Source organism: Neltuma alba, unplaced genomic scaffold, assembly GCF_004799145.2.
Source record: "Neltuma alba isolate B1F8T4 unplaced genomic scaffold, ASM479914v2 tig00010837_pilon, whole genome shotgun sequence".
Lineage (NCBI taxonomy): Eukaryota > Viridiplantae > Streptophyta > Magnoliopsida > Fabales > Fabaceae > Neltuma > Neltuma alba.
The window spans coordinates 1,826-73,914 of NW_021635637.1; the positions used below are offsets into that span (position 1 = coordinate 1,826).

A 72,089-nucleotide genomic window follows, 5' to 3' on the forward strand; every position below is an offset into this window, starting at 1 on the left:
TATTTTTTGCACATATCAGGAGGGTCGCAATTAAGAAGTAATTATAATACATATTATTAAAGAAAACAGTTTTAGAAAATCAAGACACACTGATAACTAATTTAACTAATTCCTATAATATTCATAGATTAATTATCTAACTATGGTATCAATATTGCCTAGGTTGTTGCAACTTGTAAGCCCTTTTTATAATTAAAACCTAACCTGTAATCTCATGATAGGAGAACTAGAAGGCCGTAGTTTTAAAGTTATAGATATGGTGGAATTGGAGCAGGAAATTTCCAACATGTACATCTGGAAATTAAATATGATATTTGGCAACGCCTTCCTATCACTGATGGCTCGAATCTAATCAAATTAATTCATATGATCCACGCACGTCAAACTCGGTAATCAATCAAATTATGACATATATTATGCACCAATTATTGCTTTATTTAATTATTTTCCAAGTCAACTTTTTTATTATATCAATTCAAACTTGTAGGTACCTGGATAATATTTATATATATTCAGATATGCTTGTAACTTTGTATGTGTACATGCATATGTTTGCATAAGAGCTTGGCAGTTTTTTCCTTGAAAGATAGAATAAAAAATTAGTAATGATGAGGAGGAATAGGGGTGCATTATTATGAAGAATATGTATGAAATAAAGTTAGGGAATATTCTGCCGTGTTTTTTTTTCACATCTTCATTATCATCATATATACTCGTTGATTAACCATGGCCACATACCACATAACTAATAATGCTTTGTTTTAATAATTAATGAATTTCATATCATGTAATGTCGTTTTAGATTCAATATATCATCTAATTTAAAGAAAAATAACTTTTCCAAAAATGTATTTTACAACTGAACCCACAATAATAAATGCCTTTTTATGTCTGTTTTGAAAGACTTTTTATATCGCATCTGGGGATATATAAACAGAAGTGATGTAGTAAGTATGTTTATCTACTTCTGTTTTTGATCAGATATAGATAAGAGTTTCTTCATGTGTTCATTAGTGAATACATGTAATGATTGAATGTGCAAAGTTATTTTTAAACTTTTTTTCTGGGTATGACTCGGATTGAAAGCTTATTATTAACTCATCATCATTAGCAAAGAAATGATAATTAAGAGAAAGAGATAACTCGCGTGCTAATTACGATTAGGACTTAATCCAAAAATGAAGAATTGATTTGCATCATCCACATCATCCCCTGACAAAGTGACAATTTCAAAGTCACAATCTGATCATCATGATGACCAATAAGTCGGTTTTTGCCGTCCATGATATGAATATAAGTTATCGTTCTGAAATTAAATTGCAATATATATGCGTACTCACAGTCACATTAGTTCTATATATATAGGCAATTATGCAATTTTTTTGGGTCAAATAGGCAATTATATATTATATATTGAATGGATAGTGAATACTGTTTAATATCTGACGCGTGGATGGACTCTCTCTTCCATTATACGCTATCTTAGTATTTTGTTTTTTATGGTTTTCATATATAAAAATGTGGAGTTAAGAGAGGGGTAAAATATAAATATAAATCAAATAATTGATGTGTTAATTGTTTTTTTTAAGTGCTATTATTGAGCCATGCCCACGTGTAGGTCACCCACTGGAAAGACTCTTCCGATAACGTGTGTGGCCAATCAAGTGGCCACCTGGGAAGAGATCATAGATTCAAAATAATTATTGCAAACACAACTGTATTCAATTATATTAGACTAATAATATAAAAGTGATCAATAATTCGAGGAGGCTATGAAGGTTGAAAAAATGTCTAAGTTTGAGCCCTGTATGTTTAAATAAGAAAATTGTTTGAGCCGAAATGTAAAAACCAAAATCAGAACCTCCACAAGGTGGTTTAATTATTTATTGTTTTTTAAGCGAGTTGGATGTTATTTGTCAATTTCAGTTTATATTCTCTCGTTTAATGATTTATTAATAAATAATAAATATATTTAATAGAGTAGTCTCAATTCAAACCGTCACTATATCTAAAGGAGAGAGTTTTAATCAAACTTGTGGTGGAAATTAAGTGGCTTTAGTCTTCACATGCACTAATCGTCGCAGAATCCAAGTGCCAATATGTGAATGGAGCGTCTTTTTTTTTTTTTTGGGCCAAATATAAAATGATCTATTCCAACGAAACTAGCTACTTTTCAAATATAATATAAGATAAGTAAAGTTCATTTTGAAAGCTTAAGTTTGTTTGTCCCTAATTTTTATTTTTAATATCCCTAAATACAATGATATCATTGATCGGAAGCCAGTGTTCTTATTTTATTTTATTTTTTGATAACAGGATACAAAATGAGATTGGACGCCAATGTTGTTATTTGATGCAAAATAAGCAAATTATAAACTAAGGAAAGATAAAAATTTATCAAACTTTCTTATTATTACGAAAAGTTCTTTTTTCCCCGCTTGGTTTATTTGATGATCATGGTGTCTGCTCAATCATATATGTTTTAATTATGTTAATTGCATTAACAACTACTACGCCTCCGGTCCTTAATATAAGACCATGTTTGACTTTTATTTTGATATTAAATATAAGACCCCAATCCACTTTGTCTATCATATTTATATTTTTTTTTTTTCAAAATAGTCATTCTAACAATGATAATTCTAGTCAATACACTTGATTAGCAAGGATATTTTAAGAAAGACAACACCTATTTAGGACAAATAACTAACTCAACTTATTTCTTTAATCTCCTCAAATTAGTCAAATGGCTCTTATAATTAGGACGGAGGTAGTAGTAGTAATTTTCATTATTACGCATTTTAACAATGATCATATTTAACTGCCATTAAGACTTTTTTTTTTAATTAACAGCAAATGTTAACAATCGCCCTACACGTACTGTGGCTTGAGTGGATTTTGGTTGACAATTATTTTGCTTTATTGGGGGGTAAAAGTTCAACTACGATTATTAAAAATTTGTTGTTAGAACATGATTTATCCATTATTATAGACTAAAGAGATCATGGTTTAATTATTCCCTTAGTTTTCAAATATCTTTTACTTTAAATGTGCAATAAAAAATTAATTTTTCTTACTATTTCATCCTTTATTACTGAAAATAATTATAAGTGGAGTAAATGTTTACTTAGAAGAAAAACAAAATAAATAAAAAGTTTTTTGTTATAATATAATTAGATTTTGCTGCACTTTCAATATATTTAAATATACACACACATGTATACACGCACATATGTGTATGCGCGCGCGCACGTCTTAAAGCAGAAGAAATACAATTTCATATATATTTATTATCAAAATTTTCATAAATATATTGTACGCATAAACTTCGTACGTAATTATGCATTTGTATTAAAAAAAATTGATAGGCAAAAACACATATGAACCCTTGCCTAAAGTCTGTTTGGTAACATATCTTTCTCTCTGATAAAAGTTTATTTTTGCTGATTTCGGCATTAATTAGATTAGATGACAAAAGGAAACAGACAAAATTAAGATTAGATTTTAAAGAACAAAGTAATTAACTTCAACGAAATAAAACAAAGCCTTCTCAGATCTGAAACTATATGTGATGGTCGATGTCGACAAAGAATTGTCGACAACCCTAATTATGTTATATGCCCGATAATAAGAAAAATAAACTTTCAATTTCTTTAATTTGTTCCCTTGTAGAAGAAGAAAGAGAGATTAATTCCAGTTCCCTTATGTTCACACAAGTTATTTAATGTAGAAACTAATACATATAAATCTAAACAAAAAAGTCAATAAATATATTTCTTGTTTCACAATACTCTTCCATAATACGTGATTGCTTTAATAAAGAGAATTCAATTACAATATAGAACTAAATATAGGAATTCTCTCGATTGAGGAGAATTACAAGCTATAAATAACATAAAATATGTAGAATTTCAACTTCAAAGTGTTTATATAAATTAAGTAAGGTAACGTGGAGGGAACAGTTTCTTGATCATTACCTGGCCATTAACGATAATAGCACGAGAGGTGGTATGGCCATTAACGAACGAAAATAATAATCTTAATTTGATAGTTATTGTTCTTTAATTTGGCCAAAAATAAAAAAAACAGAGATTGATGTGATTGGTGAGTTTAATGAGTTTCACAAAGCTCCTTTCACATTCTGAAGGCCGAGATTCCATCAGTATATGCTTTTCCATGGATCCATCCTACATATTTCTCTTTTTTCTGAGTGAAAAGCCGATTCCAATTATAATGGAAGAGATGATAAAAATATAATTTTAGGGAAAATTACGTCTACAATTTATTTTTTGCAAAAATTATTACAATGGTTCTCAGATTTAATTATAAGTACCAAGGAACTAATAGTTATAGTTATCGAATTATAAGAATCTATTAAGAGATTTTTGGGAAAACTACTATCAATTTTTTTGAAATATGATTTCATAAAATGTTGCGAAAATTTAAAGCAGGAGCCCGAGCCAAATCAGTAAATTTTGTTTTTTTTCATTTTCACAAATGAAGTTTATTTCCCTCAGTTTAGTTCTTCCGAGATTTTTTTTTTAATTTGTGAAATCCGATAACTTTTTCACTTTAATATCGTCCATAAAAAGTAAAGTACTACTATTCGATTTAGGCTCTCATAAAGTTACCTTATCAATGTGGTTATTTAAATATTAGGATTGGTCATTAGTTTATCCTCAAAAGTAATTTTTCTTTACTCACCCGAATGCATGCATCATCCTTTTGGGGTAATTATGTGTAAGGCACAATTAAGTATTAAATATAATAAGAATTTAAATTTAATCTGTTATGTTGTAAGAGACTAACTATTTCCGTTCCATTATATATAACCTTGCTAATACTATTAAAATTATTAATGACTAATAATAATTGTTCACACACGTGTTGGCCAAATCATGAAATAGCAATCTTTTCGGGACCAAATAGGAACATAATTTTATGAGGGACCCATTTGAAGAATGTCTTATCTATGAGAAGCTAAATCGAAAAGACAATTTCACAATAAGCTCAAATTGAAAAATGGATGTTTATGAAGGACCGCAATAAAACTCTCTCTCTCTCTCTCTCACACACACACACACACATACACACACACTTATCTAATCTAAAATCCATGTGCTTATTCATTCGAAATAAGCCAATCCTTGGCCATATAGTTTAATTAATTTGTTATTAATCTGTCATATAACCCCCAACGGACCCATAATCATAATCATATTATTTATGCATTAATTTATACAATGATTCAAACAGTAAGGCTGGTAAAGGCTATAATTAATTAAGAACAAATTTTAAAATCCTACTTTTCCCCCTGCCTTCTGGTATATATATAGGGCCTCAATACCTCAGATCCCTTGCGCCACTTACCACCTTAATCATCATCATCATCATCTCAGTTTCTTCCTCTTCTTGTATACTCCAACATAAATCATAGTACTCTTCACAATGGGTTCTCTTCCTCAGACAATGTCTGACACAATCCAAGACGCCTGGGATTTCAAGGGTCGTCCTGCATTTAGATCCAAAACTGGTGGTTGGACAGCAGCCGCCATGATTCTAGGTACACTTTCTATCGCAAGCTTTCTGGTTTTTTCAGCCATACATAACATACACTTACCTTGGACCGACAGGTTATTAATTGACTAGATTGTCTGGTTTTTTTTTTTTTTTTTTTGGGGTGATCTGAATATATATAGGCGGAGAAGCATGCGAGAGGCTGACGACGCTGGGGATCGCAGTGAACTTGGTGACATATTTGACAGGAACGATGCATTTAGGAAATGCTTCATCTGCTAACATAGTCACCAACTTCATGGGAACCTCTTTCATGTTGTGTTTGCTCGGTGGTTTTGTGGCCGACACATTTCTCGGCAGGTTTGACCAGAATATCCCCAGATTCAACTACCTCCTTTTTTTACTTTTTCTTTTCTTTTTCCTTCCCTTTTGTCTGTCCGTTTTGTTTCCATACGGTGATTATTAGCTATTTAATTCAATCCCTTCTTCCACAGATACCTCACCATCGCCATTTTCGCTACCGTCCAAGCAACTGTAAGAGCTCTGTCTTTAACAATTCAGCAACTGTATTTTCATGTACAAAGATTCTAAAATTTCATCGGAAACTAATTGGACATCATAGAGAATAATTAAGTTATTAGTATAAAGCGACGTTAACTGACTTGGTGATTAACGTCGATGCGACACGTGCTTGCCAGAAATATTCCTATCTTTACTTCAGAGTATCAATAGGTCAAATAAGAATGGAGAGTTTGTATTCGATTACTTTTTGTTCCCAGAAAAGTTGTTTTGTTATATTATAAATGTGATATGCTTGCCATATATAGCAATTATTGTCAAACTTTTTACTAGACATAAAACCATAGTAGCAAAACAAATTTAAGCAACAAGTTGGCTTGCCTGGAATACGAACAATAATGATCTAAACCTTCATTCTCTCCACAAATTATATTGTTCATAACAATATATATATATATATATATATTCTTACCGGATCTTATACTGAATACTGTAGGGCGTTACAATTTTGGCCATATCAACCGCAATCCCAAGTCTACATCCTCCAAAATGCAATCCAGGCAAAGATGTCTCATCATGTGTTCCGGCCAACGACATGCAACTGACAGTTCTCTATTTGGCACTCTACGTCACAGCACTCGGAACCGGTGGTCTGAAGTCCAGCGTGTCCGGGTTCGGGTCGGATCAGTTTGACGATTCCGACGAGGGGGAGAAGAAGCGGATGATAAAGTTCTTCAACTGGTTCTTCTTCTTCATAAGCATAGGGTCGCTAGCCGCGGTGACAGTTCTTGTGTACATTCAAGATAACGTGGGAAGAGAATGGGGATATGGGATTTGCGCGTGTGCCATTGTCTCTGCTCTTCTTGTCTTCTTGTCGGGAACTAAGAAGTACCGGTTCAAGAAACTGGTCGGTAGTCCGTTGACGCAGATCGCTGCGGCGTTCGTGGCGGCTTGGAGGAAGAGACACTTGGAGTTGCCGTCGGATCCGTCGTTGCTGTTTAATATGGATGATCTTGCAGATGATGGACAGAAGAAGAAGAAGAAGCAGAGGTTGCCTCACAGCAAAGAGTTCCGGTAATTAACATATCTTACCCTCTTTCTTTGGTTTTTTATTGTCTGAATCTTACCCTCTTTCCTAGTTTGGTTCACTGATTAATTAATTGTTTAATTCTTAGTGGTTGACATAATTTTTTTCTTGCTAAGTACTAATTAATTCATTTAGGACTCCTAGTTTACGTGTCAGCTTTTTTTAATACGAAGTTTCAAGGGATTTGTCCTCACCCTTTGATTCTTTCCTACTTCAAATTTTTTCTCACAAGTTACAACCTTTAACAAAATTTAAAAAATATCAATATAAAATAAGAAGTTTTTAAGGTTATGAATGACCAATACAACATGTCAGAATATGTCTAACAAAAGATCAGTAACGAAATATAGTTATCTTTAAATCCTTTTACCTTTTAGTCGATGTTGAACTCACCTAAATTTTTTCCTGATAAAAAAATCCCTTTACCTTTTTTCCCCATCTCTTCTAAAAATTCTTTCCTTTCTCTCTCTCCAATATTTGGATGAATTTTTTCCGCTTTACACGTGCCTCCTCATGTGGATCAGATCGTTGCATACAGTTGAACCCTTTTCTCTCCCTAAATTTCTTTATCTTCTCTCTTCCCTTTTCCCTCCCAGACACATGCCGATGATACCTTCCCTAGTAAAAGACTAAATAGATATGCTTTGTGGTGGTGGAATTTGATCCTTTAAAATTTGCCGAATCTCAAAAGGAAGACAAAAAATTATCTCACTGTCTCCCGTCTAGTCCTTATCAATCTTAAACAATTGGTCAACCGTCCCTTTTCTCTCAATCCAATTATCTCTTATTCTTTTGTGGTTTTGGGAGAGCACATCGGGGTGCCCTTTGAAAAAGCATATATTTCTCCTTTTATTTAATAAGAAGCTAACCTTTCCACATGTAATCACAACTTTGAGGCTTAGTTAATTAATTAATTCCGTAAAAACACAAATGATTATTGACTAATTAATTGAGGCAAGAATATAATGAAGTGTGAAAGTGTATGTGTTGTCCAATGGTTTAGGTTATTAGGTGGTTGGATAATGGATGTATCAAGAAGATAACAGATAGGTTTCCCTCGAAAATGAACTTACTTGAGGATACGGTGGGCCTCTACATGTTGAATTATCGTGAAAGTTCTCACTTCATTATCAACTATGCAATCATCACATGCTTAAATGGCTAATCAAGCTGGTTTGGCTCATTGTTCAGGGTATGAACACATCATTAATGGCTTGGAATTAATTCTTGATTACTATTTTGGATCATAATTATATCCACAATAAAGACAACAACCAGAACCATCTTCATTTGTCTCTGCTCTCTCACTACTATTTTTTGATAATTAAGGAGAAAACTGAAAAAAAAATCATTTATATATATACACATATCTCTTATATGTTTTTTTTTTTTTCCATTACATGTGCAGCTTCTTGGACAAGGCAGCAATAAAGATTCCAGAAATGTCTGGAGAATTAATGACAGAGAGAAAGTGGTATCTATTAACTGTAACTGATGTTGAAGAAGTAAAACTGGTGATAAGGATGTTGCCTATATGGGCCACAACCATCATCTTTTGGACAGTCTACGCACAAATGACCACCTTCTCAGTGTCACAAGCAACCACCATGGACCTCCACGTCGGAAAATCCTTCAAGATCCCACCGGCATCGCTCACCGTCTTCTTCGTCGGAAGCATCCTCCTTACCGTCCCAATCTACGACAGGATCGTCGTCCCTATCACCAGAAAACTTCTCAAGAACCCACACGGAATGACCCCTTTGCAACGCATAGGAGTAGGCTTGGTGTTTTCAGCTCTAGCCATGGCCGCCGCAGCACTCACTGAGATCAAAAGGCTAAGATCCGCAGAATCACACGGGTTGACAAATGATCCAAATGCCCAGATTCCATTAAGTGTTTTCTGGCTGATACCTCAGTTTCTGCTAGTGGGGTCAGGTGAGGCATTTACGTACATAGGACAGTTGGATTTCTTCCTGAGAGAATGTCCCAAAGGAATGAAGACAATGAGCACAGGGCTGTTCCTAAGCACACTGTCATTAGGGTTTTTCTTCAGCTCACTGTTGGTGACGATAGTTCACAAGGCGACAGGTCACAGAAAGCCATGGCTAGCAGATAATCTTAACAAAGGAAGGCTCGATAACTTCTATTGGCTTTTGGCTATTTTGAGTGCTTTGAACTTTGCAATATACTTGTTTTGTGCAAAAGGGTATGTTTACAAGGATAAGAGGCTCGCTGAGGAAGGCATAGAATTGGAAGAACAAGATGCTTCATGCCATGCATAGAATATGAGCCCGAATTCTCTTACGCCGTGCTCATATTTTTTTGGCTGATCTTTTTGCACTTTTAATTAAGTGTATTTTAAGCAAGTTTAAGAAAGTAAGTCTCAAGCGTGATGCGAAGCATCGCGTCTGTATCAGTAGAGCGACGACGCCGTTTTGTATTACGAGCCATTATCTTCATCATTACATCTGTCTTTGGATCAAGTTTAGCAATGAAACAACATTATTAGTTCAGTGCTCCATGTGGGGGTGGTCGCAATCTGAAAAGCAAGGCTGTAAATACCCATTAAAATGTTCTATAAGAGAAATTAGTGAGTTGCTTTTCCTAATCAAATGTCTTGTTTATTTACTTCAATGTTACTCTCTTCTGATTTATAAGTAACTTATAGGGGAAAAAAAGTTTATTTCTAAAATATAAATCACTTCTAAGATAATTAATGATTTTTTTCAAGTTGTACCATATGCGAGAAAAAATAAAAATATATTTTTAATATTTTTTAAGGATAAATGTAAAAGCAAATTATAAATTTAATGTATTTTTTGGTTTTTGGGGTTTGGATGCAAGTCACTTTCCCTCCCCCTCTGACACACACATTTCAATGCTACAAAGTAATCTCATGTGCAGTTTTTCTCACCTGTGGAGAAAGATTAGGGTCAATATAAAGATTAGGGTCAATATATACTCGCTTGGGCCTAAAATATTAGAACATTTTTTAACTTAATCCTCTGGCCCTCTTTACAAGATAGAGAGATAAAGTTTTTCTTAGTCATATTTATAAATCATTTCATTAAATTTTTAACATGAATGTACTATTTTGTCCTTTATTTGTTATGGTGTAGATAAATATTTTTTAAAAATGTATATATTAAATAGGAGTAAAGTTAAAAGGTTATTATATTTTAATCAAGAGTTAATGCATTTTAAAGTTTTTCCTAATCTATGTCAAAAATGCTAAAAATGTTTTATAAATAGGTATAGAGGAATGTATGTTAATCTCCATCCACTCAAAATTAGCAGGAGAAATACTTACCTCCTGTAACCTAGCTACAGATGTTGATGATCTAAATTACCGTTTGGAGCGAGTTCACAATGCCAAAAAAATTTCAAATTATGATGACCCTAAGAAGTTCGTTTAGAAAGAATAATAAAATAATAATGAAAGGATATAATAAATATTATATTTAATTTGGTTCTAAATATAAGATCTCAATTTACTTTGTCTCTTATATTTATCTATTTTTTCCAAGATAGTTCTTGTGGTAGTTACACATGTTAAATGTCTCATCAAATAGTAATTTTAGCTAATACACATTATTAGCAAGGATATTTTAGAAAATACAATACTTATTTATTGCAAATAATTAACTTAATTAATTTCTTTATTCTGCTCAAATTAGTCAATTAGTTATTATACTAAGGGCTAGAGGTAGTACAAAATACTTCTCGAGTCCTTAATGTAAGACTTATAATTAACTAATTTGAGTATAATAATAATTTTAGTTAAATTAGTTAATATAATATATTTTTCTAAAATATCCTAATTATCTTCCTTAGTTCTCTCCCTTCCACCCCTACTTAATTATTATTGAGAGAATATTAATAGTATTAATTTGAAAAAAATAATAAATATATGAAATAGGTTTTATATATAGAACCCGCGTCAACTCTGAAATTAGGTTTTACATTAAGGATTGAAAGAGTAATTTTATCTATTTATTTACCCAAACAACACGCATTATGAAGATTACTTAGTCGGTAGACTATGTAAACCCCGTGAATAATACAGCCTAACAAAAAAAAATCAATCAAAGGCTTAAACTAATTACAAGTTGACATTGATAAACGAAGATAACTTTAATCAATGTTACTTTTGTCAATAATGTCCCGAGACAAACGTTCACATTCTCATCTAATATGCGACAAACGTTCTAGTAAAAGGATTGATTATTAGAATTATAATTACAATAACATAATGTCCCTCTTGCATTAAACACATAAACAAACTTTTTTTATTTAATTGAATAATTATTGATTCGCTTCCATCCAAAGAAAACAAGTAAGCAACACAACCTGCATACAGCTATTATGCATTGAATACGAAAAGATTCATTCAATCAGAATCACGGACCATACCTAAAAGTTCCAAACGAAAACACCATTTACTAAAACTGCACGTGAGTATTATTATTATTGCCAGAAATCTAAAACCAGGCTGCTGCCAACTTATGAAAGAACTTGTTTTGATTAATGTAATAAATCCCAAAGCGATACTCCCTCCCCCATATTCATAATATATGACATTGGTTAAAAGAAAATTGTGATCCAAAATATAAGACGCTTTCAGGATAATTAAATATAAGAGAGAGAGGGAAGAGATGAGTGATAATGAAAGTGTAACATCAAAAGCAACTTCATCCTGGGTTAGGGATAAAATAGAAAAACTCTATCATTTTAGGACAAATTTAATGACTAAACTTATATTTCTTAGTATGTGAAAAATATTAACTAACTTCTTATGATATGAAATGGAGGGATTACTTATATAACTATATTTCGTGGAAACAGCTATCAAGCAGTAGTGTGGGAGAATATACATACACACACATATATGTATAATGAGAAAACTAAGCATGCATGTGGAGATCCGTTTGAGTTTGGGTATATGAGATCTTGTTATGTGAGGACGACTCTATCTCTTGTCGAGAAAATAGGAAGCAAATTATAGGGAATAACAAACTGTCCAAAACCATTTGTAATAAAATATCAAGAAATGTCCAAAGATGCATGTCTATCAAATTAATATTCAACAAAAACGCAATAATTGGAGGATATTGTGCAACTCATACAGGATAGTAAACAACTTATATGGGATGTCCGATGATGGGAATGATTGAGGATTTCTTCTATGTTGGATGTTTTTTAAAAGTTGCGTTTCGTGGCAAAACTATCTTAGAGATTATTTTGGAAAAGATCTGGCCCAACATGCATGTATATTTTAGACAGAACTGAGGGGAAATAAATTATGTAGGCAAAAGTTTTTAATCTCTTAATCATGTGCACAAAAAAGCTTCTTTTTTTTCCATTTAGAATAATTTTAGTTTAAGGAGTTGAAGGATTATGACCTGTCCATCCATTTCGTATCCCTCCCAGTTTTGCATGACCACGAGCTAGAAACAGCAAGAAAGAGGCCAAAGAGCATACTAGAATCCGGGCACATTAGTTGTTCTTGGCATAAGAATCTTGGAATTTTATAGTTATTTAATTGGTAATGGTTATGCCACGATGAATATTATTGATTGTCTAATTTTCATAAAACCCAGGCTTTACGAAAAAGACCTTAGTCACATTGATGTTAACATGAGTTGGGCTCGTGAGCATAACCCGCAAAAAAAAAAAAATGGTGGGTTTAGTTTGCCTAGAAGCCGAGCACACAACGTTAGGCCTGTAACCCATGGTGGATTGGGGTCTAGTCCGGACTTTATTTAACTCTAATTGATATATATACTTAATAATAGATGAAAGATAATATAGAAAAGCTGTTCGCATCATAAGTGCACAAACCGTGACAACTGAGAAGTAATAAAGTCATGAGAAAAGTATTTATCTTATGAGGATTTGGTTCCAAAATTGGGTTGAGTATTGATTACCACACTTTTACCTAATTTGAGTGATAGAAATTTTAAGAGTGAACAGTAACTATTTCCAAAATCAAAATTTAATCAACCAAATGATTCTTGAACTTTAAAGACAAAAAAGGACTTAGAATTGTTTATCCCTCTTATATGTCAAGAGTACTCACTTAAATCTCTATTATATTTGCTTCTTAATTATATATTATGTTAGTCAAGGACACTCAATTACTTATAAGTGTGCTCTCAGGTCTCTAAATAGGTATTTAATTCAATTACTTCATTAATCTCTTAATTAATTAACTAACTAATTAATTAAACCCCAATCTTCATTGCAAATCATATATGGCTATGTGAGATTAACGAGCATGTCTCTATCTCATTAACAAAACTATCCATTCCACTTCAAGTTCTCACACAATTAAACTCAAGTTCTACACTCAATCTAGCTCTCTCAAGTATATATAAATATCAGGTAAAAAAAAAAGAAGCATATATAAATCAAGTGAATCTAACAATCTTATTAGTAGCCTATCAACTAAATGTATTAAGTATAGAGTAAAATCAACAAAATTATATCATTAATCACAAATTTAAAGGAGAAATTAGTACTTAATCCATATTTCAAAATAATCCTGAAATCAAAGCTTGAGCCACACATGTTCATGATAACCATGAGAAAATACACAAAATTCAGCACAAACATTAAACAAGAGAAAGGAAAAGGAAGATGGAGAAGATGAACAAAGAGAAGAAGCATCTCTTCAAACTTTGAGTCCTAGCTCAATCTCCACTTCAAGAACCAAACCAATGGAGATCCAATGACCTTTTATGGCTAAGGGTCTAGAGACTAGTTTCTCAAGAATTTTAGCCAATCAACTTTTATCACTTTCAAATCTATTTTATTTTTATTTTTTGAGTTTCTATAAGAATTCGTATCACAAACCCTAGCAGTCCCAAGCTCCAAAATGGTTCCAAGAAGTTTAGAATAAAGGCCAAAGATGAGCTAGGGCCTTAAATTGCTTGAAGCCCTCAATTTTTTAGAGTTAGTATTGTGCATTTTGTTGTTAGTGATTGCGCCATGACCTAAACATTTTGTATAGTGGCCGAGTTTGCCTCTGTTGTCACATCAGAATGCATAGTGACACATTTTCTCTCTAGAAAATTTTGATTTTCTAACTCAAATAAAGAGTTTCACCTATGATTTGGTCTTTATATATTCTTTTTTTTTTTTATCATCATAACGTAATTCTAAAGTAATCTTGATCTTTAAATGCTTCCAAAGGCTTCCTAAAAGTGGCTTGACATAATTACTGTTATACTAAAGTATAGCTGCAAAAGTGACAAATTTTATATACAAGCACAAAAATAACAAGGACAAAACCCAAAATATGCATAAATACATTTGAGAGTGCATAAAACTTAAGAAAAAAAAAATACTGAAATGACATGAAATTCTAGAAGCTAACAAGAGCATATAAGATTGAAGAAATTCAACACATCAAGGCCCAAAAAAAAAAAAGCAAGAAAAAAAACTACTACAACTATGGGTGCCAAAGAACACCAAAAGTGAAACAATCAAAGAGAACAATTAACAGTTTCCAAGCTTAGAAAAAGATTAATTTTAATTGGCTAAAACAAAGAACAAATTGCTCTTTGGTTATATGCTTGATATCAAAGTTCAGATACACTACAAAAACCTTGACTTTTAGTTGTGATAAAAAGATTAACTTTCATGTTGTCGTAGCGGCTATCATTAATACTTTTTAAGTATGACAAAAAATCGCTACTGAAAGTATCTCGAGAAAAATAGGGCCAGCACCAGATATTACCACATCACCTTTGGTCACCTCTGGTCGGGCACCAACCACCATTGAACATCGCCACATGTCACTCACTACCTCATCATGCCCCATCACCAAAATCCAATATTTTTTCCTCACAATGTCGTGCCCAGGATTTGATCCGTAGACTTCTCCTTACTGTGTGAAGCGCTGTGCCATCTGAACCAAATGACTTTGGACCTGTGGGGCATGAATTCAAATATATATTGTTAAATATTATATATTATATGAATTAAAATATGGATGTAATTAAAATAATATTATTTATTTAATATATTTTAATGTTCTTTTATTGATTAATAATATCTATTTAATAGATTAATAAATTGTTTGACAGATTAATATTTATTATATACCAGATTAGATGACATTACTATTTTTTATTTTAAATTAATTATATAATTTTAAAGAGCTTATTCATAATTTTTTCAGATTGCGTTTATTAATGATGTTATAAATTTATGAAAAAAATATAAATTAAATTAAATTATTTATATTTACATTTTAAGATAGTATTGAAAACTCATAACATCATATTACAAAAATACACACACACACGCGCGCGCACACATATTCTCACCCCAATGTCTTTTACGTTAACGCACATATTAATTTATATCTAATTTTAATACTCCTCCGGTTCTTATTATAAGACCCAATTTGACTTTTTATTTGGTCCTAATTATAAGACCCAATCCATTTTGTCTCTTATATTTATGCATTTTTTTCCAAGATAATCCTTCTAATAATGATAGTTTTAACCAATATACTTAATTAGCAAGGATATTTTAGGAATGACAACACTTATTTATTATAAATAACCAACTTAACTTACTTCCTTAATCTCCTCAAATAAGTCAATTGGGTCTTATAATTAGGACCGGAGGAGTATATATGTATTAATATATACATGTATCATTTCAATCCTTGGAATATTATTTTTGAAAAAATGGATACAATAATTTATTTTTATTTTAGCTAATTATCTAATTTTTGTAAAGATTTATTGAAAAAACTTACATTATGTTAGCAGTTTTTATTATTTTAAATTTTTAATTATAAATTTACATTATGAAAATGGAATATCATTACCTTGTTTTATTTTTTTCATCAAAAAATGATATATTTAATGTTTTGAGATGTCAAATATTATATTAAAAAAATTATATTTGTTGGTGAAAAATAATTTGTCGCCGCTAAAAGTCACTTTCTTTTGATCATTTGTAAACTACTGAAATTTATTTTGTCAATTGATACATAAAACATATTAAACTTTATCTATCAAACTAGTAGAACAATTGTTTTTAAGTAGACACAAACAATAAAAAGCATTTATATATGTACTCTTTCAGTTTTTAATGTAAGACTTAATTAACTAATTTGAGTAGATTAAAGATGTTTGTTAAATTAGTTAATATAATATATTTTTTCTAAAAGACCCTAAGCATTTTTTTCAATTCACTCTCTCCCTCCCTCCCCCATTTTATTATTGTTGAGGGAATATCAATAGGGTTAATTTGAAAAAAATAAACATATGAAATAAGTCTTACGTATAAGAATAATATCAATTTCTCAATTAAGTCCTATATTAAAGACAAAAGGAATATATATAGTATATAATTGTGAATGTACAATACAATTAAGGTTTGATTTAAAAATAAATCCTATGAAATTGGAATATCATTACCTTATTTTATTTTTTTGTCATACATTTAATGTTTTGAGATGTTAAATATTACATTTAAATAAAAAAATTATATTTGTCGGTAAGAAAAAAAAATAGTTGTAAAAAGTCACACTTTTAACGGTGATTTTTAGAGCCACCCCTAAAACTTATCCTTTTAGTGGCGATTTTTTTTAAATTGCTGCTGAAAGTATGACTTTATGCGACAATAATTCAAGTTACTGTTGAAAGTCACTTTCTTTGAGCGACGACTTTAATAGTTATAGCTGAAACTCAAACTTTTAGTTACTGTTGAAAGTGTGACTTTCTACGATGACTTTCTAGAATCGTCACTGAAAGTTGTGATTTCAATTGTCGCCGTAGAAAGTTACACTTTTAGCGACGACTTAAATTATTATCTCTAAGAGTCAAGTTTTAGCAACGACTTCAAAAAAGCGCAACTGAAAATCACTGCTGAAAGTCAGTTTATATATATATATATATATATATATGTATAGTGATACTATATGAATGGGAGTGTGGTGCATTTATCTCAAGTCCGGAGTAATTTGAAAACTCCAACGGATTACACGGTCAAGCTAGAATCACGCTCAGTGCGCTAGAAATCTCCATGCAAAATTTCAGCTAACCAAATGAAATTGCTATATGCCACCCCATTTTACCTTTCCATACGAACTATGCAAAGATGATAAGCTAGAAAATATATGTATCTCTTCCTTCTTCATGCCATTAAATTAAAGATGTAACATTTTAAAAAACATATTTTTAAATTTGGGCCATTCTTTCCGTGAGATTGCAACCAAGGCCAATAGTCCAAATAACTAAAGCTTGTATAGAATCTGGCTGCTTTAATTTGGGGATTTTTTTGGGCCAAAAGCTTTAGGTTGGTGATTAGAAAACCACCTTTACGTTTTTCGATAGGAGATATATAGAAGGCAGGATGTAACAAAGTGTAATCTTTAATGTTTCAACCATGTTCATAACTTTAGTTTATCAACATTCATCGTTATTTTATAACGGGTTAAGTGGTAAATTTGTCAAAAAGTTTGGGTTAATATAAATTTTAGTCCTTCAAATTCTAATTTTGCTATTGGTATCTGGAATTTCAAACATATGATATTAATCCCTAAAATTTTGATCTTTACAAAACTTTAGTCTCTGGTACGTTCGCACCGTTGACTTTGGCTGAGATGGCATTAGCACCGTTAACTTAATGAGATGGACACATCAGCTGGGACACATGTGGCTTGATACATGGTCATATATAAAGTTAAAGAGAGAGAAAAAATAACAGTTGAAGGCGAGCTTAAAGACAGTGGCTGCGTTGCATGAGTAGCCATAACCCAACTTGACATAGCTTGACGGACTGTAGGAAGTCCAGTAAATGTCGCCGGATTTTGAGGATGAGTCCTTGGAGTCCATCTCAGCTGTTAATCTCTCTTTGATCTATTTCCATGTTGCTGCTTGTGCTTCCCATTCTCTCTCTTTCTCTATATCTTGCACTGTGTAATTAATATTTCTTTTAATTGAGTTTTCCACTTTACTGGAAGCTGAACTCCAATTGACTACCCAATAAAAGCACAAATGATTAAATGGTCGATGAAGGCGGGGGCTATGTCACCACATTATTTTATTAGCTCTGTTTTTTGTCTCAAAAACAGAGACAAACATAGATATAATTTGAGTTGTAACTTGGTATTATTTCACTTGGATGTCATCAATTTTCATAATGTCACAACAGTATCACAGTTGGATGCTATGAATTTTAGTTGCATATAATAGCAGCTGGCAAGGCATCATCAATACAGCACACATTATAAGTGGAGATAGCACCTGTCAACAAGACTTTTTCTTTTCATAACATGGTATATAAGCTACTAACTGGAAAAAGAAAATCAATTTACTTATCTTATTCCAAGATCTAATAACCATAGCATATGACATGCTCTGGAGATGAATGCATCATAAGCAAGCCTGTAGTTGCTGTGAAGCCAAGTCCTGGGTACCATTCTCTCATCCACACATAGAATATTGCCTTGGACCGTGGAATTTTCTTTTTTTTGAGTGAAAAGAAGTGTATTATTGCAAAGTTACTGTCTCGGGTGAATTAATGGGAGAGATCAATAACGTATTTGCTGTCTCTGTTTCCATTGCTCTTCGTGTGCGAGTTTTGTTTCAACTGTAGCTTTTCTTTTCTTTCTTTAAGTCTAGGTCATCACGCCACAGTGCCAGCTTATCTGTCTATCTCATCAGGTTAACGGTGTTAGTGCTATATCAGACGGAGTTATCGTTATAAAAGTATTAGGGACCAAGGTTTTGTAACAGCCAAAATTCCAAGGACCAATATCATGCGTTTGAAATTTCAGGGACTAATATCAAAATTGACTCAAATTTAAGGGACCCAAGTTTATATTAACCCAAAAAGTTTTTACTTATAAGTGTCAAATATTTAGAAGTTTTTTTGGGTTCAATGCCACACTGGAAGTTTCAAAATCACATGTCATCCACGTCAATTTTGTTAAGGTGTAAATTTACCTTGGAAATTTCACTCGGAGCGTTGGGTATCTAAAAACTTTGTTTAATTTCAATATTGCCTTTAAAGTTTTTAAATTTTAGCATTGTCACTATGCCCATTATCTAGGTTAAATTTAACTTTAGTTGACCACATATGCCAAGCTAGTAGAGACTAGAGTGAACAATGAAGAAGGAGCAGCATATGGAAGAGGAGCCTATGTTTGCCAAAGAGTAACGGAGAAGCGGGACACAGACAGAGAGATTGCCAAGAACAAGGTTGCCAGCAATCTTCCTCCATCATACTCGAGGGCATAAGATGCTTCCGCCTCTTCAATTTTCTCTAATCCTTCAGGCAGAATGCCTTTTTATTAATTCCCTTATTTATAAATCTTACTTGGAAAAAAATAAAGTAGATGACATGTGAATATGTCAACTTAGTATATTTAATTAATTAATGATCAAACTTAACTTAGATAACAACTGAAGCAATATTGCTACAATTGGAAAACTTTTGGAATGATATCAAAGTAAAATAAAATTGGATGCTCAACGCTTTTGAGTGAAAAGCATCAAAGCAAATTTGCATCTTAACCTCAAAAAAATGACGTGGATGAGATATGGACTTGCCAACTCAACATATTTGGTCAATTAATAGTCAAACGATAACAGTTGAGGTGAAATTGCTATGAGTTGAGGTGAAATTGCTATGATTCAGAAATTTTTGGGGTGAAATTGAACTAAAAAAAAACTTTCAGATATCCAGCATTTTTGAATAAAAATTTTTGAGACAAATTTACACCTTAATTTTTTTTTAATTCTAGTATGCAAACTTATTTCAATTTACATATATAGTCCCTATTGCAATTAAAATAAACTGTGATAAATTAAGGAAACCAATAGCTCACAAGTGTATATAATGTTTTGCCGCCAACAAAATGTATAAAATAAAGCTAAGAATATTTTAATAAATTATTTCATGTTGCAATATTCTAGTATATTCATGTCCATCTTGATTCCCTGTTGACTTTGATGTGTATTTCTGGTTTTAAATAATTATTCAATTACTTCATTATTTTCATTCTCGATCATCAGGCTACTCTTTCAATAATAATATCTGCATGAGAAATTCCTTTCTTTTAAACTGAATTAAATCCATCAAGTGATGATGATCAAGAGTCATAGTAAATTACTTTTCTATATACTACCTCCGCTCTTTAATATAAGAGATCATTTAATTTTTATTTTGGTCCTAAATATAAGATCTCAATCTACTTTATCTCTCATATTTATTTATTTTTTTAAGGTAGTCCTTATAATAATAATAGTTCTAGTCAATATACTTGATTAGCAAGAATATTCTAAGAAAGACAACACCTATTTATTACAAATAACTAATTTAACTAGTTTTCTTAATCTACTCAAATTAGTCAACTAATTCTTATATTAAGCACTAAAGGTAGTAACTCGAATTGAAAGCTTATTATTAACTCGTAATGATAAAAGCGAGGGAGAGATAATTTGTATATTAATCATGATTATGCCTTAATAAAAACACTGAAGTATTAATTATCTGCATCATCTAACCACTAAGTGACAATTTGAAAGTCACAATCTGATCATCATAACTGCTGAGTCGGTTTTTGCCGTCCATGATACAAGTCATCGTTCAGAAATTAAACTGCAATATATATTATGAATTAACTTTCACATTAATTCTATATATATGCAATCTATACACGTACGTAAAGTAAAATACTAGTGCATAAATTAAAAAAAAAAACACCAAAAATTGCATCATTCATGATTAATTAGTCCTTTTGACCTCAAATTCTCTGGGCCACTACTTGCAACGGATAAAGAAGATAAAGACAACTTGATTTTGCCTACAAAATTAGTATAATTTGACACGTGGACGAGCTTCTCTCTCTTCCATTATGTGTTTTTTTTAATATCTAATTTGCTTTTTTATGGTTTTCTCATTGAAAAATGAGGAGTAGAGAGGGGTAACTTCTAAATTAAATAATTGATATATTAATTTATGTGTAATTATTTAGCCACCACCACACGTACGTGTGAAGTCATCCAAAGAAAGGCTCTTCCAATATCACGAAAGGCCAATTAATGACCACTTGGAAAGCCATTTTTTCTTTTTGCCATCCACGTGGAAAGCCATTTATAGATTCAAAATTATTACTCCCTCCATAATCACTTTAAAATTTATATTTACTGTTGGATTTAAGATCGGTATTTCTCTCTCCCTGTGTGTAGGTTAAAAAATAAATAGCCTGATCAAAATCAGAACTCTAACATTGTTTTTTTAAGAGGTTTTATTCGACCAATTTTAGTTTCTATTCTATATCTATTAACAATCGATTAATACTAATATATTGAATTAGTCAAAGTTCAAAAGATTCTCATCCAAAGGAAATTAATCAAAATTGTGGTGGGAATTAATTCAATGGCTTTAAATTTAATCTTCACATGTCCTCATTGAGATTTGCAGAATACACGTGTCAATATTTGAATGGGGCGTCCCATCGATCGCCTTTTAAGTATGCAATGATCTAAGAAAAGAAAAGAGAGTCCAAAGCATAAGACGCATGTGATAAAAACAAAAACACAGCAAATTAATTAAAGAAAAAATAAAACCAACAAATTTAAAAAATAATTACGTAATCATCAACGCCAATATTAATATAAAATATACAAAAACTCAAACAAACAATACTCTACTGTACAAATCCAACATTTTTTTGGTACACGGCACTGCTATTGAGTATATGAACTCACTATAAAAGTACTACCTCTTATTTGTAATATAAGAGTTAGTTTAACTTTTAATTTAGTCTTAAATATAAGATCCTAATTCATTTTGTCTCTCATATTTATATATTTTTTTCCAAAAGTAGTCTTCATAGTAATGCATATATTAAAGGTTCCATCAAATAGTAGTTGTAATTAATACACATGATTAGTAAGGGTATTTTAAGAAAGATAATACATATCTATTACAAATAAATTTATTACAAATAACTAACTTGACTAATTTCTTTAGTCTACTCATTAAATTAGTTAACTAGCTCTTATATTAAGAACCGGAAGTGGTATATAAAGAAGCATATATGCATGTAATATCCCCGACAAAGAAACTTTCATTGTCTTAATTCACATGAAAAGGAAAAAGAAGAGAAATGAATAGGGACTGACAAGAAACTGAATTACCAATGAAGAAACTCGTCTGCGTTGATGGGAAATAATGCAAAGGCACAACAAAACTGAAAATTAAACCAGTGCATAAGTACAACAAGAAGTGGTATAGTCATTAACGAATGAAAAAAAAAAATGATAATATTAATAAATGGTGATCGATGCAATTGGGCAGTTATTATGAGCATCTCTATGTTACTTCCATGTCGTGAAGGGCTCTCTATCAATTCCATTGATAATGCTTTTGGATAGATAATTGATCCTTCCTATATGTTTTTCTTCTTTTCTCCTTTTTTAAATCTTTGAGCGAATGCATGCATGGCTGCTTCCAAATGTATCGGAAAATACAAAAAAAAAAATCGAGGAAATTATGTTTATAAATATTAATTAGAAATTGTAATTATTCATATCTTAATATGAAATATGAAAACCCTACTAAATCATAATATTTATAAGTTACGGATAGCTATGAATCATTTGCCGAAATTTCATAACACGGCCAATTGTTATTTATCTAATTGAAATTAGAAATTACCATAAAGATAACTTGTTATAAGGTTTTGGAAAAGCTTACTACTACATTTCCTAAAACATTATTGTAATATCTAAACTTTTGTAAACACTTTTGATTGATGAATGTTATCATAATTTTTAAGACCCATGAAGTAATTAATTTATATATCAAATTTATGTCTTTAAATTCATTTTTTATCTAAAATTTACATATAAATGCAATTATCAAGAAAACGTAAAAGTTAGAAATGGATTAATTTTTTTAGAGATATTTCTGCATATAATTTTTTTTTATTTTATTGATGTATTCCCTCGCAAATAGTATTTCTTATTTCAGGCTTTAATAAAAGTTACAAATGGATTAATTCCTTTGGTCAATATTTCTTAATTTATTATTTCGAAAAATAAAAGCATTGGCAATGGTAATTTTAAGTTAGGTGTATTTCTCAATTTGATCAAAGAATATTATAGATACCAATGTTTTTAGCGAAGGGGCTAAATCAAGAAACAGCCAAATATATTGGGACAAATTTTGATCATAACTTTATGTGTAACTAAATAAATTGAAAAAAAACTATGAAAGACCAAAATAAAATTTTGCTGTGCTTAAACTCCCACTACAAAAAAATTGACTTTCAGCGGCGACAAAAGTCGCCGCCGAAAGTTTTTTATGGCGACAAGTCGCCGCTGAAAAGTCGTTGCCATAGCAGCCGTGGCTGAAAACTTTTAGTGGCGACTAAAAAGGTCGCCGCTAAAAAATACTTTCAGCGGCGACTTTTAGAAGATTCGGCGGCGACAAATGTCGCCGCCGAAAACACTTTCAACGGCGACAAAAAAGTCGCCGCAGAAAACACTTTCGGCAGCGACAAATGTCGCCGCAGAAAACACTTTCGGTGGCGACAAATGTCGCCGCCGAAAGTGTTTTCTGCGGCGACTTTTTTGTCGCCGCTGAAAGTAATGCCTAAGAAGAATTGCCTTTACCAATGCCACGTCATCACCGCCGGTGCCATGTCATCGTCTCCGGCCGCCACGTCAGCACCGTCGACCTCCACGTCATCACCGTCGACTGCCACATCATCACTAGCCACCTCCACGTCATTGCCACATCACTCCTCATCGCCACGTCATCGTCTAAATATTTCCACCTTAAATGTGTCTTCTTCCAGGATCGAACTCGTGACCGCCTCCTTTCGTGTCCAACCTTCTTGCCGCTGAGCCAGATTGAATTTGTTTGTTAATATTGTAAAATAAAATATATATTATTATATTATACTTTCGGCGGCGACAAAAAAAGTCGCCGCTAAAGGTCCACTTTCGGCGGCGACACTTTTGTCGCCGCTAAAAGTCTTGGTTTCAATGGCGAACTTTCAGCGGCGACAAAAAAGGTCGCCGCTGAAAGTCTTGGTTTCAATAGCGAACTTTCAGCGGCGAAAAAAAGTCACCGCTCAAGGTTCACTTTCAGCGGCGACAAAAAAAGTCGCCACTGAAAGTCCACTTTCGGCGGTGACAAAAAAAAGTCGCCACTGAAGGTCCACTTTCAGCGGCGACTTTTTGGTGTCGCCGCCGAAAGTGGACTTTCAGCGGCGACTTTTTTTGTCGCCGCCGAAAGTCGTCGCCTAAAGTCTGTTTTTTTGTAGTGTCCATGTGATTATCAGCTAATTCATTCTAAATCAGCTAATATGCACTGACCACGGTTTAACTTTGTTACATCAATCTGTCACAACCCAGTGATAATTGCTCATGTCCATATTATTTATTATTTATTTATACATATAATAACAAGAATAGACCGCTCAACACACAAAGTCCTAAAAGGATGAATTCCAAGGACAACGGTAATTATATAATAAGTTAGATTTCTAATTATATATATATTGACGTGAATTAACAGTATGGCTGGTTGGACTGAAATAATAAAGGACAAATTTAAAATTATATATTTCCCTTACCTTGTATATATATAGGGCCCCAAAGTCCTCAGTGCCACACAACCTTAATCTTATAATTACTTTCGTCTTCTCGTGCACTTCCCAACTAATGAGCTCTCTTCCTGAAACAATGTCTGAAACAGTCCCAGATGCCTGGGATTTTAAGGGTCGTCCTGCTCTCAGATCCAAATCTGGTGGATGGACTGCAGCCGCCATGATTCTAGGTACTTCCTTAAGTTTTACTAATAGCTACCTCTGGTTGTTTTAATCAAGAAGTTACTGAACAAGGTTGTCTGGTTTTTTTTTTTCCCGTTGTGGTGATCTGAATATTATTAGGTGGAGAAGCTATGGAGAGAATGACGACGTTGGGGATTGTCGTGAACTTGGTGACTTATCTGACAGGAACGATGCATTTGGGAAATGCTTCATCTGCTAACATAGTCACCAACTTCTTGGGAACCTCCTTCATGTTGTGTCTGCTCGGAGGTTTTGTGGCCGACACTTTTCTCGGCAGGTTTGTTCAGAATATTCCCAGATTCAACTTCATGTTTTTCTTTTGTTTCCATATGATGATTAATGATTATTTAATTCAATCCTCTCTTCTTCGACGACAGATACCTCACTATTGCCATTTTCGCAACCGTTCAAGCCACTGTAAGACTTTTGCTCTGCATAATCTTTTTAACTGTTTTTCAGTGTTTGTTTAATTGGAACTTTGGACTTTTCTCCTTAAAGATTCGAATATTTCATTGGAAAAATAGTTGGACATCGTATAGAATTAGCATAAAGACGGTAATTGACTTGGTAATTAACGTCGTTGTTGTGACACGTAGTTGCCATATACGAACTTGGTTAAAATCATCACCGTCTCAGATACTACCTCTTATTCAAAATATAAAATTTAGTTGAGTAATTTGAATAAGTTAAAAAAAGTTAATTAAGTTAGTTATTTGTAACTTGAAATACCATTGCTAATCATGTGTATTAGTTACAACTATAATTTGATGGAACCTTTAACATTTGTAATAAATACTACTTTAAAAAAAAAGATAAATATAAGAAACAAAGTATATTAGAGTTTTATATTTAGAATCAAATTGAAAGTCAAACTAACTCTAATATTAAGACCGGAGATAATAGTATATAATTTTCATCTTCATCCGGTAGTCATGGAGATAAATTTAATTTACCCCTGGGCTAAATTAATTGATATGTATAAATTAATATCCTAGTGTGAATAACTAATATTAATTATATTTATTATGGTATATTATGCTATATTTTCAGTTTGATGTGCTTTACACAATACTATTTATACTAGTGTGAATAAGTAATATTAATTATATTTATTATTATCACAATGCTTGTTGATAGGGAACAATAGTATTTGAAAAAAAAATAGTAGCTCTCAAACACAAGCATATTTTCATACCTTTTCCTTTTGAATGGATAATAATAGCCCTACAGAGAATAATGTAATTTATAGAGATACTGAATTCTCAGAGTTTAACCTTTGTCTTCCTGTTTGTGGTGCTAACTAAGCTAGGATTAACTTTTTAAACAAAAGATCAATACTTATCATTAATTAAGGTGAATGTATGATCCGGTTTATTGTTGGATCCAAATGAATAATATTTCAGGGTGTTGCAATCTTGGCGATATCAACAGTAATCCCAAGTCTTCATCCTCCAAAATGCAACCCTAAGACAGACACCAAACCATGTGTCCCAGCCAACGACATGCAACTGACGGTTCTCTATTTAGCTCTCTACATTACCGCCCTTGGAACCGGCGGTCTGAAGTCCAGCGTCTCCGGGTTCGGGTCGGATCAGTTCGATGAATCCGACAAGTCGGAGAAGAAACAGATGATAAGGTTCTTCAACTGGTTCATCTTCTCCATAAACATAGGATCCCTAGCTGCGGTGACAGTTCTTGTGTACATTCAGGATAACGTGGGAAGAGAATGGGGATATGGGATTTGTGCGTTTGCCATTGTGATCGCTCTTATTGTGTTCTTGTCGGGTACAAGAAGGTACCGGTTCAAGAAACTGGCCGGCAGCCCGTTGACACAGATCGCGGTGGTGTTCGTCGCCGCCTGGAGAAAGAGACACTTGGGTTTGCCATCGGATTCGTCGCTGCTGTTTAACGTAGATGATATTGCAGATGGAAAGAAGAAAAAGCCTATGTTGCCTCATACAGAGCAGTTCCGGTAACATATCTTGCCCTCTTAGTTTCTTTCGTTGTTCCTTTTTGGCCGTGATTTTTTTTCCTTCGTTTAGTTATTACCGTTCAAATAATTTTTTCTTGCTAATTACTAGAGCATACAGCATCTTTTCATCGTCTAATTTCTAATATATATACATACAGATATATATACTCCCTTCCTTAATATAAAAACTTGATAACTAATTTTAAAAAAATTAAGAAAAATAGTTATTTATAATAAATGTATTAACTTTTCTAAACTAACTTTTTTTTAATTATTTTTTTGCCAGCAACTTTTTTTTTAATCATATGCCTTGAAAATTGAAATTACTCTTTGATGGGAAATCTGATAATGAATAGAGATGTTTTAGAAATAATTATAATTAAATTTTATATACATACATTTAGAACAAAATCAAATTCTCCAAGTAGTTCTTATATTATAGCATTGGAGGTAGTGTGTATATTTTTCTTTTAGCTTCCCTAGTAAAAAAGAATCGTTAGATGCAGGGGGAAAACAATAATTAAAACCTTATTGTCTTCATCTCTGGTCATCATCAATGATGACAATATTGGTCCCCTCTCTTTCTCTCTCTCAATTCAATAATTTCTTCTTCTCTTGATTTTGGAGCGTATGGTGTTGCCCTTCACGTTAATCTTCTATTTATTCAAAGCTAACGTTAAGTTATATACATATAGTGTTGTGCAAGCATATAAAAAATCTATCATCAGTGAACAAGTACGGGGGTTGAATTTTTGAAAGCATAAGTTGTTGATTGACTAATATTTGTCCGATCTTTATAAGACCTAATTAACTAATTTGAATATCTTAATGATGTTAGTTAAATTAGTTAATATGATATGTTTTTTTTCTTAAAACACCCTAATCATTTTTCTTAATTCCTTTCCTCCTCCTTCTATTTGATTATTGCCTGGGAGAATATTAATAGGTTAAGTTGGAAAAAAATTTGATTAACATGTTCAAACTTTAAAGAGCGGAGGAGTAGTAATTACTCCCTCATGTCCTATATATAAGCTCAAACTTCATTAACTCTCATTTAAAATTGAACAACTCTCTAATTTTATTCCTGTTTAATATACATTATACTTTATATAAACAAAATCAATACAATAATAAATAAAAAGTAAAATTGTACATCCATATAAAAAATTTCTTTCAGTACCCTCTAAATAGGATTATAAATAGGATTAGAAGAGTAAGAGAGTAAATGAGGGAGGCAATAAATGAAAAGATGATGAAAAACAACATATGGGAGTAATATTAATGAGAGAGGGGGAGTATTAAATATAATTAAAGGCAAAATAGAAGAAAAAAGTAATAAATACTCAAACAACCTGAAAAATAAAGTTTATATTTTGGACCAAATCTCTCTCCAAAAGTAAAGCTTATATATAGGACCGGATGTAGTATTTGCTTGGGTAGTTGTTGGAATGGGTATCAAGAAGAAAACAATATTGAAATATAATGTTTGCTAGAAATGAATAAAGGGTGGGCCTCTTATGTTCGAAAATAAGTTCATAGTTATGTAAATCAGAGGGCAAAATGGCCATCAAGTCGTTTGGCTTGTTGTGGGAATTATAAACTCATCCAATGACTTGATTAGCTTGTTTCCTTTGGATTATAATTATAGCCATAATAATTAATAAGGACAAAACCAGAAGGACCCCTCTTTGTCTATCTCTGATAGTACTTCTTTGGTCATTGGTGGCCTGGTGGGTTCTTTTAAGACGATAATTGAAGTCAGGGGCTATCGCAAAAAGGATGTTTTAAGAAAAGCATATCATATCTATTATAATTAACTTTTTTATTCTAATCAAATTAGTTAAATATTTTTTAAGAGGAGTATTATTTTTTATAGGATTGGAAAATGAGAGAAATTATCTTTTCTTGTCATGACTGGAATTTTTTATATTTTCATGCCCCATTTATTTTTTTTATATTTCTATGTTGGGGAATTGGGAGTATAATCTTTTCGCATCAAATTGCAGCTTCTTGGACAGGGCAGCAATAAAGAACCCAGAAATGCCTGAAGAAACAACGAAAGAGAGAAGATGGTACCTATCAACCCTTACTGATGTTGAAGAAGTGAAACAGTTAATAAGAATGTTACCCATATGGGCCACCACCATCATGTTTTGGACAGTCCACGCCCAGATGACCACATTCTCGGTGTCCCAAGCAACCACCATGGACCGCCACATGGGAAAATCCTTCGAGATCCCGGCTGCATCACTCACCGTCTTCCTGGTCGGAAGCATTCTCCTTGTAGTTCTCATTTACGACAGAATCATCGTACCCATCACCAGAAAATTTCTCAACAACCCTCATGGAATGACCCCATTACAACGCATAGCCGTTGGATTATTCCTTTCAATCCTGGCCATGATTGCAGCAGCAGTCACCGAGACCAAACGGCTCCGTTCTGCACAATCAAATGGGTTTACAAATCTTCCACATGCGGCGATTCCGATGAGTGTGTTCAGGTTGGCTCCACAGTTCTTGCTGGTCGGAGCTGGGGAGGCATTTACGTACTTAGGACAGTTGGATTTCTTCCTAAGAGAATGTCCCAAAGGGATGAAGACAATGAGCACAGGGCTTTTCTTAAGCACACTGTCATTAGGGTTTTTCTTCAGCTCAGTGTTGGTGACGCTAGTTCACAAGGTGACAAGTCACACGAGGCCATGGCTAGCAGATAATCTGAACAAAGGAAGGCTCTATAACTTCTACTGGCTTCTGGCTATTTTGTGCGTTTTGAATTTTGCAGTATACTTGTTTTGTGCAAAAGGGTATGTGTACAAGGAAAAGAGACTCGCCGAGGAAGGCATAGAATTATTGGAGGAAGACGAGCAAGATGTTGCTTTTCATGCATAACAAGTTTTGGCTTATCTCTAAGGCTTGGTTTGGATGGACCAAAAAAATGAGGGGAAAATAGAGAGGAGAGAATACTACAAAGAAGAACTCTCAAAAATATAGCAAGAAAATTTATTATTTCTGAGAGTTTTTCCTCGCAGTATTCTTTATTTTCCTATTTTTCCTTGTATATTCAAACGAAGTGACAAGGTCCTAGTTTCTTCTGTTAAACAGTTTAGGACTAAAAAAGGAAGAAAACCCATTACTCTAATATAGAATAGTCTGAATTCTATCCTCAGTACTATAATAAGTGTGTGTGGGGTTTAGTATGCTTTAATCAGCATCTAAGGTTGTAGGATTTGGATTCTGTGCATGAGCGTGATGCGAACTTGTATCAGGTTTATGTTGGTAAAACGACATCATTTTGTATTACTAGGTGTGATATTCTCTGTTGATGACTTTTTAGCAATAGTATGACATGTTGTCGGTCTTACAATCTGAAATAATGCAAGGTTGTATTATATAATTACCCAATAATGGGTCTATAATAATGTGAGAACATCGCATTATTTTAAATAGTAATAATAATGATTTGATTTATATTATATGTGTCAATATTTTAAACTATATATATGTTTGATAAGAGGGTATTTTTATACTTATGTAACTTGTGATTCTATAATTTGAATTAAAAACTTATGATTTCAACTTTAATGTATCTCAAATTAAAATAAAATAATAACTAAACCACAAAACTTGAAAGTATATTTTATTTAAAAAAGAAAACCTTGATATTTTTATCACTAAAAAAGAGCTTACACATAGTAAAACAAAATCAAATGTTGTTGATATTAAACATAGTGATAAAAATCATATTGATAATATTGCTCTCATTTAGTGTTTAGCTTGTACTTTGTATAATGTTTAGGACAATGACTTGATTTGGTTTAGTTTTAAAAATCTGGATAACAATAGCATTTTGTTTTACTAATATTAATTATTGAAAGTTTGAACTTTATAAGGTTTATTATTTTGTTTTCAAACAAATCAGGATATTAAAAAGAAAAATAAGGGGCCAAAAACTTGCACATTTTTAAGCACCTAGACGAGCCAGGCTAACCCGGACGCGCCTATATAAGAGCCAGGCTTTGTAAAATATGCACATTTTTAAGCACGAGCCTAAACGAGTTGGCCTGATTAAATTCTGGAGTTTGGATTTTCAGAAATAAGTTTTGCTGTGCTAAGATAAGTAATAACTTTGATAGAGAAAGTGGGTAGTAAGCATGCAGGGGATGATGCCTTGGCCGGGAAGGAGTTTGATCAGATTTACCAATTCTTTTTAGGAGTTTTGGATGTTTGTTATATCGTTTACCTAATTGTTTATTTTTCCATCATGAATAGAGCAGAAGCTATGGAGGTTGTACACTGGTACATTGATCATGCATGTTCATTTTGTTTTGGAGATTCTCCTTGCCTATTTTGTTCAAGTGGTGACTGAGGCGAGAGGAGATGGGATGCAAAATGCGTCCCGACCAGTTTTCCGTGACGTGCTAGTCCCGATCCCATCCTGTCCCGTGAGCAGCCGGAGGCCTGACGCTGCAAGACTACAACGCAGCGTTTCTATGTTTCTTCTCGTTCGCGCAAATGCGATCTTTCGTGGTCGAGTCCTTGTTCCGGCCAACATTCACCGTCTGTTATTTGTCGATCCATTTGCAGCGCCCCATGACTTCGTGCTTCACCGTCTTCTTGGATCTTATTCTCCTTCGACTACGAGCTACGTCGCATAGCAGAACGGAGCCCGTCAGCTCAGAGCTTCTCCTCCTTCATGGACTGTCGTGGTCAGTGGAGGTCGGCGCCTAAAAGTTAAGACTTCTTCCGTTTTTGGTGATGTAAAAGGGAGACGGATTTTATGATGAAAGTTTCGTGATTTTGAACTGCTGCTTGCCACGGGGGAAGCTCAATTGGAAACTTCAAAATGCTCTGAAATTTTAACGGGTTTTCCTCATTACCGTTGATCACATTTGAAGAGTGGGACTTATCATACCCTGGTTCGTATCCTATCCCACTCCAGCAATGAGTGCAGTGTACCTGGCACCAATGGAACTCATGCTGCTTCTCAAGAGCTAAAAAAATCATGGTAGTGAAAATCAACGGGCCTTGCTTTTGTTTTTTTTTTTTTTTAGAAGCTGAGTTTTAAGCTTTACTTATGGGTTTGCTGTTCCTTTCAATTTAACTGTGCATTTCTCATGCAATTCTCTCTCTCTCTTCCTGGTTTAAGACAATGGCATCGATAGGTTGCAGCAAGAAAGCTGGGAAAAGGAGTCTCAGAACTTTCAATTTTCTGGTATTGATCTTATGAATCTCAAGCATCCTGTATCCCATAAGGAAAAACAGGTTCATGAGAGCTCTGCTGGTAGGGAGTTTATAATGGAAGTAGAGGAGGATGTAAGCTCTATTGGAAGGCAGGAAATGATGATTTTGTGAAACAGAAAGTGTTGAGGCCTTGTCCATGGGGACTAATGGTTTAAATAAGGAACAGAAGAAAATAGAAGAGTTAAATCAGATAGTGAAAGGAACTGAAAACCTTGTTGACACCGACTGGATTCCTTTGAACCTGGGATTAGTTGAAAACCAGAATGGAAGCAATGTAGTTGACGTGATGGATTACCAAGTAGAGTATGCTGAATTCAGAGGGTCCGATATGAACACATCCGGAACTGAAAGCGAGTTATATATAAAAGGAGAATTTAATCAAAATATCTCCAAAAGCTTTTATGGATGTTTTTTTGCCAACATTTCTACATCTGCAAAAAAGGAAGCCTCCATACCGAAATTAGCACTTCAAGTATAAGGCATGAGAGGCAACAAAAAGAAACGGAGTTGGTGAAACCATTTTGTGATACAATAGTTTGTCTTCCTATTATTGAAGAAAGTGAGTTTGAGAAGGAAGAACATGGTCAAAAGGTTCATGTAGCATCACACATTCCTCTAGATGATGGTATGGAATATACTGAACCGTTGAATTTGAGCCCGAGAGGCTACAAAATGAAATGGATTGCTCAAACCTTTCTCTTTTTTTCTCTTCTTCCTAATGAAGGGGGTAAGTTTGAGAAGGAAGAACAACATGGTCAAAAGATATGTGAGGTTATGCAATTTTCTGTAGATCAAAGTACGAATAACGAAGAATCAAATTCAAGTGTAAAGCACGAGAAACAAAAAATGGAAATAGACTCAGCAAAACCAGTTTTTGCTGCAATGGTTTCTCTTCCTACTACCAAAGATGGTGAGTTTTGGAAGGAAGAAGAACATGGTCAAAAGGCTTCTGAAGCAATGTGTGCTTCTGTAGATCAGGATATGAATAGTGAAGCATTGATTTCAAGTGTAAAGCACAATAGACAACAAAAGGAAGTGCAATTGGTGAAACCTGTCTGCTGCAGTTGTTTCTCTTCCTACTACTGAAGAGGGTGAGTTTAAGAAGGAAGAACGAGAGGGACCAAGGGTTCCTGAAGCAATAACTTTCTATAGATCATGATATGAATAAAGAAGCATCAAATTCACATATAATGCATGAGAAACAACAAAAGGAAATGAACTCATCAAAACCAGTTTGTGCTCCAATTGTTTCTCTTCCTACTACCAAAGATGGTGAGTTTGAGAAGGAAGAACAACATGTTCAAAGGGTTCCTGATGCAATGAACATTTCTGTAGATCAGGGTATGGATAGTGAAGCACTGATTTTAAAAAGAAAGCTTAAAAGCCAACAAAACCTGCCTGGTATTGAAGAGGATGAACTTGAGAAGGAAGAACATAATGGTAATGATGGCTCCAAACCCACTGAGACACATGTAAGGAAGAGTAAGAAGAGGGATTTGGGCCACTCGGACATAGACCCATCGCGTAGAAAGGTCCCTGAAGCAATGCACTTATCTGTTAATCAGGGTATAAATGGTGAAACATTGAATTTGCAAATATAGTGAAGAGATGTTGTTCATGGACATTGATGTTTTGGATACTAAACATGTAATGCAGCATGAAGACGAGCAGCCAGAAAAAATAAATTGTGCAGATGGTGCAACATTTTCCAATCATCGCGATAAGGAAGAAGGCATTGAAGAGGGAGAAATTTCAGGTGACTTTAGAATGGATGAGAATTCAATTGATACGTCTTCTGCTGATTCTTTGATGACAAGTACAAAAGCCCAAATATGTTATTGAAAATATAGTATTTCCTTTTAATATACAGAATGAAGAAAAAGAAAAACAATAAGAATCAACTCAAGATGCCGGTAACAGTAGACTAATGGAACCTAGAAAAAGCGATAAAAATGGGTTTCGCAATCGAGTTGACCTTGGAATCTCTAGGGAAATTGTTGATTATGGAGATTTAGTGGAGCATACTTCTGTATTGATGACTGGAAAAGGTGAAGACAGTCGAATTCAAGGGGTTGTTGGCTTGCACCAACTTTGGCCAACAAAAAGGTCTCGCCCAAAGTCTTCTTCGAAGAAGAAGCCACTGACAATCATCAAAACAAATCTGCAGTAGAGGTATGATTTTCATTTGCATCCTTTTGTGAATTGTGCAATAAAACATTCCTATTTTCTCACGTTAACTTTACACTGGAACATTTAAATATTAGTCTCTGTCTTATTATAGTTATGTATATTTATCTCTTTATCTGCATGGAGTGTTTTGATCGCTTGATGATCTTCCTTTTTATTGTTTATTTTAGTTTTGTGAGGGATTAAAATAAGATAGTATAGACTTATTTTGGGCTTATACTACCTTGTTTAGTATTACACTCACACACACACACACACACACACACATTTCTTGAGTGTTCATCCACATGTTTATGCCTGTTTTCCCCCTTTGCATTTTAAATATGCTAAGTTCTCAAAGCTTATTTGTCTTTTCATCAGTTCCCTTGTTTCTATGCACTGTTTGCAACTCGTAAGGTTTTGGGAAAAGCACAAGAATTTAAAAATTATGTATATGAATTTTCTTATTGTCAACAATAGGTTCATTTGTCAATTTATGTGAATTGAATGTGCCCATGCCACCTTGCCACTCCATGATGCAGAGTCATTTGAAGAATTTTTTTACTCTTTTCTATTGAAGTGTTGAATGATACAGACTAATTTGATTTTCAGTTAGTATTACTTTTTATTTTGAGCTATTGTTTTTAAGTTGTGATATGGATTTTAAAAAAAATTAGTTAATAGTTAAATCCATTGCTTTTGAAACCAATCTTAAGATCGTTTATGGAATAGTCCACAAATATGTATGTTTCCAGTGTCATTGATCTTTTGTTTGATTCATTTCATTATGTAGGAAAAGAAAAGAAAGAAGCGGGCAGAAAAGAACAGAAAACTTGGTGTTAAAAGGTTGAAATTGCAGCCAGTACAGAAACAAAAAACCATCACATATTGCCGCCATTATCTGAAAGGAAGGTGCCATGAGTTGTTCATATGACTCAATCTATCTTTTTCTCTTTTTCTTGCACAAGTGAAGGAATGCATCTATATCAAGTTCTTATAAATTTTTCACCTATATATGCGCAATTTCGTTTGTCATCTCTTATAGATGAAGACTACTTTAAAGGCTGAAGGCATTCTATATCTGGGGAAAACAAAATATAGTGTCATCTCATGTATGATACCTCTTGTACATGAAAAGTTCCTGAAAATGCTTGAAGTCATGTAGAGGATCTTCAATTTAAATATTTCTATTCTGAAGTCTAACATGTGATGCGATGCTTTACCCTGAACTCTAAAATTTCCTCAGCTTAATGTTCAAAAGCATCCAATCCTGATCATTATTTGCATAAGTTTTGAATGGATGGGTATTTTGCAATATATGTTGACAGTATATTGATAAGTACATGATGACTCTAACTCTAATTGAAAAAACAATTTTACAGGGCGACAAGTGCAAGTTCTCACATGACATAGTGCCTTTCAAAAAATCAGAGGTATTTACTTCCTAGTAGTTAATTTAGTGATAAGTAACGGGAGCAATAAATTAGGCTTTGTAAATTTTTCAAACCTGAACTTTTATTGAAATTGCAGCCGTGTTGTCATTTTGCCCGTCACTCTTGCTGAAAGGTGATGACTGTCCATTTGATCATGAGCTCTTCCAGTATCCTGTAGCAATTTTGTGACCAAAGGTTCTTGCAGCAGAGGGAAGGCTTGGATGTTTTCACACCCGGTACCATAACTTCATATGACTTGTAAATGATGTAATAATCTGTGGTGTGGTTGAACTAATAAAGGATTTGCATTAATCAAGTCATTTCAACGATATATGCATTCATATAAAGGAATTCAAAAGGAATTCAAAGTCACCCAATGTCAGCACGGCAGTGCTTCTCAGCAAAAACAGATCTCTGATTCAAAAGGAATTCAAAGTCACTTGAATTCAGAAAAAGAGGTTGCAGGCACTGTAAAGAAACCACCGAACAATGGCACTTAAAGGAATTTTCATCAATTTTTCAAAATCATCATCTCCAGAGCATGGAATGCGAACGCCAAACAAGGAAAGGTCTGTTCAAATTGGGACCCTTCCTGATCAAAATGTATCTGGCACAGCTTTAAAGTGGATGAGAAAACGCCAGTGGTGGCACTTAAAGGAATTAACTTTCTTTCATTTGGAAAAGGTCGTGTTTCTAGTTTCCAAAGTACTGTATGCACCTTTCTGAATAAGGAAATCAAGTTGTCTCACAAAGAAAGTTCAGGTACACCTGAACCAGCATCGCTAGAGAAGGAGGGATGGCAGTTCACAGATCCAAAAATATCAGGTAGTTCATGATTGCAGGTAGGCTTACATTGAGTCGGTATAACAGAGAGGTTTACCATCTCCTTTAGGTCAAGTGGAATATAATTTGAGGTTGTCGAGTGCTGTCGTCTGCTGTAATCGTCTCTTTCTGCTCATCGCCGGTAATATCTGTTGGAAACACCTGCACTCATTTGCACTAATGTAAATTTCTTTGCATTGGAGTATTTAACAGCTAATAATTAATGGGAAGACATTTGCCTCAAACATATTCCCGGTTGCTTGGTCTTGACATTAAAATTCTCAGTAAAAATTTAACCTATTTTAAATTCATTAGTGATTTCCTGATGATTTTGCTTTATGGTATTATTGGGGGCCTTGCAGATCCTTATGGCAACAAATTTGATGAGCAATTGCCCACACTCTTCTCGACATGAGATTAATGGAAATATATGACGATATATGACGTTTAAGTTTTACCACCAGAAATCACCCGCGGTCTGCAAGAAATACAGATTCTGAATGAGGTGATTATGACCCCACAATGAAGGCATCATGAAAATGGATGAAGCTTGATGAAGAGGAAGATGAAACCAGCTGCAATATATTCGTTTCTGCTAATATGGCTCATTTGAGAGACAACAAAAACTGACTTCAGACTGCGATAGCAAGCCCAAGCTCTCATTTGGTACAAAATATTAAAAATAAAATAAAAGATAGGTATTAAGATTGTAATTGAAAAAAATTATTAAAAAAATATTTAGCATGAGTAATTACTTGTTATATGGGATTAGATAACTTATTGAAGTGAGATTAGAGAATACCACATCCCATCATGGTATTTCCCAATCTCACATATATGGGTTTATCTAATCCCATGTAACAAAAAATGCTCTCTCATGCTAAGCATTCTTTTAAACGGGACCTACATGTCCAAGCAGGGTGTGAAATGAGTTGAAAGGGTTGACTATGATGTGGTGAAATTAGATGACCAAGATTTACTCACATTTAAAAAAAGGAAAGAAAGTCTTTTTTCTACCTTAAAAAATTATTTGCTGTCAACAAGAGTTAATTTAGTTGATAAAGAATCGGCTCATAGCTCATAAGGTTATAAGTTCAAATTCTGCTACAGATGTGAGGGTCTAGTTGATGGGCGATCTATAAATATCTTTGTAAGTGCTCTTTAAGTCTAAAAACATGCCATGACCCTGGTGAGTTTTTCTTCAAATGACCTAAACTTTTTCTTACCCAAAAAGAAATTATTTGTTTCACCAAAATTAAATTATGTTTAGTGGAAGGGGTAAATACTTCTCAGACAATATATTGACTTTACTTCTAGTTAATGAATTAAAACTATTTTGAGAGCATTATTTGCTATTTTGAGTTTTGTTTTTGGGAGATATATGCTATTTTGGTTTTTGAGTTTGATTCAACTTGAATTTAGAACAATAGATGGTTTTTAATTAGAAAAAAATTAATGTGTTCGGCTTGAGTTGAATTTAACTAACTCAATGTAACAAAATGCATGTGTTGAAGCCAATGGCCATGTAGCCTGGTGGTTAATTTAGATGAGGATTCGAAAGCTTGAAGAATGAGAAATTGAAAAGAAACAGACAATAAGAAGAAACATTATAGAGGCAGAAAGCAAGAGTAAGCATGGGAGTTGAAGTAAGATAATTTTACAGGTAAAAATCACAAAGGTGTGATCAAGGAATGAGGTGGGCTTAATTACTCCTTTTCATCACGGCAACATCAGTCCTCGGGTTCTTCTTTCTTCTGTTTAAATCTAATAAAAAGTTTGGTGAAGTTGAGGTGAGAGTAATTTTTGCCAAATAAGATTGAATTATAGATGATAAGATAATAATATAAAAAATGAAAAAAAAAAGGGATTAAGTCACATGCAAGTCAAAAGTTCAGGACTAAATTACACTGAGTTATAGTTGAGAGTCAATTATAAGTGAGTTAAAAGTGAGATATTAAAAGATTAATTTTATCCTGAATTTTTATTAGGGGTATCTATATTTAATGTCTAGTAATTCCTCAAACAGAATTTTCATTAGGAATTTTTAAAATGACTTAAAAATAACTTTTTAATCATGATTTATTAAACATGAAATAAGTATGCAAAAAAAGTTTTGTCTCAACTTATATAAAAATAAATATAAAAATGTTTTAATGTGATGTTGACTTTGTATGGATGTTTGTGTCATATTGGAATGAAGGTATACGGCCAAGCTACACTGGGAATGAGGAATCTAATGAGAGAGCAGGCAAAAGGTCAAGTTGAACTCTTTTTTTTTTGGCCAAAAAAAGTCAGTTGACCATTAGGTCTCCGTACATTCTTAAATAGTCAGTTTGTATGAAGAGGGAGGAAATTATTTTAATGATACTTTATTTGATATGGAACGCGAAGGGATGATCGCTATTCAAAAATTAATTATTTTATTCTTATAAAATTTAAATAAGTTTTTTCTGCTTTTAATTTTATCAATATTTAAATATTATATACTCTTCTGGTCCTTAGTATAAAACTTGTTTAACTAATATAATTAGATTTAAAAATTTAAATAAGTTAGTTAATTATAAAAAATATGACATATTTTTCCTAAAACACCATAATCATCTTTCTTAATATCCTCTTTTCTTCTTCTACTTGATTATGGTTGAGAAAATATACATAAGAGTAATTTAAGAAAAATTGATAAATATGAGAAATAGTTCTTATATTTAGAACCAAAATCAACTCAATAATTAGTTCATATACTAAATGCCGGAGGAGTATATATATTTATATGAGACAGTTTATCAACTTGAAGGGGAGAAAAAACACTAGATTATGTTCCTTTGCCTTAAGCAACATTGCGGCAACGGTGGGAAGCTCTCAACGACTAGTATTATAGATAATGGATAGGTTTGAAACAAGCACATTACCTTTTTTTTGTCTTTAACGCCCAATATAATTTTTAAATTTTCAACGAAGAAGGCAAAGGAAAACAAAAAGATTGAAATCCCATTCCTTTTGATAACATTGTTCGCCAACTTTATTTGGTTCAAAAGACATTGTATTTTTACCTTTTTAGTCTTTTATTTCCTTATTTCTATTGGATCAAAAGACATATTGCATTTTTATCTTTTTTATCTTTTATTTCCTTTTTTAATTTTGAATTAATTAAAATATACTTGATGTTTTTATCTAGATTAAGTTAACAATACTCTATATTGACTTTTTGAAAAACTATAATAGTTGTTCATGCTTTTTTACCAATTATTTTTGCCACTTCATACTTTTAACAGGATTTTAAGTAGTTTTATATTTTCAGTTTATTATTGAACGTAGAAGGAAAATAAAGCTGGATTAATTAAAGTTATTAAAATTGTAAGATTGAGAGAGAAGAGTGAAAGGGCCAAAGAAAGAATAAAAATAAAATTATATTATTTTTCTCAGGTTAATCATGTAATAAAATATTTTTCTGTCATCTTCCCTCTAAAAAAAACTCCACTTTTAAAGAGGAGGCTGGAAAAAAAAAAAAGAGGAGAGGTGAACATCTTTTCTCCTTAAAAATGTTTCAGCCAAAGTAGGGAGGAAAGCATCTCCCCTCTTTAAAAATGTTTCGGTCAAACTAGGAGAGGGGAGCAAATTTCCTTCCTCTTTTAAAAAAATATCCCAACCAAACTAGAAGCCCCCCTTCCCTTTCAAAAAACCCCGTATCAAACACAGTGTTAATAAATTAATTATCCATACTTTCTCTCACTTATTTTCTCTCTTCATAAATAAGTGTGTTCAGAGAAAATAAGTTAGATTTTCTTTTACATATTTACCAAACTTTAACCATGTTTAATTAACTTTTTATCTACATAATTCAATGATTTGTATCTTATGAAAAAATTGGAGAGAGTATTTTACGGACAGGTAGTATTTTACACGGCAAACTTTTATACTATCTGTGTTCCTTAATATTATTAAAAGTTAGATAATTAATTTGTTAGTATTAAAAAAAATTAGCTAAGTTAATTATTTGTAGTAATTAGGCATTGTTGTCTTACAAATATTATTATTCATCATATGTATTTGAACTACCATTTGATGAAAACTCCTTAACATATATAATTACCATTGGAACGACTTTAAGAAAAAATAGATAAATATGAGAGATAATATGGATGTGAGTCTTATATTTAGAACCAAATTAAATCTCCAACTAATTCTCATATTACAAACCAAAGGTAATATTTGTAAGTCTGGTTAAATTATTTATAAGTCGAATTTGTAAAACTTGTAAAAGAAATAAATTTTTTTGGCCAAAAAAAAAAAAGAAATAAATTTTTTTACAACCTCTCCGTATTTAATTTTTTTTAACCCAGAGCGGGTGGGTAATTTTTCCTTCTCTTTTCCCTCAGTGAAGGAGAATAACTTCAATTTAACCAATTTTCTATTCTTTTTAGTACCAAAAACCAATGATATGTTTGGTAATAGTTGCTGAGACACATAATTCATAATCTCATGTGAAATATGAACACGATTGGTCTAAACTAATCCAAACAAGAAACAAAGAAAAATTGTGAAACTTCTGACAAATAATTAAAAATAGGCTTTATAAAAAAAAAAGCTCCTTGAATTAAACCCACATTAAATAAAACAACAAAAAGAGACACGTTTATTGATTGAATAATTTTTAGTTCGCTCCCATCCAAATAACGAAAACAATACAACCTCACTACAACTATATGTGCATTGGACAAGAAATGATTCATTCGAGATAAGAATCACGATTCCAGACAAATGTTTCAGAACAAATTACTACCTCCAGCATTTAATATAAAAACTTATTTGATTTTTATTTTAGTCATAAATATAAGATTATAATTTATTTTGTCCCTTATATTTATTCATTATTTTTTTCCTAAGGTAAGTAGCCAATACACTTAATTATTAAGGATATTTCAAGAAAAACAACATCTATTTATTACAAGTAACTAATTTAACTAATTTTCTTAATCTGCTCAAATTAATCAAGTAGTTACTCCTTAAGGACAGGATTTAATAAAACACAGTTCACTAAAACTTCACATGATAAGTACTATTACCCAAAAAATAAAAATAAAATTAGAAGCAGACATCTGTCAACCCAAAACAAGAAACCTTTGTTTAATGTTAACCCAAAAATTAACACTTAATCATGTGGTTAGTGGGAACAAGCAATGTGGGAGGACATGCGTGGGAGAATGAATATTAAGAGAGATAAATGAGATTATGTTTATTTGAGGGCTTCCTGTCTTTGTCCAGAAAACAGGAAGCAAGTTATAGGTAATAAAAAGATATCCCAAACCCAATTGTAATAACATAAACAGAAATGTCCAAAAAGTTTTGCTAAATCGGCAATTTTATAAACAATTAATGGGACCTATAATGATGGGAAATAAATATATGTCACACCTTAGTTCTAGACTACCTTAAAGTTCAATATATGAGAATTGAGACCACTTTTGTTGGCCTTAGATTCAAGAAAATCAAATCTGAAATTTTTGCTTCTCAGGTACTGTTTACTTGGTATTTCTAAAATTTTTACTCAACTTTAAAAATTCGTAATAAATTATAGAAAAATCAAAATTGAGTGATTTTAAGTTCTAATAAAAGCTCCTTAAATGTCCTTTAAAGAAAAAATAGTTTCAGGAACTAATTTAGTGTAAAACAGTGCCAGAACTATATAGAATTTTCTACTGTTTCATTAGTCAAAAACTGTTTCTAAATTTTAAACCCTAACTTTAAAAAGTCACTATAATTTGTAAACATCCAAATTAAGTGTTCTATCAATGGATTTAAATTTTAGGGTGTGTACTTTAATCATGCCAAATTCCAGAGTCATATTTGAACAAAAACTTAATCAAAATACAGCTCTAAAGTCGCAAGTTTTAAGGTCTACAATATCCAAGCACAAACTAATTACACTGCCAAAGCAAGGAGATTCAACAAATACATATTATTCTTTCACCATTTTCTTCCTTCTACTTGATGGTTCAACCCCTAGAAAATGGTTTGCATTTGGAAGGAATAAGATTTCATTGAAATCCAAATAACAAGATAGAAGCAACAATAATATCAAGCATATATGCATTATCATCAAGCATTTCAACATTTGCTATTATTAGAGAACTAATTCTACCTCATATTTGAAGTAACTCTAACATGCAATAGCCAAGACATTTCAAAGAAAGGAGTTAGCCACATGTCCAACATAATCAATCATCTTAGTTCAACCACATAATAGCAATCAACCATGGATAACAATCAACGCAATATTAACATTAGAGTTAATTAAATCTTGAGACATTGATCAAAGTGAAACTTTGCCCTTTAGTCTTGATCCTTTCTACCAAAAATGTCAAACCCTAACATCACATTACAAAAGGGCAGCCATATTACAACTCAAACCACAACAAGACTTGGTGACAATTTCTTAAGTAAACCCTAACCCTTAAATCTTGAATTTTGGAGCTTTGTTTCCATTAATCTAAAAATTATTGTTTTTGGTCAATCCTATATAAATTTTCATGTAAAATCCAAATATAAGCTTGGATTTATGAAAATAAAATTCCTTCCCTTCCAAACTGTTTTGTCTGAGAGGTAGGATTATAAAACCCTAACTTTTTAATTTTGATTCTATTGCTTCCAAAGTTTATCCCGTAGGTTCATCCTACACAATTTTTCATTTTAAACCTAATGGAAGCATCAAAAATCACAAAATCTCATGCTAGGATGCAGTCCTAGATTTGGCAAAAAGGTACCCTGAAAATCCAAATCATCTAATGTTTTCAATTATAATGCAACACCACTTAGATCAAGCTTTAATCAATGACTTTAATCTAGATTCAAAATCAAAATCATCCTCCTTATGCATGAAGAATTTCGGCCAGCACCTCTCCTAAGGGAAACCAAGAATTTCCATCCATAAAACTCAAGAAAACATAACACAAGACAAGGTAGAACCTTAAACTAACCTTGCATCCAAGCTTGTGCACCCAAAGTAGCTAGCTTTTCCTTGCTTGAACTTCAAGAAAAATTTTGCAAGAGGTTCCCCCTTTATAGCCGAAATGTGCGTGTGTGGGGAGAAGATGGCTATTTATAAACCAAGTGTTATTTGCTTGCCCTCCACGTTCAAACAATTTACAAAGCTTAGGTGTCAATTTCCTATGGCTTCTTACACTAATTACCTTGATTAAATTAATTCCAATTGAAATTAAACTGTAAGTTAAAATCCTCTTCACTCCTAGCTTGCCAAGTGGTGCAATGTTAGCCAAGTAAAAGAGAAGAGTGTACTTGTGTTTTATCAGTATACTTTGCACCGAAATAAATTCCTATTTCACTCCTGGGCACCTTAATTATTTTCAGTCAGATCCATAATACATTCCTATTCTTTTTCTCTTCCCAAAATGATCCTCCTTTGCTATCATCACAATTTTTATTAATGGTAACGAAGAAAGCCTATTTAATTACTATAATAAATTCTTTACTCAGGAAGAAATTTCTACGGTTTCTGAACTTATAAAAGACTTCTGTCTGCTTCATAATCTCTTATTAATTCTAGAGAAACCTTATAAATTTTATTGAGATTTAATTATCCTCAAAGGTATTTATTTGGAATTTTCCAAATAAAACCCCAATTAGCTTAATTAGACCTTAAATTCCTGTAAAATTTTACTAGGGGTAATTTGGGAATAAAAATACTTGTACAATGTCATATAATTTTGAAGCACATTATCCCTATTTTTTCTCAATTTTCTGAGGCTCTGAAATATTTTCAATAATTAATTTTTGACTAATTTTTCTTAATTAGTCAATCCTCCATAATTACTGAAAATTTAATAATAATTATTTTCCATCATATTTCTAACTTTTAAGCCTAGTATACTGTCCAAGGGGCTTTTCTCTATTTTTCATAATTATCTGATAATTTTTGAAAATTTTCAATATATTTTTCAAAATTACATAAATTACTTATAACTTTTGAAAATCACACTTTTGCCCCAATACTAATTTAACTTTAAGAGCTGTGTCATCTCATTTCTTTCTACTATTTTAGTCTTTAAGTGCTCGGAAAACATCTCTACTCTTATTTACTAAATTACTGGATGTGACAATATGTTTGCTATATTTGACCCCTTTTATTGTGGTTGTATATCACACTTCCAAAACATTAATTTTTCTCCAAATATATATATATATATCCTTTTTTGTTATTCCTTTACTAATTAAATAAATGTGCAAATCTTGGTAATTTCACTTAATTTTTAATCATTTTTATCAAATTTTTATAGTTTTACTTGATTCTTAATTAAATTCATGTTGTCTTTTTCTTTTTTATCATATCCTTGTATTTTTCACCTAATTTTTAGATTTATATGATTTCAAGTGACTAATGAAAAAAAACTATAATAAACTGATTAACAATCAAGTGAAACCATAAGAACCTAGTAAAAAAATTTACTAAAAACCAAGCCAAGTTATACTTATGTAGGCCAAATAAAAAGATAAAAAAAAAAATATAGAGACATGATAGAAAATCATGTGAAACGATAGGGACTTGTAGATTAATTTTCTTACTGATTAATAAAAACTATAATAATTTTCTCTTTTATTTTTTCCCATCAAGTTATAGTATATTTACAAGGAAAAATAATGTTATCAAACTCATGAGTTTAAATAAATTTAATAGAAATCTAAACTCGTGTCATGAACTAGTAAGAGTTTATCTTATCCAATATAATATGTATTAAAGAAAATATAAATCATAAAATTATGAATATTATGTCTAATTGTCTTTATAGTTTTCGAATAATGAAATCACCTAAAGTGTTCATGCGTATGGCATATGCATATAAATATATATATATATATATATATAGGGTTAATATAACTTTTGATCCCTCATGTTTGGTCTCATTTTCATATTGGTCCCTGAAATTTCATTCTTGTGGTTTTGGTCCCTAAAATTTAGTTTGTTAGCAAACATTAATCCCTGGTAGTAAAAGGCTGTTAAATGTTGCTGAAATGGCACAAACGATGTTAGTTTGGATGATGTGGCTTATGACAACATGATGTTATTATGTGGCATGATGAGCTAATCTGGACAGATACTTTGGGGAAAAAAAACAGAGAAAGGAGCTTCTTCATATTAAGGCCACTATAATCGTTGGCTTAGGCTTCTTCATGGACACTGGAAGAACTCATCAGAGTAGGTATCCTCATTTGTAGCTTAGAACATACTCTGTTCCTTCAAGTTTTGGCTCAGATTCGGCATTTAAGAAAGTGTAGTCCATCTATGGCCGTTGATGCACTGATGCTTGTGCAGAATTGGTGACCATCCTTTGTGCAAGTTTCATCATGCTTCTATTGCCTTCCTAGGACGGAATTATTGAAATTTTAAACAACACATTTTTCATAGTAAAGCAAGAAACTTTAAACATCACAGGTGGACATCATACGGCAATGAGACACATGTGTTTATATATATATATATATATATATATATATATTATACCTCCAAGATCACAGGTTGAATCGCTAGTAACCACATTAAACAAGCGAATCATTCTCACATTTTTTGAAGTGTAGCGAGCCACCTTTCTGTTGCAAATGCCAAGCCACTGTAAATAAGGTTCAATTAAAGATGATGAATTGGTGTTTTATCTTCAACCCAAGTCAACTGCTTAAGGAGTTTTAAGACAATAAATTAATGGAGATTGCTTTATCTGGGTATTTAAAATCAAAGTAGCTTATAATTTGAGTGGAACTGGAGAAGATAAGATTGCCCCTAAAATACCCATTAGGCATATCCTGGATATAAGATTGAAACTGAGGGGCAAACTGGCTATCTTGAGGAAAATCATAAGATACATCAACTATCGCCCATAAGCCTTGCTCAATTTGCTGACAGTATCACAAATGAGTATACCTTATTCTTCAATGAGTTCTTCCGGTGTCCGTGAAAAACCCCAAGCCAGCGATCATAGCGGGGGCTATAGAGTGAAGAAGCTCCTCTGTTTTTTCTTTCTTTTTTTACCTTTTTAAACTATCTGTCCAGGTGAGCTTACCATACCATATAATGAGGTCATGTTGTTAAGTCACAAGCCACATCATCTAAACTAATACCATTTGTGCGATCTCAGTAAAATTTAACGGCCTTTCACTACTAGAGACTAACATATGCTAACGGACTAAATTTCAGGGACCAAAACCATGAGAATGAAATTTCAATGACCAATATCAAAATGAGACTAAATTTGAAGGATTAAAAATTATATTAACCCATATATATATAACCGATTATCATGATCTAGGCAACGTTTTCTCTTTTTCTCTTTTCTCTCTTCTCTCTTCTCTCTTCATCTCCACTATTCTTTCTGTTTTCATTTTTCCCCATCAAGGCATAGTGTTTTGCCACAAATCTCCCTAACTCACTCAGCTCAGTTTAGGAACGACAAGCCCATTGATTTTGACTGAGTTAGAAGTGAGTTGAATTAAGTTCACGCATAGAATGAGTTGACTCAATTTTCTAAGTTTAAAAACACAAACTCGTAAGTCAACTCACTAGTTTAACAATGATGGAGAGAGGAGTTAGGAGAGATTATTAAAATTGGTTTAGAAATTATTGTGTAATACTACAAACTAGCTCTTATATTTATGATTGAAGTAGTATTAGAAAAGAGAATCTAAGGGACATTGTCTTTATTAAGAGAGGGTAAAAATATCATTAAATAATTGATTTAGACTCTATAAATAGAGTCTTAGTGCATGGGTTAAGGGTGTGAGATAATGTAATTTTCACTATAAAAGGAGGAGGTTAACTTGACTCTCCCTCCTCAAGAATCCTCATAGGTTATGAGGTTTGTTCATTACCCTTGTATAAGGGTTGATTAGTGTTAATCTAAGTGGGTTATAATGATTGTATGAGCATGGGTTTTATCATGAATAATACATTTGATTTTCATCTTTCTTCTTATTTCTCTCAAATCTCTTGAGCTAACATAGTATCATGAATTGGTCATCTTTGGGCCAAAGCTACTAAAGCCCCCGAAGATGATTCTTGGATTACCATCACAGTCCAGATCTTGAAGCACCACCCAGCTCAATCACAGAAAGTCATTGCCTCGTTTGTAAGATTGGGAGTCTTTCTCCTTCGGTTCACTATCTCTGTAACTGGCAACTGCAATCATCTCTGCCCTAATCGCCTCCCACATTCCAATCGTCAGTAAATGTCGGTGTCAAGGGGGATGGATCATGGTTGGAGCATTTGGTAGATCACGTGTTCAAGGCTCCAGCATTTCTCTACCCTATGGTTCTTGATCTTCTGAATTGATGCTTGCGTCACAATTACAGTGATGTTTTGCATGTCACTCTCTTTGCCGTCAACCACCTAACTGTGCCACTGCAAGATCCACCTTTCACGTCTCTGCTATACCATTCATCTTCACCGCGGCCATAGAGCGACAAAGATATTGAAGAAAGAAAAGGAGAAGCATAAGTCCTTTCGCAAATCTCATCTAAAGGCTTGAGTTATTGCCGATCTAAACAGAGGTTCCGTGAATTATGGATCTTTGTGCCAACTTTTGCCCATTTTTATTGCTATGCTTCCCGTGGAAGAGTTATCAGGTTCTCGTAGTTAGTGCCAAGACATGATTGGATCGTGGGCTGTGAAATTCTTGATTGAATTCAGGTTGTTCACAATATTGTTCTTCCCTGCTCACTTGATGGTTTCTCAATTGTGTTTCTTCACTCACCAACAATAGTTACATAAGCTCGATCAATCTTTCGGTACAAGAGTTGCCATTTTGCAAAAGCAGATTCAGGTTATGAGAATTTGCCTAGATGAAATCACAGTGCTTTTCAGTTTTATCTTCGTGTACAGATTCATAAGCACTTTAGTTGGGGAAGTGGATAGAATATGTTTTTACATTTGGAGAAAATAATAGAAACAACAGCAACCCCTGACGATGTTACTTTCATTAGATTGCTTTCAGCTTGTTGCTCATTTAAACAGAGGTGCACAGTTAAGCTGTTCTAAAATGTTCACTTGGAGTATTATAGATTTTAAGAAGTAAATGTTATTTCAACTCCCCTTCATTTATTAATGTTGGTGGGCCTTGATGAATCCAAATGTGATGGGAGGTCATGCAGCTAGTAGTTCTAGTAGCTCCAAAAGTTCAAGTAACGATTCCTCTTCTTCAAGTGATTGTATAGCAGACAATGGGCACTTGTATCAGCAGGGCTCTCAAGACAAATGATGATCAAGGTGGATATGGGCTGACGGATTGAGAATTGACCCTGCATTATAATCATATACTTGAGGAGGTGAAGATTGAGATAGAAGAAGGCTGTCGCTTGTTTTGGTCAACCATGGAACATGCGGACTCTTGGGATCCCACAGAGGACATCATCGAGAAGAGACGTTTGGTGATTCCAAGGCCGCATCATGATCATATAGAAGTCGAGTTGATGAAGATGAGTACGGTAATTGTCATTCTCTTTGTAATTGGTTTGAAAGTCAAAGAGAAATATGTCTCCATGCAAGTTTTATTCACAAATTTAAAATTATTATAGCTTTAATTCTCTTGGGCTCCTAGTTTGTGTAGTCAAGTTGATCACTTTAGTTAAGAGGTGTCCAATTTGAGGGAGCATGTTAAAAGAGGGTAAAAATGTCATTAGATAATTAAGTTAGACTCTATAAATAAGGTCTTAGTATGTGGGTTAAGGGTGTGAGATAATGTAATCTTCACCATAAAAGGGGGAGGTTAACTTGGGTTTCCTATCTTAAGAATCCCCATAGGTTATAGGGTTTGTTCATCATCCTTGTATAAGAAATGATTAATGTTAACCCAAATGGGTTACAATGATTGCATGAGTATGTGTTCTATGATGAATAATATATTTGATTTCCATCTTTCTTCTTCTTATTTCTCTCAAAGCTCTAGAGTTAACGGTCTTAATTTAAATTAATATAAAAACTAGTTAAAGATTTAATTTGGTCATAAATATAAAATCTCAATTAACTTTGTTTTTAATATTTATTCATTTTGTTTTCAAATAATCCCTATGGTGACTGCATACTAAAGAAGTTTCTATTAAATGATAGTTTCAATACATATGATTTGCGAAAATATTTTAGAAAAGACAACATCTATTTATTTCAAATAATTAAGTTCACTGATTTCTTTAATATTCACAAATTATTTATCTAGCTCTCATCTTTATGACCAAAGATAGTATATTATATGGACAAAAATTTTACTCCCTCCTATTCCTAATATATGAAATAGCTGGGGGTTAAATTTAATACTAAATACAAAATCTTAATCTATTTTATTCCTCATATTTATCATTTTTTCCAACTAACTGACCAAACTTATAATAATATATAATCTAATGTTACATGATTTTTTTTTTTTGAGAAATCGGACCACATTTATTATAATTAACAAAACTTCCTTCATCTATACAAAATTAGTTAAGTGATTCTTATATTAAGAAATAGAACTAGTATTATCTACATTTAATTAGGAAGTAAGAATGGAAGGAATGCAAGGATGATGTATGACCTGACCAAACCTAATCCCCTCGGTTTTGAATGACAACTGGGCAGAATAATTGTTCATATTTTATCTAGATGAGGATATTTAATTTTCTCAGCAACAGACGGAAAAGAACCGTAAACAAAGCAGTTAAATCACTACTTACCAAGTCATATCTTGGAAATCTACCGCTATTTACTTATAATCTTGAAAACTATAACATTTTCTCTGAGCTTAGATCATCGACGTAACTCTCAATTCTTCACACAATCTGGGAAGAGACATACTGCAAATCTTTTGCCTTTCAAAGAAAATTCCTTTCACTCGAAAATCTCAAGGACTCGATTGCCAATGTTATTCATCACGATATCATCTCCTTCTTGCAGTTCTATCTAGAGAAAAAAAAAAAATCAGATCAAACTGGCTAATTCAACCAGAAAACCGGTGAACTAGTGGTCCAGTTTGATTTTGTTGTTGAATCAGTCAAACCACAAAAAACCAGTGTGAATCGATTTGAATGATTATGTTACTATTAATCCGATTTTTTCTTATTCAACTTTTAATATCCCAGTCACTATAAATTTGAATTAATTTTAATGATAATTTTGATATCAATGATTATTGATTTTAGTTATTGATAATTTTTTTAAATCAAAATTCTTAATGTTGTTGTACTTTGTTATTGTAACAATCAAATTATTGTTATATTCCATTTTTTGAATATGTTAAGTCATTGACCTCAGCCAAACACATTCTTGACTTGCCTCATGAATTGCAATTATTTCCTCATGATTTGATGAGGTAGTTGATAAAGTCTATTTTGTTGAACGCCATGAGATCACTGTACCTCCACAAATAAATAAATATCCTGTCTGAGACTTGCCTTTATGTGGATCTGATTGAAATCCTGCATCTGCATATGGCTAATTAATTGTGATTCTAATTCACTAGAGTAAAATAATCACATATCAATTGTCCCTTAGAGATATCAAAATATATGCTTAATTCTAGTCCAGTACCTTCTTGTTGGGGAAGAACTAAATCTTGCCAATAAACTAACAGCAAATGCAATATTAGGTCGTGTTGAATTAGTAAGATACATTAATGCACCTATGGCACTAAGATATAGTACTTCAAGACCAAGAAGTTCTTCCTCATCTTCTTAAGGGCAAAAAGGATCTTTATCTTTATCTAGTGATCTTACAACTGTAGGAGTAAATAATGGGTGCCCTTATCCATATAAAATCGCTTTAATACTTTTTCAATATAAGCTAATTAATGGAGGAAAATTTCATTTGGTAAGTGCTCAATTTGCAAGCCAAGGCAAAACTTTGTTCTTTCGAGATCTTTCATTTCAAATTCTTTCTTTAAATAATCAACTGCTTTTTGAAGCTCTTCAGGAGTTCCAATTATATTTAGATCATCCACATTGACAGCAATTATAACAAACTCTGATCCATTTCTTTTTATAAAAACACATGGGCAAATTGGATCATTTTTATAACATTCTCTCAACAAAATATTCAATGAGTCGATTATATCACATTCTTCCAAATTGTTTTCATCCATATAAGGATTTATACAAACGAATTGCATAATTTTCTCAAGAATTCTTACATGTTTCTGGCAATTTAAATCCTTTAGGGATTTTCATATAAATCTCAGTATGTAAAGAACCATACAAATATGCCGTAACAACATCCATTCGACGCATTTTAAGTTTTTTATAGACTGTCAAATTAATTATATATCTTAAAGTGATTGCATCCATCACAGGAGAATATATCTCTTCATAATCAATACCAGGTCTTTGTGAAAATCCTTGTGCTACAAGCCATGCTTTATATCTGACAATCTTATTTTTCTCATTTCGTTTGCGCACCAAAACCCATCTGTATCTAACTGGTTTTACACCATTTGGTATATGGACTACAAGTCCAAAGACTTCATGTTTTGAAAATAAATTTAACTCTGCTTGAATTGCGTCTTTCCGTTTTGGTCAATCATCTCTATGTCTACTGACAAACTCAATTATTTTTATATATTTTGATATCTTTTATATGGGTTTTGTCAACTTAATTAGTCTTTTTAGCCTTAATTGATTATTAATTGATTTAATATATTTTATTTTGAATTAATATTTTATAGGGGCAAAATTGTCATATTTTGGTTTAATTGTGACTAATTGATTTGTGAGGACAATTAATACTACCTTATCTTTGAATTTTGCTTGCAGGTTCTTGGAGGATTCAAAAATAAAAAAATTAAAAAAAATGAAAAGAAAAATTAAAAGAAAATAATAATAATAATAATAATAAGGTGGTTTTGCCCCACCCTAATATTCCTAATATTAATCATCATCAGCTAGCCGGCGGAGAAAAAAAAGCCGAACGAAAGCTGAAAACGCGCACGCACACGCGAGGCAGAACGAGCTGAACGGCGGCGAATACGAAACAGAGCGAGGCCGAACGAACGGAAATGCACGAGCTGAGGGAAGACGCAAGCGGCACCAGCGGAAAAACAGAGCACGCCGAACGGAAGCTGAAGACGCACGCGAAGGAGCTGGGGGCTGGGAAAAACAGAGGAGACGACACGCACAGAGCTCGACGACGACGGAAGAACAGAACAGAGCGGCGGCATGCAACGGAGACAAACCCACGAGCAACACAAGGACCAGCGACGGCGATCATCTTCTCCTTGCCGCCCAGCTTGCGTTCCGTCTTCTTCCATGGCTGACCGCAAAAGAGGATTGATTGTGGCATTTTTCATGGCTATGCGTGGCTAGAGCTCTGAAATCCTCTAATTCAACAATAATGGCAGGAGCTTGGATCATCAAAGGGGGAGTTTTAGTTGCTTTAATTTCCTATTCAATAATTGTTTAACAATTCCTACGTCTTAGGATAGTTTTTCTGATTATTGAGATAATTGTATTGCTTAATCTGATTATATTTGGGGATTATTGTGACTGGATTATTGTTTAGCATTTGACATTGGGCTGTTTATAGCTTTGATTTCAATTATTATGATGTGGTTATAACATTCATATTGATTTTGGAATTAATATATTGTGATTTTCTAAGGTGGCTTGGAATTTTGGATCATATTGTCTCTTGCTAGCTATAATTCTGTTAATTTGGATTTAAGAATTATGAAGATCCTCATGTTGATTAATTATTTCAACAGCAACATTATATGAAAAAATATTGTCGACAACTGTGTTCTCTCAATTCCATCTTTTTCCTATAGTAACATAACTTTTCGAGATCTCTTTATTATTTTCAAGTACCTAAGCCTCCTCTGAGGTCTTTTGATTAGTTATGTTTTGGTCCTCTCCTATAGGACTTGCCTCCTCAATTTGACTATCATGACCATCATGATTATTTGCTCCTTTTTTCTTTCTAGGAGTTTTATCTTTGGAATCAATTGGTCTACCCCACTTTAAGCGTGGTTTGGTTTCACTTGCGCTTTCTAGTTGTCCTGCTAGGACATCAATTCTAATTGAAGCATTTTCAACTAGAATGTAAGATTTAGTAATTCTCTTAGGATCAGTAAATGCATTTGGTAGTTGATTTGTAATGTTTTGCAAATGAATTATTCTTTGAACTTCAAGTTCATATTGTTGTGTGGGAGGATCTAGATGAGATAATGATAATGCTTTCCATATGATTTTTTTGTCCAGCTGCTTATTATCTCCCCCTAATATTGGAAAAACTATCTCATCAAAATGACAATCGTCAAAACGTGCCATAAACGAGTCTCCTGTTAACGGTTCTAAATACTTAATTATAGAAGGAGATTCACAGCCAATATATACCCACGACCTTCTTTGAAGTCCCATCTTTGTACGCTGTGGTGGAGCAATAGGGACAAATACCGCACATCTAAAAATTCTAAGATGAGAAATATTTGGCTCTCGACTAAAAGTCAATTGTAATAGGAAGAATTCATGATAACTTATTGACCTAATATGTATAATTGCTGCTACATGTAGAATTGCATGTCTCCAAGCTGAAATGGGAAGTTTTGTTCTCAAAAGCATTGGTTTAGCAATCAATTGGAGACGTTTAATGAATGACTCTACTAGGCCATTTTGAATGTGGACATAAGCAACAGATTCTTCTACTGTTATTCTAGTTGCCATGCAATAATTATTAAAAACTTGAGATGAAAACTCACTATTATTATCAAGACGAATTGTCTTAATTGTATGGTCTGAAAACTGTGCTCTTAATCGAATTATTTGAGCAAGTAATATAGCAAATGCTAAATTACGTGTTGATAACAAACACACATAGAACCATCTTGTAGATACATCTATTAAAACCATAAAATATTTGAATGATCCACATGATGGATGGATAGTCTACATATATCTCCTTGGATACACTTTAGAAATGTAGGAGATTCAACTCCTACTTTTGTCAGTAAAGGCCTTTTAATTAATTTGTTTTGAAAATAAGCAGCACATGAAAAATTTTTAAATTGAAAAGTTTTCTAGCTCTTCAATGGGTGTTCATGTGAAGTTTTAATAATTCTTCGCATCATAGTTGATTCAGGATGGCCTAACCGATCATGCTAAACAATGTGTCTTTATCAGTAAACTCCTGGTTTACTGTAACATTTGTTTCAATTGTATTAATATTTGTATAGTACAAACCAGAAGATAATATCAGTAATTTTTCCATAACACATTTTTCTCCATTTCTTATCATTGAAACATGCAGATATTCAATATTCTTCTCATTTATAGTCTCAACATGATATCTATTTTGCCGGATATCTTTAAAACTTAATAAATTTCTTTAAGACTTTGAGGAATATAGAACATCACTAATAACAAATTTTGTTCCTCTAGGTAATATTATAATTGCTCTTTTGGAACCTTCAATTAGTTTTGTATTACCCGCTATAGTATTGATGCTTGCACTATTTGTCGTAAGATGAGAAAAATATTTTCTATCTTTGAGTATGGTGTGTGTTGTAGCACTATCTATGAGTCATATATCTTTATTCTTGTGCCCAACAAAAGGGAGAGAAACATCCATATTCTTCACCAAAAGAAAAAAAAAATTCACTAACATAAATTTGAAGTACATAATGATTAATAATGCTCTTAAAAGAAGAAAAAGAAATAAACATAAACTAAATTAAAAAGTATAAATAAAGCAAACTAAAATTATCCAAACTCTTCTAATCATAATTCTCAAAGAAATCAGCCACATCCAAATGTGCCATAACATCAAGGCCATTAACATCATCTAGCTCATTAATATCATTATTTTTGTATGCAAAATTTTCCTCCACATCATCATTTTGAAGCTTTCACATTATTTGAACTTCTTTTTATGGAGGCCTGATAAAGTTTTGCTAGATGCTCAAGTGTACGACAGGTACATGACTAATGTCTTTTCATGCCACACCGATAACATTGATTTTCAACAACTCTTGAAAGGCCATTCTTATCCTTTTTCTACCCATCACCAATTTTCTTTTTTTGGTGGATATTTGGATTATAATTGTTACTTCTACCATCATAATAACGGTAATTTACGCGTCCCCTGCCACGACCACAGCCTCGGCCTCGGCCACAACCATGACCGCGTCTACGCACATGATAATTATTGCGTACAGTCACATTCACTTCGAGGAATAAAGTTGATCCAATGGGACGAATCTCATGATTTTTTATTAATAGCTCGTTATTTTGTTAAGCCACAAGAAGACATAAGACCAATTCAGAATATTTCTTAAAACCCTTTTTCACGATATTGCTACTATAGGAGCACATTTGAAGCATGAAAAGTTGAAAAAGGTTTTTTCTAATAAGTCCTCATCTGTTATTTTCTCACCACATAATTTCAATTGAGAACTCATTTTGAAAACTGCTAAATTATATTCAATCACAGTTTTAAAATCTTAGAGCCTCAAATACATCCATTCATAACAAGCTTTAGGCAAAATTACCGTTCTTTATGATCATACATTTCTTTTAAATTATTCCACAATTCTAATGAGTCTTTCACCATTAGGTATTCAGCTTTTAACCCTTCATGCAAATGGTGGCTAGTTGCTTCATTTTCAAGTAAAATAGTATTTTCTAGACCTTTGGCATCTAGATGAATTTTAGCATCTAAGATTCAAGAGAAATAATTTTTTCCCGTGATGTCAAGAGCCATAAACTCGAGTTTGGTAAGAATAGTTATGGATCAAACCAAAATGATAATAACAAAAATTATAATTATAATAAAATTGATGCACACTGAAACATAATAAATAAAATATTAGGATTCAAAAGTCAACCATAAATAAATCATTCCTTTAAAATTATAAACAAAAATAAATGAATAAATAAATAATAACAAATAACATATATGAGAATGAAAAAGATAAACAACACAAATAATTAGTTAAGACAATGTATATAAATATATACAAGGGAAGGGGGAAAAGCAGTAATGTAAATAAATATATAAATATTGCAATAGTATAAATATATATATATATATATATATATAGATGGAGCGGGAAAATATCACAATAGTATAAATATATATAGAGGGAGAGGGAAAGCAGTAATATAAATAAATATATAAATATTACAATAGACTAACTAATATATAATAACAATTTAAATTAAAAACAAAGATAATACTGCAGTGAAATAAATATAAATATATAAATAATAAATAAAGCTATAATTATATAAATCACATTATATAATCACATATAGTATTATTAGGCATTATTATAAATAAATTATATAAACAACATAAATAAATACAAACAAATATAATGAGAGAAAAGAAAATATAAACAGTACAAATTATATATATGTATATGAGAGTTAGTACAACATAAATAAAACAACATAAAACATTATAAATTATATATATACTCCTCCGATCCTTAATATAAGACCCATGATAAAGCCCAATTTTTATACATTTTATCCCACATTAAATTAGGATTTAAATGATAATTTTGAGCTTAAATGAACTTTTTATGCATTATTAGATTAATTGGTTGATTTTTGGATTTTGCATAAAAATTGAGATTTTAGATTAAAAATATAAATATTTTGTGATTTCCTATTTTTGACTTAGAATTAATTTTTTCTATTTCTTTGGAAACAAGTCTCATATTTTTAGAAAGATTATTTTTAGAAAGTTTTGTAATTTCTTGCCTAATTTTTGTACAGATCTGATATTTAATTTTTTATTATATTTGGATATAATCTATATTAATGGATGTACTTAAATTCTTGTAGGTCAAGAAAGAGTATATAGGAAATCCAATAGTGCAAGATTGTTTCTTAGGATTTAAGCACAATCCAATGACCAATATCAAGTGGGTCAATTAATTACTAATGGACTTGAGTTTTGGATCTAAGAAAATTTCCTTTTCTCTCCTAAAATAGTCCCTCTAGCACGCCTAAGATCACTCTTTTTTTCCATCTCCATAGAGACGCACGGACCATTAAAAAACGTGAATCCTCTCCTTTCAACAATATCCCATATTCACCATATACCATATATATTTTGTCCCATATTCGGAAAAAAACATCCATCCGCTCTCACCATCATCAATTCACATCCTTTTCTTTCTTACTCCACGTACAATCCACATAATCATCCTTTTCTCTTCTTTACTCCTCATGGCTGCGGCATCTAATGATTTTGGAGGGAAGATAATTTCCATGGAGGTTTAAGCTTGTTAGGGAGGCAACTTGAGAGGAGCATGGAGGAAACTTGAGCTTTGGGCTAGCACTTGAAGACCACAAGGGAGTGATATTCCATTTATCTTTTTAATTCAAGGACTTGAGATTATTTAGTTTTAAATAATTTTGAGTTGTATTTTTGTGAGACAATTTAGTTCTAAATTGTCTTTTTTTTTTATTCTTGGATTGGATTGATATTTGGATTTTATTTGTGTTGGGACACTTGCTGGAATTTATGTTTTTGAACCTTTGCATTGTTAATTGAATTTATAATTGAGTTTTCATTATGAGTTTAATTATCAATGTGGTTTGAATTGCAAAATTTGGGTTCTTTTGCCTCTTAATTGTTTAATTAAGTTGGTTGGTTATCTGATTGTTTAATTGGATAATTTCAAACATAATTTCCAAAATTAATTTGAATTATTTTCATTGGTTATAAGCTTAATTAACCAACCTTACACTGTTATGAGTTCTCCAATGGTTTGAGGGTTTTTGAAGTTAAGGGTTTCCTTTATTTTAAGTAGGTAATTAAGTTTATTAATTCTACTCTCTTATCACTTCCCTTTGGTTTAATTAACTGATTAAGGTTATGAAGGTTAAATCCATGTGAATCCTAAGTTGTCCCCTTTACCGTACCTGAAGAAAAATTTCTGAATTTTTACTTGCTAATGCTCTTTGCTTTCTGATTAATTTTCTTTATTCATTATTTTTATTTTCCTTCTGAAAAAAAAAACCCAAAAATTGCATTGCATTCATTTAGTTTAATTTAATTTTCATATATATTTTAGGACATTTGCATCTTGCATTTAGAGTTAGAATTTTGCATTTTAGTTTAGGTCCAATTTATTGTATTTTTTTTATCACCTAAATTTTTACCTAAAGAAACCCATAACTTGCTTCTTGGAAGTAATGACCTAGGTCGACCCTAAATTACAAATTAATTGGGACCTAGTTTAATGGAGTGCTTTGACGACAAGAAGCATCATCAACCCATTTAACTAATTTGATTAGATTAAGGAAGTTAGGTAAGTTAGTTAATTATAAGAAATGTGACACGTTTTTCCTAAAACACCATAATCATCTTTCTTAATACCCTATCTCCTTCTTCTACTTGATTATGGTTGAGAAAGTATCCATAGGGGTAATTTAGAGAAAATTGATAAATATGAAAAATAGGTCTTATATTTAGAACCAAAACTAACTCAATAATTGGGTCATATATTAAGAACCGGAGGAGTATATATGTATATAAGAGTTAGTACAACACATATAAAATAATATAAAACACCATAAATACCAAATGAAGACGATACATAAATTACATCAATTATTAAAAAAAAAATTTTACATAATGACAAAATTAAAATGTAAAGAAAAGAACAATAAAATAATATAATATAATATAAAACATGATAATTAAGAAAGGAGATAATATAAAGTTAATATGTAGTCAATACATAGATATATATATAATGATGATTAAGTAAGGAGATAATTAGATGATGAGAAGAATACATCATCTTACAAAGAGTTTAGACTTCAAATTTTCAAAGTAAGATCGTGCTAATAATGTATTGTAAAACTATAAGAAATAAGGAGACTAAAGAGTAGAAAAAAAAGAAGAAAGAGATAAAGAAGACAATGGCCTTCTTCTCATTCACTTTGTTTCATAGTACAAATGCCTCATGCATGCCCTCTATTTATAAGCCTCCAAGCACTGAAGTTCTATACTAAGATTATAAAGGAATAAAGAATATTATAATGGTATTAACAATAAAAAACTCTTCTCAAATCATTCATTAGAAAAGTTATGTAGTTTATAACACTTGAAGATAAGAAATCCTATGAGAATTCTAACAGTTATGAGTTATGAACATCCACTCATGCAATATTCATAATAATTCTCTTACATTTTATTACTCCCTCCGTTCCTTATTATAAGAGACGAATAACCGAATTACGTTGTTCAAAAAAACAGTTAAAATTAGTTAAGAACAACAATGTGTAAAAAGTATAATTTTTTTTCCTAAAAATGTCCTCATTAATAAGGAAAGAGAGCATGAGAGAGAACAATGGTAAATTATTAAAAGAAAGAGAAATGGAAAGGAGAGAGAGTGTGAGTTGAAGACAATAAATATGGGTAAAATAAGAAATCAATACAAAAAAGTAGAGACAACTTTTAAGTATCTCTTATGTATAGAAACATGCCATAAGCATCAAATGTCTCTTATAATAAGAAACGGAGGGAGTATTAGTTATTATTAATATTGTTATTTAAAATTAAATTACATTATTTTAATATAACATGTTTGATCTCGAATTGACTCTTGAACCACCACCTAGTTAATGATTAATAATTGTCCTCGGTTTTTTCTATTTTATAACCTATGTAGAGGACGTTATTCTCTAATATCATTTTGATCTTTATTTAAAAAAAAAAAAAACATCTTCACGGATCCCAGGGCTTGCAATAACACCTTGGTGACAACTCCTATATCTCCTTGGTGAAATACCACGTGAGTGGTTTTGAACATGCAACTTAAAAGAGCAGGATGACTAAAAATAAATCAATTTATTCACGGAGGAAAAATATTTCATGTAATCTTTTTTCTAATAAAATACAAACCACCATGAAAATAATGTCCCCACCTAGGCAGCTGAGGGAATCATACATAAGGTGGATAACAGAACTACGTACTAACAAGAATATTTTTTTATTCTAAAAAAATAAAAGGCAGCATATAATACTACTATATTCCTAACATAGTGACGACACCCTGGTGCACCTTCGCTAAGCGGAGTTCTTTTCTCAGAGATCATGAGTGGACCCCAAAAAAGAAAAAGGAAAAAAAAAAAAAAAAAAAAGCTCTTCAGAGTTATAAATACATGCAACTAAATAAGAAAACAATACAACTCGTCCAGCTGATATAAGCTATTCCAAGTAAATTCCATATTTGCCATAAGCAACTGTAAGAAAAACGAGTTGCGTTATTTTAGTTCCCCTTTTTTCTGGTTCATCACTTCCATATCACCAACAAAAGGGCAATAACGAAGTTTTGTGGCTTTGTTTGTGCTGAACTTGAGGGCGCCATTTAACGAGGTTCTACTGTCCCTTTCATTCTGTCTTAAAACACTGCCCCGTATGAATTCTGCCTTCATTACCAATAACTGCAACATTATTGTTAGGTCATTGTCACAGGTTTGGCCAGCTTTGGTGTAATAATTATGCGTCCAGACCAAACAAAAACAGTTTTTGCCAGACAAAACCAAGATGACTTTCAGGATTTGGTATTACATCTTCCAGTCAACATCAACATTGATATACGAAAAAATCATTTAAATAATGAACCTTGTGTATTGAGATATATATATATATATATATATATTAATCTGTTGCGCCTTTTGTTTGGGGGATGTAAGCACATACCCGAAAATGGCACGTATGCGTATGCATGAAAATGTATAGTTGATTTCTATGGGAAAAAGCATATATAAACAAGTTCTTCACAGAGAGCCTAGCAAATGATAGTATCGAAGTAGTGTAAAAGTTACCTTACCTGGACTGAAATCAAGATGCATCCAAACGAGCAACCGAGTCTCCATTAAAATCACCAAATATATTCGGGCATCCGTCCCATTTTGCTTGCTTTCTGGCTTCCCAATACCCGCCCACATATCGAAACGTTCCATTTTCACCATCTCTTTGGAACCATTTAGGTTTCCAACCATTTTCTTGTATTTTCCTTGACTGCAGACCACAAGAAGCAGGATAATTATCAGTATAGCTGGAAAAATATTTTAAAACTAATAGTGTTGTCTTCATGCTACTGTGCATTTTGGTTGCACAGATTCCAAATCATGAATTAAAACTGCACACAATTCAGGTCACAGTTTGCTCACCACTGACATTTTCAAGTGCATATCAACAAGATTCTGATTAAAATTAAAGATCAAACTGCTTACCATTCTTTGTCTCTTCTCCAACCTTTGTTTCTCCAAATTCGCCTTCTCATATTCCCCATTCTCTAGATGCCGCTGATCTGGTCTCAGCCTGGAATCCGTAGGCGGGAGCTTCTCCTTTAATCCGTGATCAAATACCCGGGATCAGACAAAGCTATAAAAAACCATTAGAGATGACTAATAAGAAAAGGGAAGCGCACATCAAATAATCATTTAACACATCATTACTACCTTGAGTCCTGGTACAAGCTCGTTCAGAGTTATAGCAAACGATGTCATATTGTAACGAGTGAGATTAGTAGGAGGTTTAGTCCTTTTCCACAGCATCGATGCATCTGATGAAGTTATATGTTTTGACTTGACATTCCCATCACCAATAACATAGTACATGCTGTCATCCCACTTGCCAAATAAGGCAGCAGCCTTTTTCCCCGTGACATCTTCAACAAATCCATGCACCTAGTCAGAGACATTGTATCGGGTCAGGTATTAAACAAATAAAAAATAGAAGATTTCACCTTTTGGAAAGTTTAGTGAGAGAGTGGGGGAGAGCAAAGGCGGGAAGAAATAAAGGTTTCAAAAAAATTGATAAAAGTAAGTAAACCAACGAAGGTCTAAGTATTAAATTAAGGAATATATTAGAAAAAGTAGATCAAGAGCGGCAAAAGATTAAAGGAAAACTACTAGTTACTAGCAGAACAGAACTCCTAGGCCTACCTGGTGAGGATTTCGATCAAGAATGGTCTGCTCTTTGAACTTGAGTCTGCATGAATATTGGCGATTACCGCGTATATCCATGTTTCCATGATGATCACAGTATATTTTACCAAGGATAAGATTATAAATTGTTGTGGTGACCTAAAAAAAGGGACAACAATAACAATCATAACAACGTTAAAAAAAAATGGCACGACTTTAAAAGCCTTACACCGCCACTGGGCATCACATATTCTAGGGTACTGCAGAATTGTTCCAGCAACACTTACCTTACTCCATTGAAATATTTCACCGTCATCAAATTCTACAGACAGAACTCCCACTGGGTCAAGCTGAATTGACCTGCCCCAAAACTTTGAATGAATGTTACTATCACCCCAAAACTTCCATCCTCTACCTTCACAGTGGCAGGCAATGAGAGTTGGATGATGACTGACCTGTTGAGTCGATTGTTGCACAATGATATAAAGAATAATTAGGCGTGTAAAGAGAAAGTACATTTCCATGCAACTGGATGCACAGTTGGCACGGCAGCTTTAATACTATAGACGAAAATTGCATATCGCTTTCATTTCCAAACCTCTCACAGAAGTGTCATAAATCAAAATTTTATTTGTTCTATCATTTGAGAAAACCCAAGATGACTTGGCTTAGATCAGGCGTCAGCATGCAGAAAGGGAGTCAGTAACCATGAGCGAAAGGCACTTCCTTCTCAAAAACTATATGACCAAACACCACTGTTTTTTAAGGCCTGTTTTCGCTTCTGAAAATAAATTTGAAGTGTTTAGCCGAGCTTATGTATATGAATAGGCTTCTTTCCAGTCGTAGCAAAAACAATTTTGTTAGAAATTAATTAAGTTTATGCACACATGAAAGTAAGTTGTTTTCAATTTACTTGTTGTTTTTCAAATGAAGGCTTACTTGTTTTTCACTTACTGTTAGGACATCACTTCTATTCATTTTAATATGAGCTTAATTGTTCTGTTAGGATTCGGATAGTTACCTGCAAATGAAATAATGCATTCCATTTATTTCATATGGTAAATTCAAAGGATCATTATTTTAAGACGTTACTACCACCTCCTGGGGCAAAATCATTAATTACCATACTTGTTTTTCTGACGCACCCTCTTAAAATGCATGTCCTTTTAAGTCATTAAATAAAGAAAGCCACTTATTTTAAAGAGCAGCCAAGCATGACAAAATATCGATGGGTGTGTGTGTGTGTGTGTGTTTTAAACACAAATTACTTTCTGACAGTGCTTAGACATAATTGAAGAGAAGATATTTCAAAAGAATAAAAAAACACACATCAACCTCTGATGATAATATAATCCGAGAAATCTCATTTTCTCATAGAATAAAATGTTAACATTGTGAAACTGTTGTAATAATTGCAGAACAAAGGAACCATATCTTCATTTTATCAAAGCTATCAAGTATTTTTACACAACTTTTTAGCCACAGGGAAAATTTTTCTGTGCAACTTCAGGTTTTAAAAAAGTAGTACCTCCGGTCCTTAATAAGTTAATATAAGACGTCATTTGACTTTTATTTTGATCCTAAATATAAAATCCTAATTCATTTTGTCTCTCATATTTATGTACTTTTTCTCAAGGTAGTCTTTCTAATAATGATAGTTCTAGCCAATACACTTGATTAGTAAGGATATTTTAGAAAAGACACTTATTTATTATAAATAACTAACTTAACTTATTTTCTTGATCTCCTCAAATTAATCAACTAACTTTTATAATTAGGACCGGAGGTAGTATTTAATAATTTAATAATGTTTTACAAGGAAAACATTTGAACTAAAATATTGAAAATATAAGAACTTCAAGTCAATTATAATACCATTTTTAGCCAAAACTTCACAGAACTTCTTCATAGATGTGTGTGTGTGTGTCTCTCTCTCTCTCTAAGGCATAACTCTGCATCATTAACCCATAAGGCACTAACCTTTTCAGAAAAGAAGCGAATTCCTTTCTCAGGATAATCAGCTTCATATGTTTCCCCCAACAAAGGGTTAAATGGTTTACAGTGACGACCTTCAGATGATGCATATCCAGAAACGGCAAACGCTGCAACATTCAGTGCTCGAAGGAGACTGTTTCCCTGAAAACGACAGTTTCACATTTAATACCATCAAAATGAAGCAACATTTTACACTCATGATCTGCAAACAAATTACCAAAGACAAATGTTAACTAAGAAAAAGAGACAGATCGCTCAAGTTTTAATCGAGTCATTTATAGACGAATTCTCTTTAAAATTGTCTCGATCTCATTAACTGAGTTTAGGAAGGACCACCATATAGAAGCAGAAACAGTCCTTGCTTACTGATCAAAACAATCACTAGTTAACATTGGTCTCATATATAAACATCCAAAATATTCAAGCAGCTTTCAAAGATATAGATCACCAAAAACGGGAGGAAAAAGTGTCCAAACTATGCCATGCCCAATTGAATCAATGTTCAAAACAATCAGCATTTAAATACTAGTCACATATAAAACCGAACACATTTGCATGAAATATTCAAGTATGTTACAGCTGAATGAAACATCGCTCAAAATCGGTGTAACCCATAGTTTAATGCCAAGGCTAAATTATAGCGAGCAGAAATATGACTTTTTTGCATGCCCAAATTCAAATTGAGCCTAACTCCGGCACGAACTCACTCACTCAAGAAAAAGCTAATGTTAATTGCAGCAGTACATCGTAAACATTTCAAAACTCAAGATCTAAAAAATATTTGAAAAGAAAAACATTCACTTATTAAAGGAAGTTTAAAAATTATATACCAAACACAAATTTTAAATGGTGTTGGCATGTCAAGACAAAGACGAGCAGAACCTAGAGCATGATTTGTGCCTTACCGATTTTCCATACTCATAAGCTCGGTCCAAAAGGTAAGAGTATTCTAGGTCCTCAAAACATTTCTGAAGGGAAGATATTGGCTCATTAAAGTACACTGGAAGGCAAATACGTGAGAGATCCTTTCCCACATTGTCTTTGATCATGGACCAAAGACTAACACCCTTCTCTTTCTCAACAGGATCAGGAAGCTTTCTTCGTCTCGCGATCTGAGGATAACTACAATTGTCAGCAGGAACCAGAGGTCCTGACGACCCACACCTGAAACCAGGTTCTGCAAAGTACTCTGCAGTGTCATAGTATGAGATTTCATCTTCATCTGACACATCTTCCATCTCCTGTTTCTCAATATCTTCAGATGATTCAGTTGTGCTGCATTCTGAACAACAAAAGAATATGAAAAAGACTTCACACAAAAGGCTGCACAACAATTTCTATATAAACAATTTTACCCAAAGGCACCTCCATAATTATCAGAAGACAAATTGACCATTCAAATTTATAAACAGCATTGAATAACTACAATTAAAGTTTTTAATAGCAGTTTGCATCCATAATTGTGACTACAAACCTACTACTGTGAATAATCCTGCAGCCACCCCACAATGTGATTGCAATCTATGATGGCTATACTCTGCCATATTTGTTGCATTTTCATGCGAAGACCAAAATTGCAATTTGAAACATTGACCAAAGTATCCAATGAAGAGACAAAAATTGGAATATTTTATAAAGCACGTATTAAAAGATGTGCAAGACCTGTAAACCAAGTTCCCAGAGCAACTACCTCACATATCAAATAAACTATGCATCTTTAGTAGAGATACCAGGATTTACCAACAGTATTTATTGGACAAGAAAACGATGCATGGGCAAATCATGGCCAGTCAATTAAATTTTATACCACTATTCAGCTTCAAACAATGATCTGAAACAGACATGGGTCTTAAAGATGAATAAAACTAATAAATGGAGGACAGAGAGATTCTTTGACTTTATGATAACGGTGGTGAAATATATATTCGTAAGAAGTAAAATTCAAACCCTTCCAATTAGACAAGACATAAACATTTGGGCTCATGTGCTAATGACGTTGAACCAATTACTTTCAATAATTCAAGACATGTTTGTACAAACTATCTGATGTCAGCAATATTATTAATGTTGATATAGGACAGGACCATAGGCCCCTATGTCAACAAAGAATGTGACAGAGGTTCTTTATAGAACCACATGCTAAGAAGATTACTTCACAATGGAAGAAAAGTAAAAGCATATGTATGTAGAGTACCACTATACTTTGCACGTCCTAAGCTTGAAAATTCATGCTTTGTTAACTGGTATTCACCATCATGGATCCCAGAGGCCTCAGGTTCAATGTTAGCTGCCTGTTTAGAATTAATTGAAAAAAAATATATGTTTCATTAAGTCACATACAAAGGAACAACGGGATAAATTTGAAAATGGAAACAGACAGAACATAAAATGCAAAAAAGAGATCATTCAATAACAACCAAGAATAGAAGTGGGGAAAAAAAAAGAAACAGGAATTACAAATAATGATAACATTCTGTGGGGTGGGAGATTGACCAGTTGATAGATCAAGTCCTCAACCAAAGTGACCTGTGACACGATTGCTGAAAGACATTTTATAAAAGCATCATGATAGCAAATAACCGCAACCACTGGAACCGATAGAACCTAATGCATATTATGTGGCCTGATTTAAAACAACGATGCAAATTTTCAACTTCAATTTATATACAGGTGATATAATAAAAATTTCAAGATTGTAATTGTCAGTAAAAACACTCAAACCCTCGCCTTGGAGAGAATACATCAACATTTATCTGGTTATTTTGTGAAATTATATATTCATTATTATTTTGGAAGCTTTAAAATACCACAGAGAAAAAAGAACTAAGAGCGAGATCAGAAAGAGACATCTCGCCAACAGACTGCAAATAAGAAAAGCATGATAAGTGTCACAGTAATTGAAAAAAATATGCAATAAACTTAACTGAAGAGCTAGAAACAAAATGGAACAAAAGCAAAAGCGAATAATATAGCTGTTAGAAATAACGTCTCGTTACCCAAAAAAAAAAAAAAGTTGGGGAATAAGACAAGCTATCATGGTCAGGATGACTAGATACAGTATACCCAAGATGAGAACCGCCACAAGAAATGAAGATAAGAAATCATGTAACGTAAAGTCAGTATATAGTGACACAATTCGTAAGTAGAGAACCAACATATTCTCCTTCAAATCCATAATTGAAGTCGTGTTTTGCAAGGAGCAATTAATATGACAATGACTTCGGTTTACCGAACATCGCGATTGTAACAGCTATTTCCACAGGTAATGTGCCGTAAGATATATAGGAGTCTTCAGGATAAATTTTCAGATGATATCACATCACAGTAATTAAAAAAAAATATCTTGATGAAATGCATGTGGCTCCCAATCCACCGCCTTTAAAACTTTAAAATACAACCGAATAATAATAACAACAACAACAACAACAACAATAATGTGATGTATTGAGTTACCTCCAACTGCCTTATTGTATCAAGCAAATTTGATCGCTCTTCACAAAGGATTTTAAGTTGCCCTTGCATTCTCGAGAACTCAGAGAGCATTATTTGCTCACACTCCTTCACAACGTCCTCAGAGGTTCCTTCCTCAAGCAGGCGCTTCTTCAGGCTCTCAGTTGATATCGAAATATCAGTGGGTACAAGGGAAATATTATCCTTCAGTGATCTAAGTGGATGCAAGCAACGAGTAGACTCCAAAGCTTGAATCCACGCCTCCCGATCTTTCCTTGAATCAGTTCTAAGATGGAGAGTCTTGGTAGCAGTAAAGATATAGAACCGCCGATCGTCTGATCTGCTCTCTCTAAATGATGAAACCTGCAAAACGCTCGCACAAGATATCATTTAAATTTAGAAGAATCGGCATTTTACAGGAAAACAGCTAGATTCTACCAAGATGACAACTTCTGAGAAATGTTCTGAGCACGAAATAAGTAATTGAAAAATGAAATGCTCAGGCGACTATCAGAAGATATACTCAAGTCCACGTGAGTTAGATTTGAAATCCATAAGCCTGAGACTAAGTGGGGAGTGGAGAGGACAGCCCACCATACAAAAACATTGCGATAAAGTTGACAAATAATGCTCAGAATTTGTCAGCCATAAGAGTTAAACCACAACAAGCTCGATATTAACTCCAACGGGGAATGACGCTGCTAGAAAAATTCAAGACAAGGAATGAGAAGAAAGAGAGTGGGTTCTTGAACAGTAGGAACATAGTCCCATCTATAATCTATAATTTACAAAAAGGCAAGCATAAAACGTTAGATTCGAAATGCAGGATATACCCCACATATTGCTGTGTTTGTCGAGTCCACGTATGTATTTGCTTAACAAGAATAGAAAAGGTCCTCAATATATTTTTTAATATAAAAAAAAAGTATCTGTCAGTTAGTCTTCATTACCCATCAAAACAGACTTGCAAATCCAATGCAAAATCACCAACTGGATTTTTTTTTTTTTTTGGGGTTTCTTGTCCTCAAAATCCACACTTTCGTCGAAGTTGCTTAAAGGATCGCTGGTTACGCAACGCAACATACTTCAAATAACGTCAAAGGCATTATATCAAACCCCGAGACGCTACAATTACAATCACCAATGTCCAAGATCCCTAATTACCCACCGTTCGATTAATCACCTCAATGTTGAATCAATTCTTTTTGTCACCTAAGAGTTAACGCCTTCAAATTTTCTATTGCCAAATGATACTATTCCTTTTTTTTTCTTTTAAATGACTGATAGCCAACTTGCGGTTTGCTTCCTGAAGCCAGGACGAATAAGCGTATCAGTGGCTCAGAAATGCAAAGCTTTAGCTTTGGAAGAAGGAGGAAGGAAGAAGGCGAAGAGAGATGAGCAATCATTTGTGGAAATTAAGTCGGGTTTGCAGAAAATAGCGAAACGGAGGGTGAGGGAAGAAATAGGAGCACAAATCCAACCAATGTGGCAATGCCAATGAAGGAGATGATGTGACCGCAAGTTAATGCCTAGGGCTACGATGCAGGCTATCTCGACTCTCGCTCACCTGCTGATGTGACCCACTCTACATTAACAAGTAGTTAAAACTGCAAAACAAGGATTCAAAAGTTGAATTTCGAAATCGAAATCACAAACAAAAACCCAGAAGAGAGAGAAAGTCACGAGCGAACAATGGCAGAAGCCCGCGGTTTAACACATTATAGCTCAGACATCCAAGCCTCTTTATACCATTTTTATCAAAAAGAAACAGGTTGGGAATTTTCATGACGCAATTTGTTTATCCAGCCCTAAAAGTAAAAATAAAAAAATAAAAAATAAAAAAAAAACACTAGCGGTAATCGTATTTGAAATCAAAACGTCGCTCCTAAAACCTACAGGAAACTCGCAGTGAACTAGCGCGAAAAAAGTTAACAGCCACTGGCCAGGCGCTTCTTGGCTGGTATTTTTCTTGTGAGGAGAAATAGAGAGATAAAAGAAGCGATTCAACTACCCAAGTACGTACGTACCTTGAGATGGACTGCGCCAGACGCAGATTTCTGGCTCTTCCGACGCATGGTACTCCCGTTGTCCGTCCTCGCTAATCGGTTAGTTGAGATTTCGCCAATCAACCTGACGTCATCGGTCGGCGTGAGGAGATTGAGGTTTTCCGGCCACCGGATCTTGGCGTAAGAGAGGACGCCATTTTTCAAGAGGAACCACCGGGATCTCCATCCTTTGCTGTAATTGGTCCACTTATAGAGGATCCCGGCCACGGTGGCCTCCGATCCCCCAGCCCGCCCACCGGCATTGCGCTCAGATCCGACTGCAGCCAAACTGGCAGGCAGACTCCTTGTCCTCGAAAGCGACACCTCCGGAGATTGATTCCCGATTCCCGCACTCTCCAGCGAGATACAGCAAAGAGGATGCATCTCTTTCACCCGCATTTTGACTTCCCAACGATTCCCTTCTCCTTCTCTCCTATTCGCCCACGAGTTTCAATTGTCCATTCGAGGCGAGCATACAGCTGCTTCACTAAGCTAGGGAGATCCAAGATCAAGAGTTTAATTGATGAGGAAGGAAGGAAGGAAGGAGGAGGTTACATTGAATATGAAATTGGTGTGAAAGGGAATGGAGATAGCTTGAATTGATGGGAAAGTGTAATGAAAAAGAACGGAACGGGCTTTTTGGTATTTAGGAATACAGAGAGGCTTTTGGGGAACGAAAGTGAGGTGAGACTGAGAGTGTAGAAGAAGGAGAGTTTATATAGACGGAAAACTCAAAGGAATAGGAAGGAAGAGGGATTGAGGGTGATGGGTGGGTGCAGCAGGTGGGTTGGGTAATAAAGGAGGTGGCAGAATAGTAATTAATCTCCCCTCCCCTTTCTCTTATTCTTCTTCCTCTTCCTCTTCCTCTTCGTCTTCGTCTTGGTGTTCCTGAGTCTGCAACTTCTGTTCTGTTCTGCTGGCCTCTCCCTTTTTAACTTTTGAAATTGGTGGGAGCTTAGAGAGAGAGAGAGAGACCGAGAGAGGGGGAGATATCGCGAATAAATGGGAGGGGCAGAAAGAAGATGTTATCGGGAAAATATCGGGCGAGTGGGGAAGAAAGAGATGTAAGAGGACAGAGAGTTGAACGAAAAGAGGAGAGCCCACTGGCAGTCGGATGGTCGTGGGTCCAAACCTGAAGGCTGAAGCCCCTTATAATAAATGTCATTTACTGCGTAATCATGATTTTTACTTGACAACAAATACGGAATTGAGGATTTTGCCTTCAGAATTAAGATTTAAATTTTTTCACTAAAATAATTTAAAAAATGTTTTCTTTTAGTGTCCCACAGTGTTTTAAATAGAATGTATCATGATTTTGTAACTGTAAAATACATCAAAAATAAATATCATGATTCTTTTTTTTTTAATCATAGTTTTGTAACTGTAAAATTAATCAAATATATCGTGCAAAATAACATGAAAGGTTCTGGTCAAAATAAAAAACATCAAAGGTACTTATTTAATTGAAATGATATAAATATGATGACATAAAAGAATAAATTTTATAATATAAAACTTTTAATGACAATCTAAGATATTTATTAAATTATGTAAGGTTACTCATGCTAATTTTGTATTGAATTTAATTTATGGTATTAGTCATGATCATGAGGTGGGGAAGAATCATGATTATAAAAATTTTAATTATAAAAAAATTCAAAGTGTGTTGTTTCGTCAAAAATTATTTCTTAGAGAAACATACATTATCTTTTTGTTTTACCCAAATTATAAAAACATTTGTTCTCTTTTAAGGCGAAAAGAATAACACTTTTTTGACATTTAATATACTAATTATAGTAAAATATTAGGTAGAAAATCTAACATCTTCTAGATTAGTCTATTTTAAAAATAGTTTGTTACCCCAAAACATTTAGGAACACTATTTATGTAACATTTTATTTTTATCATCTGTGTTTACATAAGAAATTCTCATAAAATATAAAATAAATTTACTTTTTTGTTTTAGGGAAGAGAATTTGATCGTTATTAGCATTTGAAAATATAAATTAGATAAAAAAAATAAATGTTAAATGAATAAATGGACAAACACTGATATTAATAATTAAATAATATATTGATAATATGAATA

The 72,089-nt window shown here is 32.9% G+C and overlaps 3 protein-coding genes across 5 annotated transcripts; 2 read left to right on the forward strand and 1 right to left on the reverse strand.

Moving 5' to 3' along the window:
- The first annotated feature begins 5,448 nt into the window (after positions 1–5,448).
- LOC114759391 (protein NRT1/ PTR FAMILY 6.3-like) lies at positions 5,449–9,638 on the forward strand. The gene is made up of 5 exons (XM_028948561.1): positions 5,449–5,563; positions 5,700–5,877; positions 6,012–6,051; positions 6,533–7,110; positions 8,532–9,638. Exons 1-5 carry the CDS (start codon positions 5,449–5,451, stop codon positions 9,403–9,405), a joined length of 1,785 nt encoding a protein of 594 aa, XP_028804394.1. The 3' UTR covers positions 9,406–9,638.
- A 15,189-nt stretch (positions 9,639–24,827) lies between these two features.
- Positions 24,828–30,138, forward strand: LOC114759390 (protein NRT1/ PTR FAMILY 6.3-like). Its single transcript, XM_028948560.1, has 5 exons — positions 24,828–24,946; positions 25,059–25,236; positions 25,337–25,376; positions 26,363–26,931; positions 28,938–30,138. Exons 1-5 carry the CDS (start codon positions 24,832–24,834, stop codon positions 29,818–29,820), a joined length of 1,785 nt encoding a protein of 594 aa, XP_028804393.1. The 5' UTR covers positions 24,828–24,831; the 3' UTR covers positions 29,821–30,138.
- A 30,293-nt stretch (positions 30,139–60,431) lies between these two features.
- LOC114759388 (oxysterol-binding protein-related protein 2A) lies at positions 60,432–70,950 on the reverse strand. Of its 3 annotated transcripts, none has more exons than XM_028948557.1 (11): positions 69,983–70,947; positions 67,959–68,318; positions 66,700–66,796; positions 65,411–65,787; positions 64,491–64,646; positions 62,798–62,965; positions 62,529–62,669; positions 62,043–62,270; positions 61,815–61,928; positions 61,404–61,599; positions 60,432–61,019 (listed from the first exon to the last, which is right to left on the reverse strand). In XM_028948557.1, the coding sequence occupies exons 1-10, from the start codon at positions 70,397–70,399 to the stop codon at positions 61,420–61,422; spliced, it is 2,238 nt and encodes a 745-aa protein (XP_028804390.1). In that variant the 5' UTR covers positions 70,400–70,947; the 3' UTR covers positions 60,432–61,019; positions 61,404–61,419. The 3 variants fall into 3 exon arrangements, 2 of the variants coding, with proteins under 2 accessions (XP_028804390.1, XP_028804389.1); XM_028948556.1 differs by having other exon boundaries at positions 61,409–61,599; positions 69,983–70,946; XR_003741911.1 differs by lacking the exon at positions 60,432–61,019 and having other exon boundaries at positions 61,496–61,599; positions 61,815–61,965; positions 69,983–70,950.
- Between the last annotated feature and the right edge of the window lie 1,139 nt (positions 70,951–72,089).

What these genes read in the sequence shown, in the direction of transcription:
- LOC114759391 (XM_028948561.1), top strand. Translation starts at nt 5,449, where the DNA reads ATGGGTTCTCTTCCTCAGACAATGTCTGACACAATCCAAGACGCCTGG. An exon ending in AGCAGCCGCCATGATTCTAG is followed by an intron (nt 5,564 to 5,699) that starts GTACACTTTCTA and finishes GAATATATATAG; the next exon opens with GCGGAGAAGCATGCGAGAGG. An exon ending in GCCGACACATTTCTCGGCAG is followed by an intron (nt 5,878 to 6,011) that starts GTTTGACCAGAA and finishes CTTCTTCCACAG; the next exon opens with ATACCTCACCATCGCCATTT.
- LOC114759390 (XM_028948560.1), top strand. Translation starts at nt 24,832, where the DNA reads ATGAGCTCTCTTCCTGAAACAATGTCTGAAACAGTCCCAGATGCCTGG. An exon ending in TGCAGCCGCCATGATTCTAG is followed by an intron (nt 24,947 to 25,058) that starts GTACTTCCTTAA and finishes GAATATTATTAG; the next exon opens with GTGGAGAAGCTATGGAGAGA. An exon ending in CCTCATACAGAGCAGTTCCG is followed by an intron (nt 26,932 to 28,937) that starts GTAACATATCTT and finishes ATCAAATTGCAG; the next exon opens with CTTCTTGGACAGGGCAGCAA.
- LOC114759388 (XM_028948557.1), bottom strand. Translation starts at nt 70,399, where the DNA reads ATGCGGGTGAAAGAGATGCATCCTCTTTGCTGTATCTCGCTGGAGAGT. An exon ending in CTTATGAGTATGGAAAATCG is followed by an intron (nt 64,647 to 65,410) that starts GTAAGGCACAAA and finishes TGTCGTTTTCAG; the next exon opens with GGAAACAGTCTCCTTCGAGC. An exon ending in AAATATTTCAATGGAGTAAG is followed by an intron (nt 62,670 to 62,797) that starts GTAAGTGTTGCT and finishes CCCTTTTTTTAG; the next exon opens with GTCACCACAACAATTTATAA.